This window comes from Triticum urartu, chromosome 4A (genome assembly GCF_056163025.1).
Source record: "Triticum urartu cultivar PI428250 chromosome 4A, HENAU_Tu73, whole genome shotgun sequence".
Lineage (NCBI taxonomy): Eukaryota > Viridiplantae > Streptophyta > Magnoliopsida > Poales > Poaceae > Triticum > Triticum urartu.
In genome coordinates this window covers 355774563-355846651 of record NC_141876.1, presented here as the reverse complement: position 1 = coordinate 355846651, position 72089 = coordinate 355774563, and the positions used below count along the sequence as shown (strand labels likewise).

Sequence of the window (72089 nt, the reverse complement as noted above, 5' to 3'; positions counted from 1 at the left end):
TTATTTTCTTATACTAACGGATCTCACGAGATTTTCTGTTGAGTTTTGTGTTGTAAAGTTTTCAAGTTTTTGGGTAAAGATTTGATGGATTTTGGAACAAGTAGTGACAGGAGCCTAAGATTGGGGATGCCCAAGGCACCCCAAGAAAATTCAAGGACAACCAAAAGCCTAAGCTTGGGGGTGCCCCAGAAGGCATCCCCTCTTTCGTCTTCGTCTATCGGTAACTTTACTTGAGGCTGTATTTTTATTCACCACATGATATGTGTTTTGCTTGGAGCATCTTGTATGATTTGATTCTTTTCTTTTTAGTTTAACACAATCATCCTTGTTGTACACACCTTTTGGGAGAGGCACGCATGAATCGGAATTTATTAGAATACTCGATGTGCTTCACTTATATCTTTTGAGCTATACAATTTTGCTCTAGTGCTTCACTTGTATCTTTTTAGAGCATGGCGGTGATTTTATTTTATAGAAATTATTGATATCTCATGCTTCACTTATATTATTTTGAGAGTCTTTTAGAACAGCATGGTAATCTGCTTTGGTTAAAAAACTAGTCCTAATATGATGGGCATCCAAGTTGGGTATAATAAAAACTTGCATATATATAAAGCGTGTTGAATAGTAGAAGTTTGATACTTGATGATTGTTTTGAGACATGAAGATGGTGATATTAGAGTCATGCTAGTGGGGTAATTGTGAATTTGAGAAATACTTGTGTTGAGGTTTGCAAGTCTCGTACCATGCACGTATGGTAACCGTTGTGTAACAAATTTGAAGCATGAGGTATTTTCTGATTGTCTTCCTTATGAGTGGCGGTCGGGGATGAGCGATGGTCTTTTCCTACCAATCTATCCCCCTAGGAGCATGCGCGTAGTGCTTAGTATTTGATGACTTGTAGATTTTTTTTCCAATAAGTATGTGAGTTCTTTATGACTAATGTTGAGTTCATGGATTATACGCACTCTCACCCTTCCACCATTGCTAGCCTCTCTAGTACCGCGCAACTTTCGCCGGTACCATAAACCCACCGTTTACCTTCCTCAAAATAGCCACCATACCTACCTATTATGGCATTTCCATAGCCATTCCGAGATATATTTCCATGCAACTTTCCATCATTCCATTTATTATGACACGATCCATCATTGTCATATTGCCTTGCATGATCATGTAGTTGACATCATATTTGTGGCAAAGCCACCATCATAATTTTTCATACATGTCACTTTTGATTCATTACACATTCCGGTACACCGCCAGAGGCACACATATAGAGTCATATTTTTGTTCTAAGTATCGAGTTGTAATCTTTGAGTTGTAAATAAATATAAGTGTGATGATCATCATTATTAGAGCATTGTCCCATGCGAGGAAATAAATAAATAAAGAGAGAGAAAGGACAAATAAAAAAGGGAAGTCCCAAAAAAAGAAAAAAAGAGAGAAAGAGAGAAGGGACAATGCTACTATCCTTTTTCCACACTTGTGCTTCAAAGTAGCACCATGATCTTCATGATAGAGAGTCTCTTATTTTGTCACTTTCATATACTAGTGGGAAATTTTCATTATAGAACTTGGCTTGTATATTCCAACGATGGGCTTCCTCAAATGCCCTAGGTCTTCGTGAGCAAGCAAGTTGGATGCACACCCACTTAGTTTCTTTTGTTGAGCTTTCATACATTTATAGCTCTAGTGCATCTGTTGCATGGCAATCCCTACTCACTCACATTGACATCTATTGATGGGCATCTCCATAGCCCATTGATACGCCTAGTTGACACTACTAGGGAAAACCTTATACACATAATATTAGCAGCAGTGCGGCACAAAAAGAAGCGCGCGGTCAAGGAAAACGCGCTACTGATGCAAATTTAGCAGTAGCGCTTGGGGACTAAATCGCGCAGCTACAAAAATCCACCGTCAGTAACCAACACCCTAAGTTTAGCAGCAGCACGGTGTCACGGGGCGCGCTACTGCTACAGAAATAGAAGTAGCGCGCTTTTTGCTTAGGTCGTTGCTGCTAATTTTGAAATTGTCCACACGGTTGGCCCCATTTAGTAGTAGCGCGTGCAAGAAACACACGCTGCTGCTACGCTATTAGCAGTAGCGCGTTTTCGCTCCCACGCTACTGCTAAGTCGCATGACCCCACCACCTTTTTCCACCCACCCATCCTCCCCTCCCCCATCCTCCCTTTCCCCTACCTACCATCCTCCCTCTCTCACTCTTCTTCTTCCTCAATACTTCTCCCCCATTACTCTCCCTCTTCTACCTACCTTTATCTCTCTTCATTACTCCTAGTTAACTACACACCACCTCCATTAATGCATCTCACTTCTCTTTTTCCTTCCCCCTCCACTAGTTGAAGTTGTCTCCTCCCAAATTAGCTAGTTAGGTAGATGTAGCATTTAGTTAAGTGGCCTATTTGCCCCCTATCTAGATCTATCTTTGTCAAGAAGAGCTTTGTGCACTTTTGATCTCCCTACATCATCATTTCCACCGTGTGCTCGATCTCGAGATAGAGGTGATTAAAATTTCATGCTTTTGCAAAATTGAAATATGTGTATGTGTGTGTGATATGATAATTGGGCAATATGATGGAAATTGTGTGTGTGACATGAGTTGACGCCAAATTGTGCTTTTGAGTTGCCTATGTTTTTCCGAAATGTCGGTTTATTTATGTTTCGGCGAATTCCGGGCAAATTCTAGATCTATATGTCCTATTTTTAGGGAAGGTCATGCCGAATTTTTGTATGACTTTGATGCATGCACGCATTTTTATAATCAATTTGTTTATTATTACCTTGCAGACGTTCATGATGGTTAGTGGAACGATGGTGGACAGGTGGTTGCGGTCGGCGGTGTAGGACATGAAAGAAAATAACCAGACAGAGGTTTTATGTCCGTGTCGAAAATGCAAAGGAATAGTTTGGCTCGACCCCTATGACGATGGTCGTGTCGAAGCGCACCTGCTCATGACTAGTTTCATGGATGGCTATACTCGGTGGATAATTGAAGATGAGGATGATGATGTTGAGGACGCCGATGGGGCAGGCAATGACGACACGGGGCAAGATGAAGAGATGATCGATAATGGCGGCGGGGAAGAGGCCGGACATGGCAGCGGAGAAGGGGCCGGACATGGCGGCGGAGAGAACATGGACTCCACGCAGCAGAGTTTGTCGGTACTAAGTTCAATCGTGCGGGACCCTCATGTTCAAGCACTGCTTCGCAAGGAGACGAGTACTGAGAGAGCTGCTTCTAGAGAGGAGGCTAAGCTGGAGCAACTGGTGGTAGACTCGAACACCCCATTGTATGATGGTTGCATTTCTGAGGTGACCTGCTTGAGTTTCACGCTCCAAGTCCTGAAGACGAAGGCTAAAAACAAATGGACCGACACTAGCCTCGATGAGCATCTCAAGTACCTAAAGGATGTTCTTCCCGCGGGGAATCTATGTCCTACTAGTGTTGATGAGGCCAAGAAGATCGTGTGCCCTCTTGATCTGCGGCACGTTAGATACCATGCATGCATCAACGATTGCATAATTTATCGAAAGGAGCACGCGGAAAAAACAAGTTGTCCGGTGTGCAATGCTTCTCGATACAAGAAGGCCGGGAAGAAATGTCCGCAGAAAGTTGTATGGTACTTACCGATCACTCCCCGTCTCCACCGGTATTTCGTAGATCCGAAGGAAGCAAAGCTAATGCGCTGGCACGAGGAGAGGAAGAAGCCCGACGATGGAGATGATCCGAAGCTGAGACAAGTCAAGGATGGAAGCCAGTGGAGAGTGTCGGGGATATACCCCGCGGTATGACCCGGCTGGAGTTGTAAACCGGCTGGGACTTGGTAAACCGGCAGATGGTAAACCGGTGGAGAGTTAAGACAGAGAGTCAAGACAGATGGCTAAGACAGACGGTAAACCGGCTGGTGTTAAACCGGCAGATAATGTTAAACTGGCAGACAATGTTAAACCGGCAGATAATGTTAAACCGGCAGACAATGTTAAACCAGCAGACGTTAACAAGCCCAGAAAGGGAAGTCAAAATAGTTTAAGTTAAAGTCCGAGTTGGACTCCACATGTAACCCGCCCCTTCAACATATATAAGGAGGGGCAGGGCTCCCCAAAAGGGAGAAGGGGGACAAGTTCCACAAGTTGGACAAGTTAGGTTTAGACAATAGCTCTCGAGATAGAGCATATTTGTAACCGTGATCATCATCATCAATATCAATGAAGCAGGATGTAGGCTTTTACCTCCACCGTGAGGGGCCGAACCTGGGTAAAACATCGCGTCTCTTGTCCCGCTCAGCCCCTCTCAAGCTACCACATAGATGCGTTGGCCTCGCGACTAAGTCCTCACACTAGGACATCTGCCGTGACAATTTCACGATAGTTGGCGCCCCACCGTGGGGCCTGCGCACGGTGGTGTTAAGTTCTTGGAGAGATCTCTTTAAGGATCGAGAAGCTCACGATATATCAGATGGAGAAACGCCAGCACGGAAAACGCGCAGGGTAACCCGGCGTGAGATAGCCTTGGACAGAGCCGGCACGATCATCAATTTTATGTTCAGAAGCATGATTAATTTGAGGTTCGCAGATACAAGATTTGAGTTGAAGAAAATTTAGGGTTGCATGACGCGCGTCGATGTGATCAGACGATCCGTCGAAACCGGATCAATTTTCAGTGTATTGCCAAGACGGACAAAAGTTCTCCGCTGCAATACCTCGTACGCGGCCACCGAGTCGCTTCAGGACAGATTATTATTTTTTATTCTCTGAAAGGAAACTATGCACAAAGTAAATCGCATCCAGGGCAGCTGATCATGATGGCAACAAAAGGACTAGAGTAACAGCCCTCGATTTGGATTTACACGGAAAGTTAAAAAAGAAAAGGGGGTGGAGCCACGATGGGAAGTTGATAACGCCACAGAGTCGGTCTCCGCCACGGAATCGCTTCGAGTGCCTGCTGCCTCTGCGGCTGAGACGAGCAGCGGCACTTCCAACCCGCCGGTCCGCGACCTGCCTCGCCTCCGCTACCGCAGTTCTGCTTGAGCCGTCTTTCTCGCTGTTCTTAAGCCGCCGCTTCGCTGAGAGCCGACGCCTCCGAGTTGCCATTTCCGTCGCCGCGACCTCAAGCCGGCCATGGCCCGTGGTTAGTCTGGACCCCACCTCCCGTCCGAGTTGCCGTTGCAGGCCTCACGCCTCCACCGCAGACTCACCTCATGGGGAGCAAAGGAAAAGCTGCAGCCCGATGCAGTGTGCCAGTACGAGGCAAATCAGGAATCTGCTGCTAATAAACAATTCAATCATGGAGCATCAATCAAGTAGAAGGTGCTACATATACGTACATCTAGGATGAGATTAGTAGTATTCCTTGGCAGTTTGGAGTAACAGTACGTACCACCACTTGGATAAATAAAAAAGCTGTTATAACAACAGAGCTCGCACCAATATCGGTGCCATACACCGCCAGGTCTAGACAGCATAAAGCCATAAACAGACCAGAGGCCATGTCATCACCTGTCCGCAGAACGCTGTCTGGCGAACATATGTGTCAGCGTGTAAGGATATACATCAACTTCAGTCACATGATGAAGATACAGGAATAAATTTCCGGTGCTTTGCGTAAGTCAATCGGACTATATTGATTCAAAGGAAAGTGCTAATTGGTCGGAAAACAAATGACCCGGAGGGTCGTGCTGAGCCGCCTGGTTTCAAGCTCCGCTATGGTCGCGCTTCAAGTCGCCGTCTTCACCGTTGCCATTGCGACCTCGTGCTGAGCTACTACAGTCGGCCTCATTCCGAGCTGCCGCGGTCTTGAGAGTGGCTAAATTACCGTTGAAATTACTAGAGGTGATTCATAGACGCTATATATGACTTATCTATCGTCCAAACAAATCAGGTGATATCAATCCAAATTTGATTTATTAGCACATGTTGTTTTTGTTAAAAAAACAAGTTTATCTTTGCCTTGTTCTGCAATATTGTTTATGCAGAGCGACAAAAAGTGATATTATACCGGGGAGATGAAGGCACGCCAACATCTTTCGGCCCAGGTGGTCGTCGTTATTCAACGAACAACCGCATCGGCTTACAGCGTCGTGGCCGTCTCTCACGACCGCACCGGTTTACAACGCCACGGCTGACTCTCCGGTCCACACCGGTTTAAAACGCCGCGGCCGAAAAATCTGTCAACACCCGCGGCCGACTCGGCCGCGATTGTTTTCAGTTTCACCACGGTGATCATCAACTTCGCGGTGATAATTGCTGACCTGACGCATTAGGTGAAATCCATCCAGCATATTTTTATAAATTATATATTGCTTTCTTAAAAGAGCAATTACTCCGGTTTGCCAGTTGTCCCATGCAGGATTCAAACCGGTCTATATCACGGTTAATTATGAAGAATCTCAAGCCAACTCCTCAAGTCGCCTTGAGACTCGGAGGCTACAATGATATGACTGAGCAAAGGTTGTCGGCTTTTCAGTGAAGTCAAGAACTCCAGGATGCTGGAGGGAAAGATAACCCGGTCCCGGAGGCTACTACCATATGGATGAAAATTTAAGGGCCGTCAGAAAATTTCCGGTTCAAAATGAAGAATGCCGGTTTAAAATCCGGTTCAATGGAAATTTGTTCTCCTACGAAGCTCTGAAGCTCTCAAATCCGGTTTAAGAATTTTCGGTTCAAAAGGAATTAACTTCTCGCAAGTTCGAGTTGAAAGGCCGTCAGAAAATTTCCGGTTGAAAATGAAGATTCCGGTTTACAATCCGGTTCAAGAAGAATTTATCTCTTGCAAAAAGTTAAAGGTGGCCAAAGAGGACCTGCTGCCATGATGCGCGGTTCAAACATGGGTATCCTGCCTTATTGGCTTATCATATTATTGATCACTTGGGGGCTTGGTTGTATCTGAACCATAGCTACACCTCTTGATCGGCGCAATGCCACAGCATCACTTGGGGGCTTGGTCGTATCCGAACCATAGTCACACCTCTTGATCAGCTCAAAGCCAAATCAATCCGGGGCCAAAGAGAGTGTTGTAAAACAACAACTCAAACATAGGCACCCACTGAGCACAGCTCAAAACGTTACTTGGGGATTCTTTGCTATCGAAATGAACTTAGAATCTACACTTGTAATGGGCTATCAAGCCATGGCTTGGAAGCCTGGTGTATACACCTAAAACCCTGGGTTATCCTGCCTCTTTAAGTAAGTCACTCCGTCCAGGTAAACCTGGTATGACCCATCGAACGTTTCACAAGTCAATCCCATGGACCCTGAACTTGTTAAAGTTAAATCGGTGATTGGTTAAAGATTGAGGTCCATCTTAAAAAGGCTTTGCAAAATGGTTTAACTTAGCGGCCTGGCAGGCCATGAAAAGCCTCGATTTAGGGCCTGGCAGCCCATGAAAAGCCTTGCATATTTCTGTTGTTTTTGTTGTTTTCATGATAAGGGATTTATAAACATTTTTCTGACAAACCGGTGTTCATTATAAACCGGCATGACTTTCAGCGCTTCGTTGTTAGTACATGATCAGATTCTAAACTAGTAGTGCATTGCTCCGGAATGGTCTTGACTAGATGTCACCAACCTTATACGAACAAATCAATGGCTTTTTAGCCCAATATGATTTCTACATGAACCGACAAGAGGGCCAGGAGTTATCAGCACTCCGGATTGATGTTTTACCTCTACCATACAATCAGTTGGTCAGCCAACGAGGATGCTTTTTAGTTTTCATATGCAGGAACATAAAGGATTATGCATACATGAATTCCATAAGTGGAGCAAGTTGTCAGTACACTATCAAATCATAATCCGGAGACTATCAGCCCGGTCTGGTTTCGACTATAAGTCGCCAGAATTGAATATGGATAAACCGGTGTTTATCACAATCCGGTACGGTTTTATCATAAACCGGCACAATATGGAAGGAGTTATCAGTACTCAAGATTTGGGTTATCACCTTTACTACAAAAAGTTGGTAAAACCAACAATGTGATTCAATGTCACAGGTATGATATATTTCATATTTGATTATTCTTAAGTGCAACCTTGGTTATAAACCCGGGTTATATGTTGGGCATTATGACCCGTCCGGCGGTAAACCGCTAGGACACTTTAAACTTGTTGTATGCAGAAACAGGTTTGTTAAACCGGCCTGGCTTTGGACTATAAGTCGCCAGTATATATATTTGGATTATGCCATTGGAATTATGCGCTTATAAATCATTGGGTTATATTATTCAAATAGCCAAACTTGGCTGAATTTTCATTATGATATTGAATGAATAAGGTTTTCATACCGGATTATATTATTTTGAATAGCCAACATGGCTGGATTTTTATGGTTATTAATAACCGGTATTATTGAGTTTTCAAAGTCGCTTTAGCGGAATGGCTATTATTTTATCAAAGGAACATCGTGCTCGGCGCGTGTACCGATGGCATGAATCCGTTTGGCAACCAGAACACCAACCATAGCACATGGCCCGTGTTTGTATGGATGTACAACCTCCCCCTGGTTGTGCATGAAATCGAAGTACATTCACATGAGCATGCTTATTCAAGGGCCGAAACAACAAGGAAATAATATTAATTTGTATCGGGGGCTACTTCAAGAGGAGTTAGACACATTATGGAAAACACCGGCCAAGACATGGGACGCCAGCAAAGGCGAGCATTTCTACATGAGAGCCGCGCTGATCACGACGGTGCACGACTATCTCGGTTACGGATATATCGTAGGCCAGGTGTGCCATGGATATTGCGGATGCACGAGGTGCATGGATGATATGACGTCTCAGCAGCTAACATCAAGGAAAGATGGCGGGTCTGAGAAAATTGTGTACATGGGGCATCGAAGATGGCTCAAACAGGACACCCCGTGGAGAAACCATGGAGATTTATTCAATGGTCACGCTGAGCATCGAGGACCTCCACGTAAGCAGAGCGGCGCCGAAATCGATGAGCTGTTGAAAAGCTGGAAGGAGTGCCCCGCGCCGAGAAAGACGACGAAAAAGGCGTCGGAGCCGCTGCTGAAGGTATGGAAGATGAGGTATGTGTTCTGGGACTTGGAGTACTGGCACAAACTCGATACACCTCATTGCCTTGATCAAATGCATATCTGTAAGAATGTCCTTGAGAGCTTGCTCGCGACACTGATGAACATGTCGGATAAGACCAAGGATGGGGCGAAGGTAAGAAAAGACTTGCAAGATTTGAATATCAGGGAAGATCTGCACATGCCGCCCCGTAAAAAGTCAGACGAGACAGAGATGGAGATAGAGGCGCGGGAGAAGAAGGGCAATAAAATAAAGAAAGAGGATTATTGCCCCCCTTCTTGCTTCACCTTAAGTCAGGCTGAGATCGATCAATTCTTTAAGTGCCTTACCGGAGTCAAAGTTAGTTCCGGTTACTGTGGCAAGATAAGCAGATATCTAGACACGGACAAGAAAAGGTTCAGCGGGATGAACTCCCATGACTGTCATGTGATGATGACGCGGATACTACCTGTTGCCCTTAGAGGGATAATGGACAAGCATGTCCGTGGCACGCTTATTGGTCTCTGCAACTTTTTTGACGTCATCTCTCGAAAGTCGATCAGTGTGAAGCAGCTCCGAAGGCTACAGGAAGAGATCGTTGTGATACTGAATGAGCTTGAGATGTACTTCCCGCCCGCGTTCTTTGACGTGATGGTGCATCTGTGTGTCCATATTCTGGACGACATAATAGACACGGGGTCGTCATTTCTGCACAACATGATGCCATTTGAGAGGATGAATGGGATCATCAAAGGATTCATTCGTAACATGTCCCATCCGGATGGAAGCATCGTACAGGGCTATCTGACACAAGAGTGCATCTCTTTCTGCGAGAATTTTCTATATGGCGCAGACCAGCCGCCTGGTGTTAGTGTTGGTTTGCCCATTAACAAGCACGATGGGAGGCTCGAAGGAGAAGGTCACTCCAACGGTCGCAGGGAACTGCACGTGGCATACTCAGATCAACGCAGCGACTTTGACAGAGCAAACTTGGTAGTGCTACAACACCTAGACGAGGTAGATCATTTCATGGCACTTCACAAAGAAGTTCTCGCAAAGAAGTATCATGACCGGGGGGTATGCAGGACGGATGCCGAAGTTACTAGAGAGCACAACTCCACTTTCTTGCATTGGTTCAAAGAGCATATTATTGCTAATCCCCCGGAGGAGGGCACTAAGGACGGATTGCTCATATACACCTTAGCACATGGCCCCTGCCCAACCTCGGAACCTATCAGGCATATGATATCAACTGATACACGTTCTACACGGAGGCCAAAGATATGGACAGTGATGATCAGAACTCAGAGGTGACGATGGAATGCATGACCAGCAGCGACAACGGCGCAACTGAAAGATTTTACGGAAGGGTCGAGGAGATCTGGGCGCTTGACTACTCTGGACTGCACAACACGACGATGTTTGATGACCCACAAGTGTAGGGGATCTATCATAGCCTTTTCGATAAGTAAGAGTGTCGAACCCAACGAGGAGCAGAAGGAAATGATAAGCAGTTTTTAGTAAGGTATTCTCTGCAAGCACTGAAATTGTCGGTAACAGAATGTTTTGTGATAAGGTAATTTGTAATGAGTAGCAAGTAATAAAAGTAAATAAGGTGTAGCAAGATGTCCCAATCCTTTTTGTAGCGAAGGACAAGCCTGTACAAACTCTTATATGAAGGAAAGCGCTCCCGAGGACACATGGGAATTATCGTCAAGCTAGTTTTCATCACGTTCATATGATTCGCGTTCGGTACTTTGATAATTTGATATGTGGGTGGACCAGTGCTTGGGTACTGCCCTTACTTGGACAAGCATCCCACTTATGATTAACCCCTATTGCAAGCACCCACAACTACAATAGAAGTATTAAGGTAAACCTAACCATAGCATGAAACATATGGATCCAAATCAGCCCCTTACGAAGCAACGCATAAACTATGGTTTAAGCTTCTGTCACTCTAGCAACCCATCATCTACTTATTACTTCCCAATGCCTCCCTCTAGGCCCAAACAATGGTGAAGTGTCATGTAGTCGACGTTCACATGACACCACTAGAGGGATGACAACATACATCTCATCAAAATATCGAACGAATACCAAATTCACATGACTACTTATAGCAAGACTTCTCCCATGTCCTCAGGAACAAACGTAACTACTCACAAAGCATATTCATGTTCATAATTAGAGGGGTATTGATGTGCATAATGGATCTGAACATATGATCTTCCACCAAGTAAACCAACTAGCATCAACTACAAGGAGTAATCAACACTACTAGCAACCCACAGGTACCAATCTGAGGTTTGGATACAAAGATTGGATACAAGAGATGAACTAGGGTTTGAGATGAGATGGTGCTGGTGAAGATGTTGATGGCTATTGACTCCCTCCCAACGAGAGGATCGTTGGTGATGACGATGGCGATGATTTCCCCCTCCCGGAGGGAAGTTTCCCCGGCAAAACAGCTCTGCCGGAGCCCTAGATTGGTTCCGCCAGGGTTCCGCCTCGTGGCGGTGGAGTTTCTTCCCGAAATCTTGCTTATGATTTTTTTCCTCGGTGAAAGACTCCATATAGCCAAAGATGGGCATCAGAGGGCCACCAGGGGGCCCACGAGGCAGGGGGCGCGCCCAGGGGGGTAGGGCGCGCCCCCACCCTCGTGGCTAGAGTATGGGCCCCCTCTGGTACTTTTTTCGCTCAGTATTTTTTATTAATTCCAAAAATGACTTCCGTGAAGTTTCGGGACTTTTGGAGTTGTGCAGAATAGGTCTCTAATATCTGCTCCTTTTTCAGCCCAGAATTCCAGCTGCCGGCATTCTCCGTCTTCATGTAAACCTTGTAAAATAAGAGAGAATAAGCATAAGTATTGTGATATAATGTGTAATGACAGCCCATAATGCAATAAATATCGATATAAAAGCATGATGCAAAATGGACGTATCAACTCCCCCAAGCTTATACCTCGCTTGTCCTCAAGCGAAAGCCGAAATCAAAAAATATGTCCCCATGTTTGGAGATAGAGGTGTCGATAAAAATAAAATACGGACATGAGGACATCATGATCATTCTTAGAACAGCAACATATATATATATATATATTGTCATATGATCTCGTATGCTAAAGTAACAATTCTATCACAATTTCAAGTATGAATCATAAACTTCATTGAGAACCAACAAACTCTAATCTCAGTCATTGAGGCAATTGCAATTTATCATAACATAGGAAAGAGTCAATATAAGATCTTTTTAGCAAGTCCACATACTCAACTATCATTTAGTCTTTCACAATTGCTAACACTCGCGCAATATTTATGGGTATGAAGTTTTAATCAGACACAGAGAAAGATAGGGGCTTATAGTTTTGCCTCCTAACTTTTTACCTCAAGGGTAATGTCAACAATAATAGTTCATGAAAACTCACAACCAATTAGCTATATATATCAGGATCTTTCCAACACATTGTGCTTGCCAAAGGATAAAATGTAAAAAGGAAAGGTGAATATCACCATGACACTTTGCATGAAGTATAAGACAAGAATAAAAGATAGGCCCTTCGCAGAGGGAAGCAAAGGTTGTCATGTGCTTTTATGGTTGGATGCACAAAATCTTAATGCAAAAGAACGCCACTTTATATTGCCACTTGTGATATGGACCTTTATTATGCAGTCTATCGCTTTTATTTCTTCCACATCACAAGATCGTATAAAGCTTATTTTCTCCACATTAATAGATCATACATATTTAGAGAGCAATTTTTATTGCGTGCACCGATGACAACATACTTGAAGGATCTTACTCAATCCATAGGTAGGTATGGTGGACTCTCATGGAAAAACTAGGTTTAGGGATACTTGGAAGCACAAGTAGTATCTCTACTTGGTGCAAAGAAATTGGCTAGCAAGAGAGGGAAGGGCAAGCTCAACATGTTGGATGATCCATGACAATATAATTTATCTCAGATGTAAGAAAACATAACCCATTACGTTGTCTTCCTGGTCCAACGTCAACTCTTTAGCATATCATACTTTAATGAGTGCTCACAATTATAAAAGATGTCCAAGATAGTATATTTATATGTGAAAATCTCTCTTTCTTTATTATTTCCTATTAATTGCAATGATGACTAAAACTATGTTTGTCAACTCTCAACAACTTTTATTCATCATACTATTATATGTGAAGTCATTACTCTCCATAAGATCCTTATGATCTCTTTATTTCTTTCTATTTCTTTTTATTTTATTTTATTCCCTCAAGATCATAGCAAAATAATCAAGCCCTTGAGTCAACACTAATCTTTATTATATATAGCTTACGGACTCGATTACATAGGAAGATCATAAAGCAAAACTCACAATTAAATCATACTAAAACTTTATTCTACTAGATCAAGATATTATCAAAAGGATCGAACTAAGAAAAACGGTAAAGATAAAAGTGATGGTGATATGATACCGGGGCACTCCCCCAAGCTTGGCAGTTGCCAAGGGGAGTGCCCATACCCATGTGTTTATGTTTCCTTCCTCGGAGGTGGTGATGAACGAGTTGTTGATGATGTGCGCATCTTCCTTATTTTGCGCTTGAGGACAGAATTCTGCTCCTTTAGGTCCTCGATCTCCCGCTCAAGGCTTGGTACCTTTTTGCATAGTTCTTGTTTGTTATCCTGCAAGAGACGAAAAGGGATAAACTTGATCTTAGGTTTCTTTGCTCTATTGGGGAGGCTTGACATTTTGAACTCCACATGCATGTCCTCAGGTTGAGGTAATGGGACTTCATATTCATCCGAGCTTGTCTCCTCCTTTCCTTTAGGCTCATAGTCTTCTTCTTCCTCCGTGGTCCAACCACAATGCTCCAAGTCCCTGTAGACCTTATGATCTGCAAGGTAATCAGCCACATAGCTTTCTCCCTCCGAATTTTGGGATGACATATTGCTCTAATCTGCAGCAGAAACAACTCGAAACAAAAACAGAGGATATTTGCGTGATACGGTGGTCAAAACCTTTGGGAGATTATATAATGAATTTTTACCGACTAAAAGAAGTATCGTGCAAGAAAACGGAGTCCGGAGAGCACACGAGGTGACCACGAGGCAGTGGGGCGCGCCCTCCGCCCTCGTGGAAGCCTCGTGTCCTTTCCGGACTTCTCCTTATTTTTCCTATTTTCTTAAATATTCCAAAACGGAGAAAAATTGCCATTAGCACTGTTTTGGAGTCAGTTTACTTACCGTACCACGTACCTATTCCTTTTCGGAGTCTAAAACATTCCGGAAAGTGTCTCTCATGTATTCCTCTGGGGTTACGGTGTCACATCCCTAGTTCTGGTATGACCTAGACCAGCTAGTCATTTGTGCATCATGTTTAAATTCCATTTAAAATTGAAATGGGGATTTGTGAAACCCTCAGAATCATTCTCGAAATGACCCAAATAAAAAATTGCTCTAAAATGGTCCAAGAAAATGCTCATGTTGCTCCCTGAAAATCTTGGACAGAGATAAAATTCAAACCAACATTTTCAGGAGCTCATAAGTATTTATTTTGGACTTTTGGAATTAATTCAATAATTATTTGCATTGGAATTTATATTTGATATATTTCAAATATGATCCAATAACTCTGAAAGTTTGCAAGTGGCCTTGAATACTTTTAAACATGCCACATAATAATTTTCAGAAGTTTATGAAATGATTTGGTATAAAAATCAAATCAAAACAAATTACAGAAATAGAAAAGAATAACAAAAAGGGAAAAACCTCACCTGGCTTACCTGGCCCAGGAGAAGCCGGCCCAGCTGGTTGGCCAGCCCGGCCCATCCCCACCTCCCCTGTCGTCTTCCTCCTCTTGCCAGGAGGACGAAGGGCGCGTGGTCGCCGCGCGCGAGAACACGCCGGCCACCTACTGCTTCCCTGCTTGCCACTGGAGGCACCCGACGACGCCACGCCCCCCGGACCCTCTCACTCTCCCCAGTCCTCTCCTCTCCTCTCCCTCGCTTTCTCGCTCGCGACCGAGCGTGTTCGTCGCTGACGTTCGCCGTTGCCGTAGCCACCGCCTCCCCCTCGCCCTCTCCCCGTGCTCAGAACCTCCGCCACGTCGCCGGCTACCTCCTCGTCGAGCCACGCACCTCCGAACGGCCTGCATCGCCGCCATCACCATCGTCTTCCTCCTCGGGCTCCGCCATCCGCCGTCGTCAATTCGTCGCCGTTGGACCTCCCTCGAGCTCTCTGACGCCTCCACCGGATCCGCGATGAGCCCCGCCACCGTTTCCCCCTCTCCGTTTAGTCCCTCGCGCGTCGTAGCATCATTCCCCGCCATGGCCGTAGCGCTTCGCCGCCGTCCATGTCGCCGTCCTCGTCTCGGCCAGCCTCCGCCCAAACCGAGCACCCCATCGTGCTCCTGGTGCCACGGGGGTGCCGCAGAGCCCCTCGGGTGGCCTCCCCGTGCCCCGCAGCCCGCTCCCGCCCGTAGCCGTGCTCCGGCCGCTGCAGATGACCTCGCCGCGGTCCTCTCTGGCCACCCCACGGCCTCCCGCATGTCCCACTGGATGCGCGCGGGCCTGGGCATCGCGTAGGTGGCCTCCGCCACCCAAATGGTCACCGGAGGACCAAATCCGAGGCCCTCCGCCGTGTTCTGCCTCGCCGGCGGCTAAACGCCGGCGGGTTGACCGTGTCTGACCCCCAGTTGACCAGTTTAACCCGTATGGGTCTTTGACATGTGGGCTCGGGCCCTGTTAATTTTTAGTTAGGATTAGTTTAACAACTAATTAAACCCTGATTAACTAATTGGGTCACTGACGCGTGGGCCCAAACCCATTAACTAAATCAGTTTAGGTTTAATTTAATTTAGGATTAGCCACGGACACTGACGTGTGGACCCCACACGTCAGGTTTGACCTGGTCAGCCGCCTTTGACCTGCTGACGCAATGCTGCTGTCATGCTGACGCAATATATCTTTTCTGGTTTTAAATTAAATCAGGAAATTCCAGAAAATGCTATAAAGTTCAAAATTTCATATAAATTCAACCGTAGCTCAGATTGACATAATTTATATATGAAAAATTATTAGAAAAATTCAATCAATCCATCTGTGCCATTTTCATGCATGTCAAACCAACTTATACCTACTGTATAAGTGAAACACTAAAATGGCTTATATAAAGAGCTTATTTTGGAGATGCATTTGAATCTTTGGTTCAAATGGATTTCATCCAAATAAAAGCTAGTTGCATTAGCTCAATCAACATCACATATTCATGCCATGATCATGCATCATATTGTTGCATATGGTTGTGTATTGATTATCGACACCGTTCCTTCTCGATAGGTCCTGCTCCGAAGACCGATCCAGAGTACCTGTCAAAGGAGCAGTGCCCCCCTGTTGATCTACCAGGAAAGCAAACCCCCTTGTTCATTCTGATACAATCCTACTCTCTCGCTCCTGCTCTCATTATTGCATTAGGACAACAATGATTCAACTGCTACTTTATGTTGTGGTAGTTGAACCCATTCCTCTGCATGACATGTCATTGCCACAATAAATAGTTAAAACCCACTAGCATGTGTAGGAGTTGATTGAGCCATGTTGTGTTCTTGCCATGCCATGCCTGCTATTGCTTAGAGTTGTGTCAGGTCTGATTCATCGGGAATGAATTGGAGTGGTACGATATGTTCTGGTGCTGAGAGTTAAGCGTGTGAACACAATTTGGTAAAGGTAGCGGTGAGAGGCCATGTAGGAGTACATGGTGGGTTGTCTCACTGGAACCGTCCTTAAGCACTGAGTTTCGTGTATGTTGTCCAATGACTAGCTACTACCACACATTGGAATGCTTAAGTGCCCCTCTCGACTTATTAGCCAACTTGATCTCTGTCTAGGAGTTGCAACTAGTTTTTGGTGTTTGTAGGTAGTGTTAGTAGTCTACCAAGTGGCACCCGGCCAGGTGGGCTTGGGACAGACTAGGCACAGTGGCACGGTGTACCAAGTGGCACCCAGATGGTGGGCTTGGGAACCTTGCTCACATCATTTGGCGTCGTGAGCAACACCCCGGCCGGATCTCCTTGCGGATGGAACCCGAATAGGCGATAAACCTGGATGAGAGACTTGTGTGGTTAGTCAGGTCATGGCTGACACCCTTGCCAGGCTTCCGCTTGAAGGTTGCCAAGGTACATGACGTGTACATGGTGATGAGTGGTGAGAGCGTGTGTGAAGAAGTACACCCCTGCAGGGTTATCATGATCTATTCGAATAGCCGTGTCCTCGGTTATGGACTTCTTGGATGCTTACGTGGTACATAGACAACTTAAAGTGGATACTCTAAAATGTTCAAGACAAGTGTGAGTGCTATGGATAGCCTTCTCATCAGGAGACGAGGATGAATCCATAGTAGTGTATTGATGTGGTGATTAGTGGACTCGTGTGCGCTGCCTCACCTCAAAGAAGTTTCTCGTTGTCGTAGAACAGGATAGCCACTGAGTCAAAGCTCGCTTGCTGCAACTAAACCCCACATTACCTTCTTGATAAAAATGCATGTATGATAGGATCTTATGTAAGTCTTGTTGAGTACCTTTGTACTCACGTTGCTTTATTTATGTTTTTGCAGCGGAGACTTCGGTCTTACTAGTTTACTTGGACTTCGACGAGTAGCTTGCACCTCAGCTACGATCTTGTGCCCTTGGGAGGGACTTGTAGATAGTCAGGACTCTTAGCCTTTTTCTTTTGTAGTTGTCTGTACTCAGACATGTAATGCTTCCGTTGCTTGTATGCTCCGAATGATGGGTCATGTGACCCCTGTTTGTATTTAATGCTATGTGGCTCTTCTGGGCCTTTATCTATATGAGTTTGCGTTATGTTGTGATGCCATGTTGTACAACACATACTTGCATGTTATGCATACGTGTGACGTGTATTGCTATGTGTGGGATCCGACAATCTAGTTGTTTATCCTTGGCAGCCTCTCTTTTGGGGAAATATAGTCTAGTGCTTCTTTGAGCCATAGTAGTCCGCTACAGCCCGGTTCACCGGAGTCCTGCTAGCCCAGCACTACTGCTCAGGACACTTGACTGGCCGGCATGTGTTTCACTTCGTTCCTGTGTCTGTCCCTTCGGGGAAATGTCACGCGGTGACATCCGGAGTCCTGCCTAGCCTGCTACAGCCCGGGTTCCCCGGAGTCCTGTTAGCCCAGTGCTACAGCCCAGATTCACACGGTGCTAACCGACATGCTCGATGTGAATCATGTATGCCTGTCCCCATAGGTTAGTGCCGCTTTGGGTTCATGACTAGCCATGTCGGCCCGGGTTCTCTATCATATGGATGCTAGCGACACTATCATATACGTGAGCCAAAAGGCGCAAACGGTCCTGGGCCATGGTAAGGCGACACCCGTGGGAATACCGTGCGTGAGGCCGCAAAGTGATATGAGGTGTTACAGGCTAGATCGGTGTGACTTAGAATCGGGGTCCCGACAACGGTTTCAATAATATTAGTTTCAACATTTATAGGATTACCTGAGATATAATGTTTGATTCTTTAACCGTTCACCACCTTTGGATTTGTGCCTTCAAAGTTGTTGATTTTTATGGCACCGGAACGATAGACCTCCTTGATAACGTAAGGACCTTCCCATTTAGAGGTAAGTTTGCCTGCAAAAAATCTTAAACGAGAGTTGAATAGCAACACATAATCACCTACATTAAACTCACGCTTTTGTATCCTTTTGTCATGCCATCTTTTAACTTTTTCTTTAAATAGTTTGGAATTCTCATAGGCCTGGGTTCTCCATTCATCAAGTGAGCTAATGTCAAATAACCTCTTCTCACCGGCAAGTTTGAAATCATAATTGAGCTCTTTGATGGCCCAATATGCCTTATGTTCTAATTCAAGAGGTAAGTGACATGCTTTTCCATAAACCATTTTATACGGAGACATACCCATAGGATTTTTATATGCAGTTCTATAAGCCCATAATGCATCATCAAGTTTCTTGGACCAATTCTTTCTAGATCTATTAACAGTCTTTTGCAAAATTAATTTGAGCTCTCTGTTACTCAATTCTACTTGACCACTAGACTGCGGGTGATATGGAGATGCAATTCTATGATTAACATCATACTTAGCAAGCATTTTACGAAAGGCACCATGAATAAAATGTGAACCACCATCAGTCATTAAATATCTAGGGACTCCAAACCTCGGAAAAACAACTTCTTTAAGCATCTTAATAGAGGTGTTATGATCAGCACTACTAGTTGGAATAGCTTCTACCCACTTAGTAACGTAATCAACTGCAACTAAAATATGTGTATACCCATTAGAGGAAGGAAAAGGTCCCATATAATCGAAGCCCCAAACATCAAATGGTTCAATAGCGAGTGAATAATTCATAGGCATTTCTTGACGTCTACTAATATTACCAATTCTTTGACATTCATCATAAGATAAGACAAACTTACGGGCATCCTTGAAGAGAGTAGGCCAATAAAAACCGGATTGCAATACCTTATGTGTAGTTCTATCTCCAGCATGGTGTCCTCCATAAGCCTCAGAGTGACACTTGCGTAGGATCTGTTCCTGTTCATGCTCAGGTATACAACGTCTAATAACACCATCTACTCCTTTATAAAGGTGTGGGTCATCCCAGAAGTAATGTCTTAAATCATAGAAAAACTTTTTCTTTTGCTGGTATGTGAAACTAGGTGGTATAAATTTAGCAACAATGTAATTGGCATAATCAACATACCATGGAGCAGTACGAGAAGCATTTGTGACAGCTAATTGTTCATCAGGAAAGCTATCATCAATAGGTAATGGGTCATCAAGAACATTCTCTAACCTAGATAAGTTGCGTGCAACGGGATTCTCAGCTCCGTTTCTATCAATAATATGAAAATCAAATTCTTGTAGCAGGAGAACCCATCTAATAAGTCTAGGTTTAGCATCTTTCTTTTCCATAAGATATTTAATAGCAGCATGATCAGTGTGAATAGTTATTTAGAATCAACAATATAAGGTCTGAACTTATCACAAGCAAATACAACTGCTAAGAATTCCTTTTCAGTAGTAGCATAATTTCTCTGGGCATTGTCTGGAGTTTTACTAGCATATTGAATAACATTTAATTTTTTATCAACTCTTTGTCCTAGAACAGCACCTACAACATAGTCACTAGCATCACACATGATTTCAAAGGGTAAATTCCAATCAGGTGGCTGAACAATAGGTGCTGAAATCAAGGCTTTCTTAAGTATTTCAAACGCTTCTACACAATCATCATCAAAGACAAAAGGAATATCTTTTTGTAATAGGTTAGTTAGAGGCGGGGAAATTTTTGAGAAGTCCTTAATGAACCTCCTATAAAAACCGGCATGACCAAGGAAACTGCTTATACCTTTGATGTCCTTGGGACTCGGCATCTTTTCAATAGCATCAACTTTAGCTTTGTCAACTTTAATACCTCTTTCAGAAATTTTATGCCCCAAGACAATACCTTCATTATAAAGTGGCACTTCTCCCAATTCAAGACGAGGTTAGTTTCTTCACATCACTGCAAAACTCGATCAAGGTTGCTCAAGCAATCATCAAAAGAGGATCCATAAACAGAGAAATCATCCATGAAAACTTCACAAATCTTTTCACAAAAGTCAGAGAATATAGCCATCATGCATCTTCGAAAGGTAGCAGGTGCATTACATAAACCAAAAGGCATATGTCTATAAGGAAAGGTATCGAAAGGGCAAGTAAAAGTAGTCTTTTCTTGATCATCAGCTGACACAGGTATTTGAGAGAAACCAGAGTAACCATCTAGAAAGCAAAAATGTGTATGTTTGGATAATCTTTCTCGCATTTGATCAATGAAAGGCAAAGGGTAATGATCTTTTTTAGTAGCTTTATTTAATTTGCGGAAATCAATCACCATCCTATAACCTATAATAACTCTTTGTGGAATCAATTCATCTTTATCATTAGGAACGACAGTAATACCTCCCTTCTTAGAGACACAATGGACAGGGCTTACCCACTGTCTATCAGCAACGGGATAAATTATACCTACTTCAAGGAGCTTTAATATTTCCTTTCTTACCACTTCTTTCATCTTAGGATTTAGCTGTCGTTGGTGATCAATAACTGGTTTGGCGTATTTCTCCAAACTTATTTTGTGTTGACATAGAGTGGGACTAATGCCCTTAAGATCATCAAGAGTATATCCAATAGCAGCACGACGCTTCTTCAGAGTTTTCAATAATTTCTCTTCTTCATGCTCTGAAAGGTTAGCACTAATAATAACATGATATATCTTCTTTTCATCAAGATAAGCATATTTAAGAGTATCAGGCATTGGTTTAAGCTCAAACACGGGATCACCCTTAGGTGGAGGAGGATCCCCTAGGATTTCAACAGGCAAGTTGTGTTTCAAAATAGGTCCCTGTTTAAAGAATACTTCATTTATTTCCCTTCTTTCATTCATATACATATCATTTTCATGGTCTAGCAAATATTGTTCTAAAGGATCATTAGGTGGCACGGCAATAGAAGCAATACCAATAATTTCATCTTTACTAGGCAATTTCTCATCACAGGGTTGTCTACTAAATTTAGCAAAATTAAACTCATGCAACATATCCCCTAAACCAACAGAAACAATATCCTTATTGCAGTCTATCTTAGCATTAACAGTATTCAAGAAGGGTCTACCAAATATAATGGGACAAAAGTCATCTTGTGGGGAACCAAGAACAAGAAAATCAGCAGGATATTTAACTTTCCCACACAAGACTTCAACATCTCTAACAATCCCAACTGGTGAAATAGTATCTCTATTGGCAAGCTTAATTGTAACATTTATCACTTCTATCTCAGCAGGCGCAATATCATGCATAATTTCTTTGTATAAGGAATGAGGTATTGCGCTTGCACTAGCACCCATATCACATAAGACATGATAACAATGATCTCCTATTTTAACAGAAATAACAGGCATGCCTACAACAGGTCTATGTTTATTTTTAGCATCAGGTCTAGCAATTCTAGTAGCTTCATTGCAGAAGTAAATAACATGTCCATCAATATTATCGGCCAAGAGATCTTTAACCATAGCAATTTTAGGTTTAACTTTAACTTGCTCAAGGGGTTTGTCTATCCTAATATTACTTTTGTTCACTACAGTTGAAGCTTTAGCATGATCCTTTATTCTAACAGGGAAAGGTGGTTTCTCAATATAAGCAGTAGGAACAACATGATCATTTTAAGTGATAGTCTTTTATTCAACTTTAATAGGTGCAACTACTTTTACTTTAGTGGGAGGATTATATTTAAACCACTTCTCCTTTGGGAGATCAACATGAGTAGCAAAGGATTCACAGAAAGAAGCTACTATCTCAGAGTCAAGTCCATATTTAGTGCTAAATTCACGGAAAGCATCGGTATCCATAAAAGATTTAACACAATCAAACTTAGATGTTATACCTGACTCCTTACCTTCGTCGAGGTCCCAATCTTCAGAGATGCGTTTAATTCTTTCCAATAAATCCCATTTTAATTCAATAGTCTTCATCATAAAAGATCCAGTACAAGAAGTATCGAGCATGGAGCGATTACTAAGAGAAAGCCGAGCATAAAATTTTTGAATAATCATTTCTCTTGAGAGCTCATGATTGGGGCATGAATATAATATTGACTTAAGCCTCCCCCAAGCTTGAGCGATGCTTTCTCCTTCGCGAGGCGAAAAATTATATATATATATATATATATATGTATATAATTACGATCACGATGAACAAGATGCATAGGATAAAACTTCTGATGAAATTCCAATTCCAATCGTTGGTAGTTCCATGATCCAATATCATCACATAGCCTCAAGCATGTCAATGCATCTCCCTTCAAAGATAAAGGGAAGACCTTCTTCTTGATAACATCATTGGGCATACCTGCAAGCTTAAATAATCCACAAACTTCATCCACATAGATTAAGTGTAAATCGGGATGCAATGTTCCATCACCTGTGAAAGGATTAGTTAGCAGTTTCTCTATCATACCCGAAGGAATTTCAAAGTAAACATTTTCAGTAGGTTGAGGAGCAACTCTTTGCTCTACTAATTGGGGTGAAGATACCCTGAACAAGCCCCTCAAAGGATTATGTTCCATAGTAACAAGTGACAGTAAATTTCAGCACACTATATAAATTTTTCCTTACCAAATTCCACCTACCAAAGGCGCTTCACTCCCCGGCAACGGCGCCAGAAAAGAGTCTTGATGACCCACAAGTGTAGGGGATCTATCGTAGCCTTTTCGATAAGTAAGAGTGTCGAAATCAACGAGGAGCATAAGGAAATGATAAGCAGTTTTCAGTAAGGTATTCTCTGCAAGCATTGAAATTATCGGTAACAGATAGTTTTGTGATAAGGTAATTTGTAACGAGTAGCAAGTAATAAAAGTAAATAAGGTGCAGCAAGATGGCCCAATCCTTTTTGTAGCAAAGGACAAGCCTGGACAAACTCTTATATGAAGGAAAGCGCTCCCGAGGACACATGGAAATTATCGTCAAGCTAGTTTTCATCACGTTCATATGATTCGCGTTCGGTACTTTGATAATTTGATATGTGGGTGGACCGGCGCTTGGGTACTACCCTTACTTGGACAACCATCCCACTTATGATTAACCCCTATTGCAAGCATCCACAACTACAATAGAAGTATTAAGGTAAACCTAACCATAGCATGAAACATATGGATCCAAATCAGCCCCTTACGAAGCAACGCATAAACTAGGGTTTAAGCTTTTGTCACTCTAGCAACCCATCATCTACTTATTACTTCCCAATGCCCCCCTCTAGGCCCAAACAATGGTGAAGTGTCATGTAGTCGACATTCACATAACACCACTAGAGGGATGACAACATACATCTCATCAAAATATCGAACAAATACCAAATTCACATGACTACTTATAGCAAGACTTCTCCCATGTCCTCAGGAACAAACATAACTACTCACAAAGCATATTCATGTTCATAACCAGAGGGGTATTGATGTGCATAATGGATCTGAACATATGATCTTCCACCAAGTAAACCAACTAGCATCAACTACAAGGAGTAATCAACACTACTAGCAACCCACAGGTACCAATCTGAGGTTTGGATATGAAGATTGGATACAAGAGATGAACTAGGGTTTGAGATGAGATGGTGCTGGTGAAGATGTTGATGGAGATTGACCCCCTCCCGATGAGAGGATCATTGGTGATGACGATGGCGATGATTTTCCCCTCCCGGAGGGAAGTTTCCCCGGCAGAACAGCTCCACCGGAGCCCTAGATTGGTTCCACCAAGGTTCCACCTTGTGGCGGCGGAGTTTCTTCCTGAAAGCTTGCTTATGATTTTTCTCCTCGATGAAAGACTCGATATAGCCAAAGATGGGCATCAGAGGGCCACCAGGGGGCCCACGAGGCAGGGGGCGCGCCCCCACCCTCGTGGCCAGGGTGTGGGCCCCTCCGGTACTTTCTTCGCTCAGTATTTTTTATTAATTCCAAAAATGACTTCCGTGAAGTTTCAGGACTTTTGGAGCTGTGCAGAACAGGTCTCTAGTATTTGCTCCTTTTTTCAACCCAGAATTCTAGCTGCCGGTATTCTCCCTCTTCATGTAAACCTTGTAAAATAAGAGAGAATAAGCATAAGTATTGTGATATAATGTATAATAACGGCCCATAATAAATATCGATATAAAAGCATGATGCAAAATGGACATATCAATGTTCCGTGTCAGATGGGCTAAGAATGTCGAAAGAGAAAACCGGAATTTCACTACCATGACTATAGCCGACGCCAAGAGCGCTACCGTGAACGCTATCGCAAAAAACGAGCCATGGGCACACGCTAAGCACGTGACACAATGCTTCTTCATAACCAACCCGCGCAATCCCAGCCGTGTTGTCGTCAGGAGAGGCAAAAAGGAACATCATTGGAATGGATGGAGTCGCCAACGAGGAAGACTACGATCAGTACGGCAATCCAATGAGGGAAGATGATGATGATGATGATGTAGTATACGTCAAAAGAAGAATCGGTACTACATTACCTAAGAAAAATCATACTCCATGGAAAAGGCAAAGTCATAATGAGGGGCTCAATTATTCTTCAACAAACAAGAAGGGAAAGAAGCTGACTCAAAAACGAAAACATCAAAGCTGAGGAACCGTATGTTATCGGTCAAATGATGTAATATATATGTTCCTATTTTGTATACACACTTAGCCATTATTATGCATCGAATGATGTAATATATATGTACCTATTTAGTATACATATTTAACCGTCAAATGATGCAATATATATCGCCTTCCCTTCGTTCACTGCTCTCAGAAAAAAAAAGTGAGAGAAGATAAAGGAAAAGAAAATAGAAGAAAACAAACAGGAAAACTGTTATATATAGGTACTGGTTATAGCAGTAGCGCTTTTGTGAGAAAAGAGCTACAACTAGTCAAGATAGCAGTAGCGATTTCTACACGAAAGCGCTATAGCTACCTGAAGTAGCTATAGCGCGTTTTGCCTAAACGCGATATTGCTATGCCCACTTAACCCCCAAAATCCCCGCTCCTCCCTTCATCCCGGCTCTTTTCCCCCAAATCCCCACGCTCTCCTCCCCGTCGCGCCGCCGGAGCCCTGCCCTCGGTGCGCCTCTGCGCTCGCCCCCGACCGACCCCGGCGCCGGCTCCGGCCCCGGCCCCCGACCCCGACCGACGCCGACCCCGACCCCGACCCCGGCCCCGACCCTGACCGACCCCGACCCCGGCCCCGGCGCTAGACCCTGACCCCTCCCAACCTCGGCCGTCGTCGGGCCTGCACCCTCTGTAAGCCCCCCATCGCTCCTCCTCTCTCTGGTAGCTAGGTTTTTTTTGTTAATTTACTTAGGTTTTAGTTAGGGCAGATGGTTAATTAGGTTATATATTTAGTTAGGGCAGATGCGATATGTGGACATGTGATGTTTTGGACATGTCATATTTGGAATTTAGACATGTCATTTGGACATGATGATTATGTGTAGGGTAAATGATCCGAGTGGCCTATGTTACGCCGGAATATTGATTCATTTCCGTTCCGGTGAATTTCTTCAGGCGCTTGATATGTCCATTTTTAAGAAAATGTCATGCCGAAATTTTCTGTGCATTTTGGCATGATTTGTGCTAGATAGATTTATTTTTTTATGTCATTTCTCATTTTTTTTCATAGTTTCACAATTAAACGAGGAGACTTAATCATAGGAAACATGTCGAACACCGAAGAAACTGGGTCGTCTGACCAAGATGCAGACGAGATGGATTATGAGGGTGAACAAGAGTACCTCGACTATTTGACTACTAAGACGAGATTGTTGCAAAGTCAAGGTTTGCAGGTCGGCCTCGATGATGGTACTGACGCCGACATTGACACCGATGGCGCCGGCGCTGATGGCGGCGTCGAGACCGACGGGGAAGGTACCGGCGCTGATGCCGCTACCGAAAAGAAGAAGCAGAGGATACGAAAACCTAACAAACTAGGGATTGGACGACTGGTGATCACAAAGATGGCACCTGGCAAGTTTGAGCCATTAGAGCCGGAAGAACCTCGCAAGTGCTGTGGGAACCAAGTAGGATGCATCCTACGGGAATGCGCCAGCATCAACGATGATGACTTAAGGAGTAAAGAACATTTGACGCAATTGCTCCTGACGAAGTTGCACAAGAGATTCAAGTTCCCCAACCGGGATGATAACATAGAACAACCGTGGGATGATCCGAAGATGAAAAAGATTAACAATCACGCCATGGGCATGTTCAGCAATGATTTGGCCTCCTGGAGAGGGAGGGTGAACGAGCTATTGAGGCTGTGGAACCCTGTCCAAGATTCTGGAGGAAAATCCGACACTTACGGAAGAGGAGTTCGAAAAGTTCAAGGACACTTGCGCTACCGAGGCAGCCAAGGCTAAGGCTATGAAATTCAAGAGCCTTCAGCAAAGGAACACGGGGAAGCATCACCTCGGAAGCCGTGGCTACCTCGGTAAAAGGCCCATATGGGATAAGGAGGACGCGGAACATGAAGCCGCGGGTATCCCAGACCCCTTCGCGAAGTTCACCAATCCCTTGGAGCATGACTTCATCAGGGCCCGCTACAAGTGGGACAAGGAAAAGAAGGTTTTTTACATGGACTAGATCATGAGGAAATTGATTAGACTACTGGTAATTATTCTTTTACCACCTTACATTTAGCTACAGATCTAGTCGACTACACATTCCTAAATGGTTCATGCTCCTTCTGCAGGAGAAGCAACACCAGCTTGCAGCCGAAAGCCCTACTTCTCCGATGAGGCCCAAGTGGGACACCCCTCTCAACCGAGCCTTGAACGAACTTAAGGGACTCCCTTTGAGCCAGCGGCCGCAATATGGTCGTGTGCACGGCACTGGAGGCGGCGCCACATGGAAGGTGTTTTACAATGAGGGCTCGGAGGCCAAGAAGCAGAAAAAGAAGTTTAGTCAAGAGGACATGACGAGAGGTGAAGCTTGCCGTCGAGAAAAAAGCAGCTAAGGACGCAAAAAAAACAGCCGAGGAGAAAAATGAGTTGCTACAACATGCAGTCAATGCAGCTTTAACTGCATGCAGAAATGATTTCACTGCTAACTTGGTTCCAGCTATCATCAACTGGACGAAGGAAAATCCAGACAAGACGGTACATGATTTCCCGTTGCCCAGTTTCGTCGGGAGCAACTCCGTGAACAACAACACCACCGCACCATCACTTGCTCACGCAACCGGGCCTCCTCTCGCAGTCGCTCCCGCTCATAGCAGCACGTCCTCAGTCTCAGGCGTGCTAGGTGGGCCTTCGTCTTTGGCTAAGCTCGACGCCCTCACAGTAATTACATGTCGCACCAACATATATATATATATATAGAATATTCCATTTTTGTTGCCTTTTGGATGTTTTACGCCACATACATGTGTTTGCAGGCCGAAGAAACCTCGTGCACCATACTCTACTTGATCAAAGGCCAGAAGGTGGACGTGGGGAAGGGGATGATAATGAACCCCTTGCAACCCATGTTCCACAACCAGCCGATCCCCGCTGGGCACTTCAATGTTAACTTGTCTAGTGTGAAATAGGGGCACGAGGATTTGCCTCCTCCAGTACAGCATGTAGGAGAGGACGACGAGACCCCGCCGCGGATTGGAAGCTGCAAGGGTTGGGTGCTGCTATGGCCGAAGAATCTTATTCGTCTGGAGCCAGCCGAGAGCACACCAATAACCACACATCAACAAGCATGTGTGGAGACCATCACCCCGCCTACGCAATTACTAGCTCCTGTACTGCCGGGTGAGAGCGGCATACGACGTGATGAAGGGGGTGCAATAGTACTGGCTGATGTAATCGGCCATGTAGAACAGAGAATGGATGATGAGACGGAGGTCGACCCAATGGGTTTCCTCAATACAAACGCGTATGAGTGTGACTTAGATATGATGAGTCAACCATATGACGAATCGGGCTATCAGCATGCTAATGAGGACATGGATGATCTGCCCGGGCAAGAAGGTCATAGCAGGGATTGCAAAAAGTCTCTCTTCATGAAATCCTCACAGAACATGCCTGAATATGCCGCCTCAACACAGGCTCAACTAGCCGGGGGTCGTACAGTGCTTAGCCCGGGAACACTGGGGCAGGGGTTAAGGAAGGGTCTGGAAGGTGTGCCCAAGAAAAAGGACAGGAAGAGATCGGGGAAGATAGCTGCCTCCAAACAAGCCAAAGCACATAGCAGCTAGACGATGGATTCTGAAGAGCGTGTACCCGTGAAAGGTGCGGCCATGTTCCATCTCACGGGCGAGCCGATGCTACCACCGAAACCGCTAGAGGCACTATCAGGGGATCTCAGAAGGCTGCACGATCATGTGCTGTCAACTGAGAAAAGCCTACTAGCCTCAAAGGATCTAGGATATCCGACATACACGGCTCGTGTGCCTGAGGGGAAGTGCTACACTGACACACGGCCCGCGGAGGTGTTCTTCCTGTGGTTTGACCATATCTTTGACATGTTTCTGACAAGGCGGCTTGATTTTACAATCGTCCGCCTTTTTGCGCTACATATGAGCTCCGTCATGAAGAGACAAGAAGTCTCGCATATCTGTGTGGCCGATCCGTACTACATGCACGAGTCTTTCTTGAGTCTCGGCGACTTTGAGCGTGAAACTGCTAGGGACTACCTCCAAAACTTCATGGTACAGAATAAGGACCAGGAAATTGTCCTCCTGCCTTATCATCCAAAGTAAGTCAGTTCCGGACAACCCTTTCGTACATTTCAATCATTCCTTCTCGCTCATATGGAGAATAATTTGAGGTGTCTTTTCCCTGCAGCAACGGGCGTGCCGTCCTTATCGTTCTTTACCCGCGAGTCTCCCACGCTGTGTATTTCGACCCTTCCAGAGACTACGAGAAGAAGGACTACACCCACATAATTAATATTCTAGATGATGATCTCCAAGGCTTCAGCATTAGAGGTGGCCATGTGCAGATCAGGAAACAAAGGAACAAGAAGATGGGTTTCGCGCATAAAACTAACTTCTGCTGCATCCATGTCCCAAAACCAAGCAAGAAAGATGAATTCTACATCCTCCATCTCATGATTGAGTTCAACACAGATCACCAAAAGCTTCGTATGACAACCAAAAACGATGATCATATCCGCAAGTGGGTAGAATCTCATGGAGAAGCGGATTATAAACTTAGAGATGACTTCTTTCGCATCCAAAGGGACATTGCAACGATCATCATGAAAGAAGTTGTCGATGAGAAGGGGATGTTCCACCACGTCCCTATATCGCGAGTTGACGTCTGAACTCGCATAGGCATGCAACGTTAGGACCTCACGCCGTTCAAGAAGTTAGGGTCCATCCTCGATGATATGGAAGGATGGAACTTCTAGTGATTTACGATGCCGATGATGATGATATGTGTCGGTTGAACTTGTATACTTTCTGTAGCGATGAAACTTTGTGATGTCCACGGTCCCTGCCGAACTTGCGTAATGCTACTTTGTTAGTTTGGGTCCGATGACCTGCATACCTCTAGTTATTAATTAGTTTGCATACCGTATGTTGCATCTAGTTGCTAACCCTTTCTTTTTCGTGTTGATCTAGTATATTTTGTTGCATATGATTGTACATCCTCTTGATGAAGTTGCATCTCTAACAGGTACCTAGTTTCTTGATGGCGAGATGGCAGTGCTATGTCGTGTACAAAGGGAAGGTTCCGGGGATGTACAACGAGTGGCATGAGTGTCAGGCACAAGTGAATGGGGTCTCGGGCGCCAGCCATAAAGGCTTCAAAACCAGACAAGAAGCCGAAGCTAGTTACTTGAGGTTCACGCTAGCGCAAGACAGGACTCGTAACCACCGCCTCATGTACTGCATAGTTCCGCTCTCACTCATAGTGATAGCTTTTCTCGTGTATACCATTGTTTAGATGGATGATGTTGTAGTTGCAAATATGCAGAAAAAAAACAAAAAACTAATAAAATTAGCAGTAGCGACTGAAAAAAGTTAGCAGCAGCGTGCCACTAGCAGTAGCGCGGCCTAATAAAGTGCGCTAGAGCTATTAGCAGTAGCGCGCTTGCTTGCTACCTGCTGTAGCTACGCTTGTATAGCAGTAGCGCGGGTGCACACGCGCTGCTGCTACAGGTTAGTTGTAGCGCCGTATCAGTAGCGCGGTACCCCGCGCTATTGCTATACCTAAAACCCGCGTTGCTGCTAGGGTTTTCCCTAGTAGTGTGATGTGATACATCTTCCTCTTTTTTGTCCTCTCCACAACCACCACTCTATTCTACCTATAGTGCTATGTCCATGGCTCGCGCTCTTGTATTACGTGAAAGTTGAAAAGGTTTGAGATTAGTAAAATATGAAACAATTGCTTGGCTTGTCATCGGGGTTGTGCATGATTTGAGTATTTTGTGTGACAACGATGGAGCATGACCAAACTATATGATTTTGTAGGGATGAGCTTTCGTTGGCCATGTTATTTTAAGAGGACATAATTACTTTATTAGTATGCTTGAAGTATTATTATTATTATGCCAATAAACTTTTTTCTTGAATCTTTCGGATCTGAACATTCATGCCACAATAAAGCTAATTTCATTGATAAATATATTAGGTAGCATTTCACATCAAAAATTCTGTTTTTATCATTTACCTACTCGAGGACGAGCAGGAATTAAGCTTGGGAATGCTTGATACGTCTTCAACGTATCTATAATTTTTGATTGTTCCATGCTATTATATTATCTATTTTGGATGTTTAATGAGCTTTAGTATGCTCTTTTATATTATTTTTGGGACTAACCTATTAACCGGAGACCCAGTGCCAGTTTCTGTTTTTTTGCCTATTTTAGTGTTTCGCAGAAAAGGAATACCAAACGGAATGAAACCTTTGCGATGATTTTTCGTGGACCGAAAGCAAACTAGGAGACTTGGAGTGGAAGTCTGAAACTCCGTGAGGCGTCCACGAGATAGGAGAGCGTGCCCAGGGGGTAGGCGCGCCCCCACCCTTGTGGGCCCCATGGAGCTCCACCGACGTACTTCTTTCGCCTATATATACTCTTATACCCTAAAAACATCAGGGGAGCCACGTAACCACTTTTCCACCGCCGCAACCTTCTGTACCCGTGAGATCCCATCTTGGAGCCTTTTCCGGCGATCTGCCGAAGGGGGGATCGATCACGGAGGGCTTCTACATCAACACCATAGCCTCTCCGATGAAGCGTGAGTAGTTTACCACAGACCTTCGGGTCCATACTTATTATCTAGATGCCTTCTTCTCTCTCTTTGATCTTCAATACAAAGTTCTCCTCGATGTTCTTGGAGATCTATTCGATGTAATACTCTTTTGCGGTGTGTTTGCCGAGATCCGATGAATTGTGGGTTTATGAACTTGATTATCTATGAATATTATTTGGTGTTCTCTAAATTCTTATATGCATGATTTGATATCTTTACAAGTCTCTTCGAATTATCGGTTTAGTTTGGCCTATTAGATTGATCTTTCTTGCAATGGGAGAAGTGCTTAGTTTTGGGTTCAATCTTGCGGTGTCCTTTCCCAGTGACAGTAAGGGCAGCAAGGCACATATTGTATTATTGCCATCGAGGATAAAAATATGGGGTTTATATCATATTGCTTGATTTTATCCCTCTACATCATGTCATCTTGATTAAAACGTTACTCTGTTCTTATGAACTTAATACTCTAGATGCATGCTGGATAGCGGTCGATGTGTGGAGTAATAGTAGTAGATGTAGAATCATTTCGATCTACTTGACACGGACGTAATGCCTATGTTCATGATCATTGCCTTAGATATCTTCATAACTATGCACTTTTCTATCAATTGCTTGGCAGTAATTTGTTCACCCACCGTAATACATGCTATCATTTGAGAAGCCATAGTGAAACGTATGGCCACCGGATCTCTTTCTTATTATATTGCATCTCTTTTATTATCGCGTCTCGTTTACTATTTTGCAATCTTTACTTTTCAATCCATACAACAAAATACCAAAAATATTTATCTTATTATCTTTGTCAGATCTCATTTTCGCAAGTGACCGTGAAGGGATTCACAACCCCTTTATCGCATTGGTTGCGAGGTTCTTAATTGTTTGTGCAGGTACTAGGTGACTTGTGCGTTGTCTCCTACTAGATTGATACCTTGATTCTACAAAACTGAGGGAAATAGTTACGCTACTTTGCGGCATCACACTTTTCTCTTCAAGGGAAAACCAACGCATGCTCAAGAGGTAACAGCAGCGTATAGTTGCGCCAGTGACCGGAAGGACAAAGGCCCGGTACGGAAGTGGCGATCCCGCTCCTCCTCATGCTTATAATATCGTTTTTAGTTGTTGATGTTTAAGAACTTATCTAGCGACGAACTCAGATGATCTTTTGAATGATAGCAAGCTCTCTTAATATCCGTTTGTAGTCGTTTTTCCGTTGTTTGGTCACGTAGAGTATCTCATGTTGTATGTATAGTATGGATATAGGATGCCCGGTCAGTATCCGAGAACATTTGAGGGACCTAATTAGCCCATCATAGCTGTAGATGCTCTTATCCCCGTGATCAGAGAGCTCGTTGCCATTACGACAACATTAAAAAGTTTGGTGTTGATAGCCATCATCCATCCAACCTATAGAGTTTTTCGCATTTATCTATCTATTATCTACTGCTCCCTTTGTTCCGAATTATTTGTCGCAGGTATGAATGTATCTAGATGTATTTTAGTTCTATATACATCCATTTCTGCGACGAGTAATTTGAAACGGAGGGAGTACCATTATAGAAAAAAGAGAGATGACAGATCCAAACAATCAGAACCATTCATTAGCAACATCTAATGGTTCTTAATCCTTCGATGTTTAACGCTGCAAACCACGCATTAAGAGCAACTCCAACGGACCGACCCAAAAGGACGACGTTTTTGTCCGTTTTTGTCCGTTTGGGTCGGCCGCTCGCCCCCCGTCCGCCCTCTTTAGTTTTGGGTCGGCAATGCGTCCAATGGGCCGACCCTTTTTCATGACCGCGCGCGTTTAACATCGTGTCGTCGCCCTGATTTTGACGCTCCAGCACGCGGGAAAGGTTCGCGCGCGCTGGTTTTGGCGCTCCAGCGCACGGGAAAGGTTCGCGCGTGCGCCGCGGCCGGCGCTCGCTATAAAAGAAGGCGCTCTCTCCACACTCTGTCGGCCGCCCACTCTCGCCACCTTTGCGCCACCATGTCGATCCGCCGCCTACGCGCTTCGGATTTTTGCGGAGTCCGCGAGCGCCGCTCCGGCGCCTTCTCCGACGAGATCTGGTTTCGCGAGAAACGTCTCGCCCTCGGCACCTTCGACACCGCAGAGGAGGCGGCCCGCGCGCACGACGCGGCGGCGTGGCGCCTCCTGAGGCCTCGTCGGGATATGAATTTTTCCAACGTGTCGAGCCAGCGGGCGCAAGATCTGGCGGCTCTCCCGCGGCTTTTCACCGACGAGGATCGTCGTGTCCACCGGAGGCGGCAGCGTCGCCTCGCCATCGCAGAGAAGGACGTGGAAGCCTTGGTGCTGTGGCGTGGAGGCTACCCGCAGGACATCGTTGACGAGCGCTAGTTCTACAAGCAATTGAGATCAGAGAGGGACGCGAGGAGGAGGGAGCGAGCCGCCTATCGGGAGGACAAGCGTTCGCGGAAGCAGGCAGCTCAATTGAAATTGAAGCTACGAGAAACGGCGGGTTGGGACTTTGAAGACGAGGCGTATGCTGACACCTACATTCAGACATCGTAGGAGGACATTACCGAGTCGGAGTCAGAAATCGACGAGTAGTGGTCTTTTCTTTTTATCTGTGTACGCTAGAATTATCTATGTATCCATTTTTATCTGAAAAAATGGCCGGCGGCGTCGGCGGCGTGGCAGGCGGGCGGGGATGTGAATCCAATGTGCCACCGACCAGCGGGTCCGGTGAGGAAAGAGGGCGAGCGCGCGCGCGTCCGTCTCGTGTCCGCACCGACGCAAATCCGGTTCAAAAATAAGCCTAGAATAGATCGCCCGCGGACGAAAAACGGACGCGCGTCCGTTTGAATCGGCGCGTTGGGTCTCTACTTTTGTCCGCGCCGACTCAAACCTCTAAGGCTACGAACCATCTATCGCTAACCCAGCCCCCGCCGCCGTTAAAAAAAAACCGCCCGCACGACCTCTCGCTCTTGACCTGTCGCCCCTCGTCCTTCTCCTGCGCCGTTCGCCGCCTCGCCCCGCGCCCTTCGCCGCAGGTCGCTGCCGGAGCCGCCCTGCCCCGCCCCGCCCCGCGCCTTCGCCGAGACGCCGGAGCCGCCCCGCCCTGCGCCCTTCGCCGAGCCGCCGCAGGTCGCGCCGGAGCCGCCCGCTGTTGGAGCCGCCGCAGGTCGCGTCGGAGCCGCCGCGGGTCGCCAGCGCCCTTCGCCGTAGTTCGCCGTTAGCGTCAGATCAATCTCTGTTTTGGTAGGAATGTGCTTGGTATTTATGCAACATTTTTTAACTGTGGGGGTTTCTCCAACATTATGAACAATACTATCAGTTTGTATAATTTTTTTGTCAGTGCTTGCCAGGTGCTTGTGGAAATGCCTTAACGTTCTCACTATTGAATTTTTGATGTAGGGGATGATGAAGCACATTAAGGAATAAGAGGCATATGAGGTTCTGATGTAGCCGGGTTCGCCGTTACCGCCGAATTGGTACGTCGGATAAGTTCTCCTTCACATATGACCTATCGTCTCAACAATTGTGTTGCAATTTAAATCAGCCTCTTGCAACAGAAAATAGAAGGCCTTATTCTGGTTGTTTAATCAAGTCAACTAATTGAATGGTTTGAATCCGCATTACTGTAAAAAAAATCGCTTCATAATTCTGCCGGAGAGATTCACACTGTCATTCATATTATGAATATAGTTCATAACCAGTATTCTCTTTTATCTAATTATATCAACAGAAAGGAGTAATCTGAATTGAATTGATGCTATGTTAACAGTCTAACAGACATCTTGGATGTGTGAATGCTTTCTTCGGTCTGATAAGTAACCAATAATTCATGGTATACTGGGATTTTTTCCATACTTTTAGCACTTCAGCACTGAGAATAAAGCAAATACTTTCACAACAAAGGTTGTTACCTCCAGGGTTTCTTTTCACCTATAAACCTTCTTGCTTTAGGGACTGCTCAATTGGTTCTGGACAATACAACAAAAGAAATGTGCATATTGTCCACATCTGCAGGTATGTATGGGCAAGAGAGCTTTATGCCCACAAATAATATCTCAGGCTGCTCCTTTTAAATGACAGAGATTTACACTGCCATTCATAGAATGAATATAGTTCCTAAGCAGTATTCTCTTTTATCAAATTATATGTACATCAATTGATAAGCAGTGTCGGAATAGATGGATGCTAGCCACAACCTTGCAAGGACACCACCGTGGCTCGGCAACACACTTTCAGGCTTGCCTCTCACTCCCTACGCAGCCACTCTCCAGTGGATGTTATTATTGTGGTTACTCCATGGAGTGGACTGCTAGAACCTTATTGTTGTTGTTACTCCATGAACTAATACTAGATCATTGATGGCGCGCGTTGCTGCGCCCATCCATTTTGGCATTGTAATGTTAGTCGTGGATACAAATATATTAAGGGTTTTACATTATTTTTAAATTGGCATGAACTAATATCCATGTGTCGTTGCTGCGACAGTCTATTAGTTCAATAAAATAATAGTATTTTTTTCTAAATATATGAAACATGGGTAAGATACTGTAGCCCATGATAGGCTGCTATTTCGACAAATGCTGATACTGGAAAGAAATGGATTTTTTTTGATACATTGACATTGCTGTAACTTCATATGTCATCTAAACTAAAAGTACATAATATTTGCCACAAGCTGGTACAAACATGGAGTGACAGTACACAGGGTGAACTAATAAAACTCAATGTCATAGAACGTTCATAGCGCCTGACAAGTCATTGCTGACATGAAGCAGCAAGGCGCATTCAAAGTTATACACATGTGCCATGTAGCTTCCTGCAAGATGATATGTTAGATATAGTCCAAAAAAGGTTATTTAATCATAGCTAAAAGAGGTTATTTAATCAAGGAAGACGTATGACGGAAATGATTAGTTTATCGACAACTAAGCTTTTGGTCAAGAAACTTGCAAGTGACTTAAGAAGACCAGACTCGTCGCTCTCTATCTTCCTTACAAGTCATAAAAGCACAAACATGGTTTGGTACCAAATGTATGGTCGAATCTGGAATTGACTGCTCCCAGGGACCAAACCTCCCCTATGAAGGTCCTCTGTTTCCATGATCCATATCCCCTGCATCAAGATCAGTACATTTTAATAAAGCAATGGGGTGGAAGATCATATGCCAATAAAAAATGCTTCAGGAGACATATATGAGTGTAAACACATAATTTTGTGTTTTGCAAGATAGAAAATTCATTATAATCTTGCTGACTACTGAGTAGATTCAATGGCTTTTCCACCTAAGTAGTTGTGTAATCTTTGGCATTGCTTCAGCTCAATTAAATTAGATAAGTGTTCAGTTTTATGCCTTCCAAAAAGAATGTGGAAATCAATTGTTGAAAACATTAGCTATTTCAAATCTAGACAGTAACTCCATTGGAAAGCATAGAAGGAAACTTCAGAGAGCAATTGTCTGGCTAGTGACTGAAATAACTGATTTGCTCAACCTCACATTGGAAAGCATAGAAGAATTGTTATTATGTAAAGTTATCTCTACCCCTCTATCCCAAGGGAGGCTTACATTGGTAAAAATTAAAAGCAACAAATAATCTTCTATCAAATGTATGTTTATAATCTCAAAATTTCGTGAACATTATTTGCATGAATTTTTGCGTCGACTTCGTATGTTTCACTGTTCCTAAGCGTGCAATGGGGCCGAAGTAGGATAAAATTATCGTGGAGCAATACACCTTCGATGAAAGCATTGTAGTACCAGCAGAAAACCCAAGAAATGCGCCTAGGAATTGAATTTGTTGACAGAAATCATCCCTACTATTGTGCACTTTTGCGCTCAAGTGGCATATAACATTATATATAAAGCCTAATCCAAAAGGAAGGTATATATTAAAAGCTTAACTTAAAGGCCTCTCATATCATTCTTCCTATGTACCAGAAGTAGCCTGGATGACATGATTACTGAAGGTAATTATTAACTGGACAAGGTGTTGCACTGCTGCATTAAAATTGGACATTTTCCATTTGTCCACATGTGATGGAACGGTCTAGCCCTACCTAAATTCAGTTTGTCGAACCTCATGTAAAATATATCTGTCTACACTCATGCGCGAAGAAAGTTATTACCATCATATTGAATTCAAATCTGCTAATTATCCCAGTTGCTCCAGAAGGCCCTCAACCAAAGCATACTCTAGAAGCTGGAGACATTCAGCAACAATGTTTTCATTGTAGGATCTGTACAAGTAATAGGTATGTCATTTGATTAGATAGAAAACGGATTAAGAGTGTGTTGGAACAACCACATAATTTCCTTATGTTTGCCCATATGGATCTACCGTCCAAAATTAACCTGATGCATATACATTTAGGACAACATACATGTATCATTACGACCACTTCAACATATGAATAAATACTTGGATATTGGATTGGATATGTCACTTCATGTGAACTAACCTGGCCAGCAGCCATTTGGATCCTCGGCTGAAGAACTCTGGAGCCAAAAATCCCATCAATCAAGGGCTTGGACAACAGTACCTACAAATTAGGAGTGGAAAGCAGCTTCAGCAGGAGCCCAAACTGAGTGCAAACACTCAGTCATGAAGGGATTGCAGTGAGAAGGAAAATTTACAGCAAATTTTCAAGATGAAGGAGCAACCTAATGGAGACGCATAACTCCAGGGATGTTTATTGCCGGAGGAAGAATGGGGAAATAACTTGGGTGACTGGACAGAGCATATGTAGGCGGAGCAGCCAAGTTGTACCTGACCTCCACTCTTTAATGGCCTGTAGGATTAGGAACGGCTGGTCTACTCCTTGCGTTAACAACGGCGGGTGAATTCCAATCGCGCACAACATAGAAACTGACAATTCAACTCCATTAACTGCTCTTAATGGCCAATTAATTTATTAATCAATCTTTGGCGATAGAACTTCGATCCCTCCGCGCCTTGCAACAGATCGGTCCGGTCGCCCGCGTCGGCTCTATCGAGCGATTCCTGCGTCGCCTGTATCACCTGCGTCGCCTGGATCTGATCACCGCATCACCATTTAGATGCACTAACAATTATACTCTTGATAGAACAATAATGATATCTCTTGATAGATATATAATTATAGAATACATATAGCAGGTAGATAATTCTAATTCTTCATGCATCTGCTCTAGAGTGTGAACCATTGGCAGCAATCCCGTACAAGACACCTTGTACCATCAATTATGACATTGGAGCAATCACAGACTCACATGCAATCAGGAACAGCAGGATGATGCCAGTTCGATATGGATGGATCTGCACAAGATGGAGGTCAAAATTGATCGGACCTGCTACGAGATGGCGACATGGGTAGTGGGGAAGCCCCTCGCGCGGGAGCATCCGCCGCCGCCGCCGCCATCGGCTGAGCCCCACTGTCGTCGTCGCCTCTCGTCAACTCCACCGGGCAAGTCACCACCACCACTATCGCTGCGGCCTCACTTCCACCATGGTCGCTGCTTCTCCACAGATCCATCAAGAAGATGAGCTTGAATCCATCACAACTCAGACCATCTGCATCCAGAGAGTAGAAAGAACAGGATCAGTAAAGATGGGTTTCAGATTTGAGGCAGAAAAGAACTGGGAGAGGAAGGAGCGGAGAAGATGAAGTAGTGGCATGCCGAAGTGACGGGCAGGGAAGGGAACTGGGCGGAGGGAAACGGGGAAACTATATGGACACGCATGGATTTAGAAAGAGCACAATCACAGGGTAAATGCATGTAAATGACCTGCAATCACCCACCATTAAAATCTGTCAACATTGATTTTCTTCCTCAATGGATTTCAATTGACAGTGATGGTTCTCTGCTATCCTCGCTGCATGCTGGCATGCGCACGGTCGCACACAACCCTTTGCCCTGCCACGAGGTGTCTGTGGATGATTGCGTTTTTTTATTCTTGTGAGAAGCTGCCGAGATTGGAACTGGCCCACCTGGCCCAAATAACAACGGATTGCTGATTTTGTTACCGGAGCATCCGCCCCTCCGTGTAGCGCTCCCAGAAGCCATGAAGGTGCATCCAACGGCCAAGAACATATTTAGAAACTAATCCAAGGGTTGAGAATGCTAATGTTCTGAGAGGGCTGGATTAGTGCTCGGTTGTAATGTTTCTAAATGACCTTTGCATCGAACCTTTTCTCCTAAAAACACCACACCGTCCTTTTGTTGTGTACTCTCATTTGGTTTCTTTGTGCAACATTGCCTGTTCAAGCATTAGCAAGTGCAGTCAATGAGGAAAATTTAGCGGATCTGAAGGACCAATTCGATATAATTGATGATAAAAGTGGACCAATTACTGTATTGAAGAAATGTAGCATGTAAGATTTAGAGTACTTTCACATGATAATGTTTTGCGCCAGTACTAGATGGCGCTGATGATCTTTGTATGTTTCGGTGGGCCCTTGTGAAGGATCTTCACACTGAAGGCTCCTCATGTTCTCAAGATTATTCAGGCAGTAAGCTGTGAGATGGATTTCTTTTTGGTTTCCCTTTTGTTTCAGAGAAAGCAACTGACTCTATGCTATATGGTTTCCCTTTTGTTGTTGAGCAAGCAACTAACTGTATCTCTCAAGCAATTTATTCATACATTTTGATTGGAAAGAGACAACAACCATTTGTTCTGCGACACTACTATCTGACAAGTACTCAATATTATACTAATCGTCAATGCTATAGAAGTGTTCATCCATGAATAATGAGACTGAAGCCCATTTTAGGTTATGAGACTTTGTCCTGATTCCAGAGATGTACTAAATTCTGAAGTTTGTTGTATGACACTACTATCTGAGAAGCAGATTTTTTTGACACTTACTTGAGTGTATTGGATTGGGTAAACTAATTAGCCCTATGTATCAGTTTGTGGTGTGCGGTTCTAATGTGTGCTTTTTCTGTTGTTGTCATTATCCTCAATAGATCATTCAAATGTTGGATTCATGGCTTGCTAGAATAGATGATTTGTGAATCCAATGCGTTCTTTTGCTGTTGTTGTTAGGTTGTTAATTCATCAAAGGCGGCTACTGAGTATACATACCGTGTTCATCTCGCCTGCCTTCTTAGGAAAAATCCTATACTCAAGGTAAGTTATTCTTTATTTACATTTAATTTGTTTCTTCCTGCTACTTGTACAATTTGCTACATAAATATTTTGACTCCTTTCCTGAATTTTAGATCCTATTTGCACCGTTACCTGCATTTTGTATTCAGAACCATCTGCTAATTAAGTGTAGAAAAAATGCTTGCGAGTTCTGTTTGTTGACTGTGTCGTGGTAGCTTCACGCATTTAGCTGTACATAACTGCCAAAGTAGGCAAACAAATGTAGGTCTGATTAAGTGATCAGCATGCATGCATGAGCTACTTACTGTTATTTAGAGATGCAGTCTGACAATAGTAACTTCATTTGCTCAGATGCTCACCGAATTGCGGAGAATGGCTCATTTTTCAGCCCAATTCTGACACATACCGTACCAGGCCAAAGTATTTTCCTTTTAGATTATTATTCCACAGCTCCATAATGCCCATCATCAGTAAGTTAATCAAGATAAGTTTGACATGCATGTACTGAACAAACAAATCTTCGAGAGCAACCAATTCTGTGAAACTTGCTGCTCTTTTCTGTGTCGTCTAAATGTATCTTGTATATGTGATTATCGAGTTTTTTCCCCTATACCAGGTATCATCTGAAGGGGCGACATACCCAATTCTCGGATTCCTCAAGCAACAGATGTAGTGTTGTCAATCTCTGAAGATGCGAATCCGTCTGCTCGTAGACAACGACAGAGGGATGATTGGGATACTAAAAGCCACAATGTATCGAGGCTTAGTGGAGTCAGTCACCAGCCTCTCCGTTGTTTGAACAACTGAACAACAACATCAAGCGGCGCCAAAACATGTGAGTTACTTTCATTTTGGGCATAGCCAACCTTATTGGTGGACTGACTCTCATTTTTCAGAATGTAACAAACTTCTCTCCTGTCTGAATTTTCAAAATATGTTACTGAACATTACAAAAAACACACACCCAAAACTCCAAAAACTAACATATCATTTTCTTGTGGATACCAGATTGCTGATCTAAGAGACATCCGAGACATGAATGAGGAAAAAATGAGAAGGCCGGCCATTGTTGGCTCAAGCTCAGGAGGTGGTCGAAAGCCTGGCTCCACATGGTCCTAGCACTACTGTCCCACATGGTGTTCGGGCCACTTCCACCAGTGCTCTGCGGGTTGTCGTTCCGCGAGAGCAATGACGGGGAGAACAAGATGATGCGGTGCTTTGCTCGCCTGCATTGCGCTGCTTGCGCTCGGGACGTGCATGTCTACAGAAGAGCCATGACATACTTCAAGACTCTAATTTACTATCTGACCATCGCCGCGAGCTTGTCCGGGATATCGTACGTTGCCGATGTGCTGATCACGAGGCTTCTCAAACACTTTGGCACCATCGATCTAGGTGGTGCATTGGCTCCTCATGCTTCTCTAGGCCTGTTGTTCTCTCATTTAGGTCATGCACATACGTCTGCCTAGGCCTCACTCTGAATGCTTAAGAGGCTGTTTGGTTTATGACTAACTTTGCCAAAGATTGCCACACCTAAGGTTAGGCAAGTTTGACCAACTTAGGTGAGTGTTTGGTTCAAGCCACACCTTAGGCAAGCCACACTTGTGCCCCACATGGCATACACACAAAAAGTGTGACAAGATTCCTTTAGGCTTTCCAACTTGTGGCTCTCATTTTGATGAATTAACCTTAGGCAAGTTTGGCAAAAATGTGTGGCAAAGTATGGCAATGCTAGTCCTATAACCAAACAGCCCCTAAGTTCCTCGGAGCACTGATTGTATAAAAAGAGAAGACATGTGTGAATTCAAGAGAAAGTGCACGAAGAAACATCTGAATCTTTTTGAGTTGCTACATGTTGTTTTGTTGAAATTCTGGTGTACATACTATCATCAAAATGTGTGATCTTGGTCAGTCGAGTTCATCTGTATCGTGGAATATTACTATCAGTGGCGGAGCCAGGATTCGAGTATAGGAGAGGCCGAGTACGTATATTAATCTAATCTCGTTGGTAATTACTCTTGTCGATCGATTACTCTTGTCGATCGTTGGGGGGTGGGGGGGGGGGGGGGGGGTGGGTGGGGGGCAGGCCCCTGCTCGTCCCCCTGGCTCCGCCCCTGATTACTATCAGTTATTTTAGAGCAGGAAAAATAACAAGGTCAGTCTTTCCTTCCTATTTATGAGGAAAAAGATGCCATTCTTTGGCAGATTATGAAGAAAGCAGCCTGTTTGCCTCCTATCAAATTATGATCAATACCTAATGTTATGTTTTGTTTAAAAAACACATTAATTTGTAGACACCCGAAGTTTCTGTATCCTGAGATATAACATTTTGCACCAAATACTTATATTAACTATTGTTCATTTGTACTTCCTCCATTCCACGGTTTTCCTTTTTCCTCAACCGAAGAAAAGTAAGTCCTGAAAGCTCCTGGCGAAGTTTCCCAGCCTAACGCTAAAAAATATGGGAGGAAACTAGTGCTTTTGAGCATCTTTCAATAAAAAAAATTCACCTCAGATTAGACAAAATCCTTTTGCATCCTAAACAACTGTACGCTTCACCGTCGACTCAGCTCACGAAGCGATAAAAAAGAGACCAACATAGCTTGCCTGGCCTAGCTTCGCGGGGCTTTGATCAAGAGAACCAGGATAGTTTTTTTAATATCTCTCAAACAGAGTCAGTCTACTCATGATTGATACAAAGTGATAACAAAATATGTTCATTGCATTTTATTAGATTTTTGTTTATTTTACTGATATGTTTTTATTCTAGAGTGACCTACAATTTTTTTCACATAATTACTATATTTTTAAATAGCGGGCTACGTCAAATAGCGATGGTCTTTAAAATTAGCCACGCCAAGGCCATAATCGACTATTTCATAACTTTAGTTGATATATGTGCATGAATGTCATCCTTTTCAAACCGCTATAGCGGGACTATATCGGTGGTATAGCCGGGTATCTAGAACTTTAATTATCTAAAAAAAATCAAAAACTTTGATAATAATGTGTGCGTTGCACGTGCAAGCTTAAGGATCTAGGGTATCCATGAGTTATTGAACATGATAGAGTCTTACTATGAGAAGCTTCTTGGTCCATGATTCTTGTTACTGTGAGATTGATTGTTTGCCCCATTTATTAATTCCTTGTGATTTATGATCTCACTAAAGTTGCACTAAGTCGCTAAATGTCGTGTTTCCTAATGAACTATAAAAAGATATATTGATTCTTTTCCTTTGTGTCTATCATTAAGTAGCTTGTAATGTGTTTTGTATTTATATTAGTTAAGACACCCATTGCATGCATAATTTTATTATCTTGATAATTAATTGATGATAATGTGTACGTGCATTTGCACATGTAAGCTTACTTTTTTAAGGAAAGGCTATCATGACTAGATTTATTGAATTAAACAAGGATTACATTGTCCAACAGTTTTGAGACTAACAAGCCAGGAGGCTCGTTCGTCCAACTACTAGTAATCTTATTACAATAAGAATAGTTAGCTAGTACATGCACCGCTTCGTTACATTTACGATAACAATGTTTAAAGACGATCTTTTCAATAAAAGAGGAAATATCCACACATTCCACGAAGATTGCCGAATTTGCATCCCGTCATGTTGTGTGTCCCGCACACACATCAACGACAATCGTAGAGTCCGATTCCGCTTCCACCCGCGGCAGCGCCAGTCCATCTCACATTGCCATTGCCTCCACATTAACCACATCTGCTGCATATGAAATAAATTTGCATTGTGCAGCTAGAAAATTTTCTTTAGCATTCCGAATCACCGCAAGCTTACTAGTTGCAATGTAAGGGTATCTTTTCTTTTCAGGGCAACAATGCATCAGTTTTCCCCCACCTTTTTAGCCGTCCCATAAATGCAATTGAGGGCCCACGTGACAAAAGAGCAATTCACATTTGCTTGCCGGACCGGTTGGGAACTTCGACGGAGACAGCCGGCCAGCCTGTCCCGGCACACCGCCGCTATTAATAAGTTGGCGCATCAAAGACACGGAAATCCTCTCTCTATTCTCTCCCCTAAAGAAACACGATAAAATTCGACAGAGGATTCGGGAGGACTTCCGCCGTCCGGGAGGCGAAGAGAGGGCGAGATGGGGGCGTCCGAATCTGTGCCGGAGACCTCCGTACACGAATTCACCGTTAAGGTGATTCATCTCCTCGCGGAATCACGCGACCCTGCATCATTTTTCTTCTTCTCCAATTTATTTGGGGGAAATTTTGGGAGCAGGATTGCAACGGCAAGGAGGTGTGCCTGGACACGTACAAGGGGAAGGTCCTCCTCATCGTCAACGTCGCCTCCAAATGGTTGGTATTTGTCTCGTCTCCGTGGCAGTTTCCTAGGATCTTTTTGCTTCATTCATGTTGGCGTGTGGAGGACTGAATATTCTTCTTTGTCATCCCATCAGCGGGTTCACGGAGACTAATTACACGCAGCTGACGGAGCTTTATCAGAAGTACAGGGAGAAAGGTCAGCTTCCCTTCTTGGTTTATTTTGTGTATCGTCTAGATTATATGCTCAAACGGCCAGGGGAAGATTGCGTACTTATGTTTGTCGAAATCATTGGATGTCATTTTTCTGGATTAAGTGGTGCTGGAATTGGTTGATTCTGTAGAGGAACAACCGGCTTCTTTAGTTTCTCATCGGTGTGAAGTGTGACTTTAGCTTTACCTTCGTGTCACACAAACATCACACCACGGTGTAAGTAGTGTTGATGTGTACATGTTCATTCCCATAAAAAAATGTGTACATGTTCATCTTTGTAACTGATCTTGTGTCTTTAGTTTTCTGGAGTACCAATAGTCTCAGAATATTCTGTGTCCAGCAATATGTGGAAGAACTGAACATCTGTTTGTTCCTATTTGCTTAAAAGGAGAATATTATTTGGCAGTTTCAGTGATTCAATGTAAACAAATTTAAGGACTTCTTTTTGAATAAATTAGGAAATAAGAGTTTGAAAAACTCAAGGGGAAATTCATTTTCACAGTATGTTGGACTACTGGCTTAATTCCACCCTAAATACCCTATAGATTTGCTTCCTTGATGTTTTTTCCTCCAAAAAACCACATAAAAGCATTGCGTCTCGATGCATTGATGTTAGAATAAATCTGAGGCGCACAGTTGATCTATCGAGGACCACTCAATCACACAAGCATGCCACCGAGATTTGTTGACGAGGTTCACCGATATGGCTACATCCCCGGGGCCTGACTATGGGTGCTCCTCCCCATGACACCGCTACAATTCCGCACCTTGGCCGCTCGGGCGCCGGCACACGCCACCGGTTCCCCGCGTGCCTGTGCTATTATGTTGTATGTTGGCATAGGTTACATCGTGTGTCTACCCCCTCATTATATAAGAGGCCTAGGATACAAGTGTCCTACTAGGACACGACTTGGTGATCCTATCAACACACCATATGACTCAGAGTCCAACTATAACCTACCTAAAACAAAATATTCGACACAATTCTAACAAACTCCACCTTGGTGAATATTCCTCACCACCTTGGATTCTCCATGCGTCGAAACTCCATGTACATTGGACTTGAGATACACCATGAGCACCGCTGCTACTCCCAGACTCCATGTGGCTCCACCTGCAACTGTAGTCCCTTCTCGTCTTCTTCAAACTCAACACTCGGGCAAAATTAACTTCCTTATCACTCTACTTTGTGCTCCCAACTTCCGGAGTACCATTCAACGTCATCACACACTGATAACTGATCTACATGAAAGTGAACAACTCACATATTGGACGCCGCATATAAGAGTTACCTGAACTCAACATCACCGCTCTTTCTTGACCGTCTCTCTGAAACTTGAAGGAATTTCCCCGTCGCCCTGTGTCACCCTGAGTCAAATTCACAGTTGTCTCACTCTTTCTCCGGATAGTCTCTGACATGTCCCATAGCTATAGCACTCCGCCTCCTTTTGTACTTGTTATCCGCACTTTGCCATGTGCATTGAACACCACAAAATATACGGCCATGTGCTCTCTCAGCTTTTGACATTAAGACTTTCCGCCACATGAGACCGAGGAGGCACATGACATGTGGGCCCTATGACACCACACGCAGCAGCAAGACCTCCCTGAGCGTTGTGGGGTGCACACCCTGATCGTCCTTCGTAAAAAATATCATGAATGCTAAATCAGGTATCCAAGCTGGGCAACCCTAGACATTGTAATACTATGATTGATGCAACAAAATTTCAGTAAGTTTCTCTGCTCTGGCCAAAGCCGCATGCTTCCTACTTCCTACGCCAGCTAAAGAAACAGCGTCCAATCAATTCTACCTTGTTATTCCCAACATAAGTGTGAAACCCAATATTCGATTGTCTTATGTGCTAGCTTTTCAAGAGAATCTTTATTGTCACTTGTGTAGGAAGTAGAAACATTACATGTTATTCAAAATACCGTGCAGCAATATAGCCTGATTCTAGTACTGCTATGCTACTACAGTACTACATACTACCTCATAGTCAGAAAAAGAAAACATAATAGGAACTGATGACTTGAACATTGGTTTCATTATTTAATATACCACTTCACGAGTAGGGAATCGAATGGCATATTGCTTGATTAAGCTGAATACACCAGGATAATGCTGTAAAATTCACTACCACGTGATGTCAACATATTCAAGACAACTCCATGTCATATGCAATAGAGACAACCTTAAATAACATACAACTATGCAATTTTGGCATTGTTATACAAGAAGACAGTTTGGCACCACCCAAACATATAAGAATTATCTGTAAAAACCTAAGTAGTGGAACAGTGATATGATTTTTGGATATATTTCAGAGACGATACGTTCAGTCAGATCACCGAAAAAATTGCACAATGCTCATAAACGTTCTGCTAGTTCTAGATCAGTCTTCACTTAAGATTGCTCCATGACTAATTTCTCTACAAATAGACAGAGAGAAATCAGTGTGACTTCCCTAAAACAAACTATAGCCACCTAGCTCGTCGGGACCCCCATCTATCTTGAAATCTTCAAGAAATATCAAAATCAAAATCAGAGATAAGGACGGGATTATCTGGCAAAATATGGACCTAATTGAACATGAAGTAAGCTTGGAAAGATCCAGCACACATATACTGCTCGTCTTCTATTGGCAGTTTGGCATCGGTGTTGTCGTGAACGAGTAGCTAGCCACCGGCAGAAAACTTCCGGTCTTGAAACGCCGGGCCTAACTCACGGCGATCCTGCCGCTGGTAGCCTCCTTGGGTAGCACGGAAGAAAGGGCAGCATGTGGAGGTTGAGAACCAGAGCCAGCGCAAAACTGTATCAACCTCAACAACGAAGGGAAGAAGAAGTAACTTAGAACGAACTTGGACATGTAGCAACCGCTGCTATCATCTCCATCTCCGATGGCCCGCACAGCCAGATCTAAAAGGAGAGATACCGGCAAAATCTCGAAGGCAAATCTGATTGATTAGGACCCTTACTACACTACATCTATAGGGGGCACCCTTGCCCAACTTAACTACGGGGTCGCCGTGGAAGAGAAGAGAGGTGCCGTCAGCGATGGGAGGGATTCTCGAAGACTCGATCTCTTTCGTGAGAGAACGGGAAACAAGAACCTCGTGTGGGGTGGTGTGTTTGTATGTCTACCTCAAAATTTTGTCTGATGCGTGGGGTGTTTTTGCAGAGTTGCAAGTAGATCGGGGACAACCTGTATCAGCCTTTCGTTCTAGATTGAACGGTTCAGATGGCACGGAGGCAGGCACACCATCATCACCAACTGCCATTTTTATAAGAGTGTATATAATGTACAAATGAAATAAAAGCCAAATTCCACCACAGCCTTCCCGTGTGCACTTTCAGTGTGAAGACCAATGAAAAATATCCAGAACTCCACCACGTGCTCCTGTAGGTTTAGGTCAATTAGCTTTCCTTATCTTTGGCTCCCGATGGATAGCACTAGTCTTTTGTATAACTTTTTTTCTCAAACGAATCTCGTACACACGCGTCCTGGTCTCGTGTCTCAGCCTCCGATCGCATGCGGCAACCTGCTCCTGCTTTGCCTGGACGAAGTGATGCACCAGGCCCGTGTCCACCAGCGGGCCTCGTCAATCGAGGCAAGCAGCCCACAGGGCCTCACCTCAGCCACTTGGACTGGCCGTTGCTCGAGTCACACGCGCGTCCGCGCAACTGCAGCGCCTGACCTAGCACTCCAGCACTGCCCGATCGACTGGATCGATCTCTGCCGCCGACGCCTTCTGCTGCACACGCTTTCGGACTCGCCGAAACGACGGATTGATCTGGTACCGATTTGACCCGCCAACACGAAGATCTCCCACGAACAACACCCGATGCTCCACATTGCTTTTGATTCTCGCCATCGTTGCTATACTGGCTGAGACTTTTCGATCGAGCCCAACAGATATCCAGTCCGATCCATCCGCGACATCGAACTGCCAGCAACCTCCACCGCCGCCTAATCACGCTGTTGTCGTTGATCTTCTCCACAACCATGACCTCCTCCAGATCGATGATCAGCAACCTCCAGACCTTGCAACCTTGCTCTGATACCACTTGTTAGAATAAATCCAAGGCCACCATTGATCATCCGAGGACCAAGCAATCCCACGAGACAGGATGACGACACCAAGATTTGTTAACGAGGTTCGGCGAACTCGCCTACTCCCCGGGGCAATGACTACGGGCGCTCCTCCCCATGACACCGCTACAATATTGCACCCTGGCCGCCCGGGCCGACACACGCTGCTGGTTCCCCGTGTGGTATGCTATTATGTTCACATAGGTTACATCGTGTGTCTACCCGCCATTATATAAGAGGCCTAGGATACAAGTGTCCTACTAGGACACGACTCCGTGATCCTATCAACACACCGTATGACTTAAGAGTCCAACTGTAACCTACCCTGTACAAAATATTCGACACAATTCTAACAATTGACATAAAGGAGTAATAGCTACGAGCCTAGAAGAAGGCTAACAACCCCTTAAGGATAGGAAAAGAATACGAAATTAAGTCGGTAAAACAAAATTGAGACCTTCGCCCCCCACTAGACCAATAGGCACGGGACTTGCCAGTTGGGTGCCTTCTTCCATATTCACCATGTTGTGAGCTGCATCAAAGGAAAGACAACTTTCATCGACGGCCTAGTGGCTTCCCCCAAATTTCTTGAACAAGGCCCAAAATTTAAGGAAGGCATCCTAGTTAGCTACAGACCACGTGATATATGATTTTGGTTGACCGCGGGATCCTTTCGGGGTAGGCCCATGAAAAGGATGTGCTGAGTCTTCATCAGGAGGATCACTTAGTTGGGCCGGCATCGATAAAGCCTATCCGACGTCACGTCGCGAAGCCCATCCGGCTAAGAGACCGCAACGTCCATCCGACTGGACCAAGACATGGTCAATCAAGACGAATGTTACCGCGGCGCCATCAAGACGGTTCTTGTGCGACATGGTAATTCCATCAGTAAGTACCACCATTAGGTCGTTATTACATTATGGCTCTTAACAGCCCTTGTAACTCCACCTTCTCGTCGTAGTATATAAAGGTGAGAAGGGTGCAAGACATAGCTAGGTTCACTCAAGTCTACATGCTAAACAAATCCTCTGTAATCACTTGGATCATAAAAGAGAGGAAACATCCAAGCAGGAGGAGGGTGTTACCCCTGGAATAGGAGTCGAACCCAGGTAAAACCTCCATTGTGTGAAATACCATACCTAGATCCTCCATGTGTGCCTTGCCTCTACAAAATCCCCAAATCATGAATAATGCCACAAAATCCCCGCGAGAGTAGGCGCCCACCATGGGACACTCGTGTTGTGGAGCTATGGTCCAGGCAGGATCATCTCCGGACATTGGTTGAGGGCTTGGGCCCCGGCAGGTTGTGCATTCTGGCACACTGCATTTTGATGCCAACGATGCAGCCTGGTATTCTGTCTTCGCCGCACTCCCCATGATCATTGTACCATGCATCGGTAGCATGCACTTCTTTGTAGATCGCTCCGGAGTCATATGCTTGCCGTTTTCCACTCGATGTGGGCGAGTGAAGATTGTCTAGGGCATCCCGTGGGATCCGTATCTTCAAAAGTGAGCAATGCTACTCCACAACTTGTGGGGATAATCAACTCTGATTCTATTCTGCCCACATTGGATTCTGAGTCCGTCGGGTATGAAAGTTTGTACAACTCTGCTTCTGTGACATGTGTACATGGCTAACAATGGTGCAGCCGCTACTGATGCGCCCACACGAATGGAGGATGACACACTTCTGCACAAGTCTGTGGAGGGGAACGCCCCTGAGGCCGTCGCCTTCGAGGCCTCTCTGGTGGCCATCCTGAAGGAGCAGAAGTGCTTGATCCAGGTGAGGCGGGATCTTGAGGTGCGAGAGCTTGAGCTTCAGGCGGCTAGAACACGGAACACATGTTGCTCTCCTCAACAATCTGCCTTGACTACTCATACGGCTCGTGTTGCATGTAGCACACAGGTGAGCCAAGGTTTGAAGGGCGTTCGAGTACATCGTACTCCGGCCATGAACCTGCTGACTGCCGCAGCATTGGCCAACAAGCTGGCTTCACCCACCAGTTGACCATCAGCAGAGGACCACGTCCAACTCGTCACGCTGCTCAAGACTGCGGTGGAATAACAAGATATAGCCACTTCATCGCAAGGCTGACTGGCTTCAAAGTCAGTTCGGTGCTAACCTTTGGGGGCTCGTAACTGCCCCATCATCATGTAGTCGCCTTGTCCTAGTTGATCCACCAATCGGTGCCCCATCGCGCCGGATGACATCAATCGAATCCGCACTGAGAGATGCCGACTCAGCCCCTCTCCGGGGCGGATATCAGGAGCTTGCGACGCATGGGATGACGTTGAGGCTATCCGTGCATCCAAGGAGCGATCCGAGCATCGTGGCAAAGCCGATCGTCCCACTGGGTCACTCGGTCCTTTGTGTTGCAGTAACCTTTCCTAGAACGACGGATCGCTAACGGAATCAAGTACGATGGTACTACCAAGCTCGACTTTTGGTTGACCGACTATGTTGTGGCCTGCAATATCGGCGGAGGCAACGAGCGCATCGCCATCTGCAACCTTCCCTTGATTTTGGAGCAATCAGGATAGGTGTGGCTAAATAGCTTGCTCGAAGACAACATTCATGACTGGGAGTCTAGGATGATCTACGTGATGCGTTTCTCAAAATTTTTCAGGGACATTCGTTAGACCCGGCTTGCATGGGACCTATGGAACTACGTAAAGAAGGAAGGTGCGTCGGTCCGCGAATACATCAATCGCTGGAATCGGCTCCAAAATTCCATTGAGAACGTCGTTGAGCCTTAAGCTATCCAGGCCTCAAATTGGGAGTTAGATACGAGCTTTTGAGGCAAAAACTTGGTCGCACGGAGGTGTTGACCATGAGTTGACTCATAGAGATAGCCAATAGATATTCCACTGGGAAAAAACCACTGCCCCATTAGATCTGACTGCTTAGGGCAAAGGCAAACCTAAAGTCGAGTACTCTAGGTAGAAGAATCGTCCCGACTTCAATCGAAGGAAGAACAACCAAAAGTGGAAGGGGGATGGTGGTGACATCGTCAACGGAGCAGAGCTGGTTCCCGCGGCGGAACACGATGGGCCGTGCAGCAGCAATTGGCCGCCAAGTCATCAGTGGCAGCAACGCAAATATCAGAAGCTGCCATTTGATGAGATCCTTGATCAACCCTGCAAGTCTCAGGACACGAAGGAGAGGTTATCCATGCACTCCACCAGGGATTGCAAGGTAGTGAAGTGCCTCCGGTCGGAGAAATCGGTTGCCAACAGCAACAACAGCGACGACGAGAACCATGGTCAGGACGCAGGCGGCGGCTAACCACCGTCACCCCAACAGAAAGGAGATTTAATCATCTTCCAGGGGCTGGACACCAAGGGAAATCGCAAGCTTCGCTCGAGGTCAACATGACCATGCCAACCATCACACAATGGCTGAACTCATCGGAAGTGCCGACCGGATTTGATCGTAGTGATCACCCAACTCACATTCCTTACCTGGCCGTGGATTCGCAAGTTGGCCGGTTCCGGCTGCAAAAGATGCTCATGGATGGGGGGAGCAACATCGACATCCTCTATGCCGCAACCCTTAGGTGCATGGGCATCCCTGAGTCTTAGTTGTCGCCTAGCAACATATAATTCCACAGAATTGTGCCAGGCAAGGCGGCCAATGGGTCGAATCTCACTGGAAGTTGTCTTCAGCGAAGAGAATAATTTCCGGGGTCGAGACCCTCTGCTTTGAAGTCCTCAATTTCCGGAGTGCCCGTCACGTCATCTTGGGGCGCCCTGCCGATGCCAAGTTCGTGTCTAGGCCCTGGTATGTCTACTTCAAGCTCAAGATGTCGAGCACCAACGGAGTGATCACGATCTCTGGCGACCCCAAGCACTCCAACGAGTGCGATGATGCCGACGCGGCTATCGTTGAGACCCTGATTGCTGCTGCAGAGTTGGCCAAGATCCAGAAGGAGGTTGACGCGGAACAGATGCCAGCCTGCAAAAGTCCAACAGTCGTCTCCTTCCAATCGGCCAAGGACACCAAGAAAGTGCAAGTCGGGGCCTGGAAGATTCATCCAAGACCGTGCAGATCACCACTGATGTTCTTGCTAAATACCCCCTCTGTCCGGGAATTAACTATCGCTGAAATGAGTGAATCTATAGAGTAAAACGCGTCTAGATGCACTCATTTCAGCGACAGTTAATTATGAATGGAGGTAGTAGGAAAGAGCGCACTTCACGAGAATTGGGACATCTTTGCTTGGAAGCCGGCTGACATGCCAGAAGTCGCAAGGGACTTCCCCGAGCACAAACTCAATGTTATCAAGGGCGCGAAGCATTCAAGCAGGCCCTTCACTGATGCGCAAGGCCATCGGTGAAGAAATTGCCCGGCTACTCAAAGTCGGCTTCATCCGAGAGATCCAACACACGGAGTGGCTGGCAAAGCCAGACATGGTGGTGAAGAAATCCAACCATATGTGCATTGACTATCGACCGATCAACAAAGCATGCCCCAAGAATCTTGCTCTGCCTCGTATCGGTCAGGTGATCGACTCCATGGCCGCTTGTGAGCGTGTGTGCTTTCTGGATGCGTACTCAGGCTACCACCAGATAAAGATGAATGAGTCGGATGAAGAGAAGACCTCCTTCATGATGCCCTTCAGCCCATACTGCTATGTTTCCATGTCCTTTTTGTCTGAAAAATGCTAGGTCCACTTACCAGTGTTGCATGCAGAAATGCTTGCATGACCAGATCAACAGGAATGTCTACGTCTACATCGACGACATCGTGGTCAAGTCCAAACATGGAGACGATCTCCTGGCCGACTTGGCTGGGACGTTCGCCAATCTAAGGTGGATCAACATGAAGCTCTACCCGGAGAAATCTGTCTTTGGTAAAACTCCTTTATTTCGTTGTATCCGGGAGCGGAGTCGAGGCAAACCCGAAGAAAAGTGTCTATTTTGAAGATGCCCAACAACAAACAACAACAACAAAGCCTTCAGTCCCAAACAAGTTGGGGTAGGCTAGAGGTGAAACCCATAAGATCTCGCGACCAACTCATGGCTCTGGCACATGGATAGCAAGCCTCCACGCACCCCTGTCCATAGCTAGTTCTTTGGTGATGCTCCAATCCTTCAGGTCTCTTGTAACAGACTCCTTCCATGTCAAATTCGGTCTACCCCGACCTCTCTTGACATTCTTCGCACGCTTAAGCCGTCCGCTATGCATTGGAGCTTCTGGAGGCATGCGTTGAATATGCCTAAACCATTTCAGACGATATTGGACAAGCTTCTCCTCAATTGGTGACCCCAACTCTATCTCGTATATCATCATTCCGGACTCGATCCTTCCTCGTGCGGCCACACATCCATCTCATCATACGCATCTCCGCCACACCTAACTGTTGAACATGTCGCCTTTTAGTCGGCCAACACTCAGCGCCATACAACATTGTGGGTCAAACCGCCGTCCTGTAGAACTTGCCTTTTAGCTTTTGTGGCACTCTCTTATCACAGAGAATGCCAAAAGCTTGGCGCCACTTCATCCATGCGGCTTTGATTCGATGGTTTACATCTTCATCAATACCCCCATCCCCCTGCAGCATTGACCCCAAATATCGAAAGGTGTCCTTTTGAGGCACCACCTGCCCATCAAGGCTAACCTCCTCCTCATGCCTAGTAGTACTGAAACCGCACATCATGTACTCTGTTTTAGTTCTACTAAGCCTAAACCCTTTTGATTCCAAGGTTTGTCTCCATAACTCTGACTTCCTATTTACCCCCGTCCCACTATCGTCAACTAGCACCACATCATCCGCAAAGAGCATACATCCCGTGAGCTATTTTGAAGATGTCCAAGCCAAAAAATCTAAAGGATGTGCAGCAACTGACTGGGTGCATTGCCACTCTTGTCCGGTTCATCTTTAGACTGAGGAAAAGGGCCTGCCACTCTATCCACTTCTGAAGAAGTCCGATTCCTGGGTGGACTAACGAGGCCCAGCCGGCCTTTGGAGACCTCAAGCACTCACTGTGCACACCACTATAGCCGCTTCGGCTGTGAGGGAGCCCTTGCTGCTCTACATTGTTGCCGCTAGCGAGTGGTCTGCTAAGCTTCATGCACTAGTCGATGCAACCAAAAGTCTGAAGTGATGGAAAGGGTAGGCAGTCTACATATACACTTCAACACCCCTCTCAGTGTGATGCGAGAAGTCAACACATGATTAGACTTAGAGGAATGGCTCAAGAGGCGAATACGTGGACATAGCGGGGGCGGCAGCAATTTTTTGATAAATTGCGAAGCCAGGACTTGAACTCAAGACCTTAGTCCTGATACCATTTTAAGCTTCATGCAGTAGCCAACGCAACAAAAAGTCCGAACTGATGGAAAGGGCTAGGCAATCCAAATATACACTTCAACATGGTCATCGTTGTCTTGGTGGTGGAGCACGCAGAATAAGGCAAGGTGCAGAAGGTCCAGCGATTCGTTTACTATGTAAGTGAGGTCCTCTTCGGCTCCAAGCAACAACATCCCCATTACCAAAAGCTTGTTTATGGCGGCTTTATGGTGTCCAGGAAACTGCTCCACTACTTTCAAGCCCACACGGTCACGGTGGTCAATAGTGCGTCCTTGTTAGAAACCATCGGCAATAAGATGCCACTGTCAATTGGCCAAATGGGCCATTGAGATCGCGGCCGACATCAACTATGAGGCATGCAAGGCCATCAAATCTCAGGCCTTGGCTGATTTCTTTTTTTTTTTTAGAAAAGGAGGATGTACCCCCAGCCTCTGCATCTAGACGATGCATGCAGCCATATTATTAATTATTCACAAAGACCATACAAGGTGATGCATCAATAAGCCTAAAGCCATCATCTTGGCAACACCGTTGCTACTCCTATCCCCTTGATGAAGGCGTGCCGAATGTCCGGGCCTAATACCAAACAGACATTGCACCAAAGCTTATCATCTAAAGCTAGGTGTCCCATCCAAGCCACTACCTGGATTGGGTCCCACACCGGTCTGGCACACTCCCAGTGAACATCGCACGCTACAAGGGCCGTCACCTCCATCTTCCCTCGGTCCATCCTCAGAGCAGAACTGATGCACCGACCTTGCCATGCCTCTCTGCCATCAACGCCACCATGACGCCAGACAACTTCATCCTCCTGCGCGAGTCCATCTCCAACGCGCCCATCGTCGAACCTCCGCGGCGCCATGTCGCCGGGATCCGCCGTCGGCCTTGCGATAGATGTAACAGCGCTCCTCTTCTTGTCCCCTCCAGCCAGCACGTGCTCCAAAACGATGCCCCTAGGAGGGACAATGACATCGAAGTTGCCATCATCGTTCGATCCGGTAGATCCAGATCTAGGGTTTCCCCCGGAGCATCACGGGTGGGGCGCCATGACCTACAACAACGATGCCTCTAGAAGGGAATGATGTCATAGACGTCGCCATTGTTTGCCATGACCGTAATCGGCGCGATTTTCACCAGAAATCACGGCCCCCCGATCTCGCAGCTGACTGAAACCGAACGGAGCTTTCGTGGTGAAGACCAAAGCTGCCGTTGGCACGCCGGCAGGGAGCCTCCAGCCGCCCCTCACCGATCCTCCATGCGCCACTGGTTGCCACGCCGTGGCGGATCTGGACGGGACGCCAGATTCGCGGCTTCCGATGCCCATCTCCAGGCATAGACTCCACCGAGGTGAAGAGCACCATGCCGGCCATGGATCTGGCCGCCGCCGCACAAGCAAAGGGACGCCGCCCTACCTGCTGCTCGCGGATCCAACACTGGAGTCGCCCATGTTGCCTCCGGGTGATCCCACAGCCCCTGCCGTGTCCGGCCCTCCACGTGCAGGACGAGGCACCGCATCACCGCCGCCAGACCTGCCCGCGCACCGCCGCGCCTCGGATGAACACGCCGCCGCCGCCCGCGCCGAGCCCTCGCGCGAGGAGATGGGGCCCTGCCGCTGCCAGCACCTACCGGGCTTTGCCCGGTGGTGGCGAGGGGAGAAGAGGGGCGGGGGGGGGGGGGCTGAGGTGCCGGCGGCTAGGGTTGCCCCCTTGGTCGCTCGGGAGGGGGACGAGGGGGAAGAAACGGTCTTTGACTTACTGGAACAATTCATCAAAGGGATTGAACTTTCACCCCTTGGTTGATTTCTTGGTTGAATGGATGGAAACCCAGTCCCTTTTTAGGTGCGGTCTGAACAACGGATCATGTACTTCGGCGGATCCAAGATGCTTACAGACTCGGGGGCTGGGGTCATCCTTATTTTTCTTGAAGGCGACAAGCTCAGATATGTACTGCATATTCACTTTGCTGCATCTAACAACGTTGTGGAGTATGAAGCTGTCGGATTTCGGGTTCCGGCAAACCCTTGAGGTTCGAACACTGGGGTGCGCGCGGAGATTTTGCCTCCTACCTACCTGCACTCCTCCGCCTTGCTAGGATCTAAACTAAGGAAAGAACAGCACAAGAGACGCAAGGTTTATACTGGTTCGGGCCACCGTTGTGGTGTAATACCCTACTCCAGTGTGTGATGTGGTGGATTGCCTCTTGGGCTGATGATGATGAACAATACAAGGAAGAACAGTCTCGCGAGGGTCTGTTCTTGGCTGGGGCGATGAACTGCTGGGAGGAGCTCAGTCACCCTTCTCTCTCTCTCTACCTGATCTTCTCTATCCTTCCAACCCCCCGGCCCCCTTTGCTTTGTGGGTGGCTGGTCCTATTTATAGAGGCCCTGGTCCTCTTCCCAAATATCGAGCGGGAAGGGAGCCAACAATGGCGGGCTAATTTGAAGGGGGACAGCTAGTATCAGCTATCCTGACAAAAGTAGTCTTCGCCTGTGCAAAGCTTTGGTGATGACGCCGTCTTGGGCTCCACGGTGACCTCCGTCTCGTAGTCCTCCTGGTCTTGGTCTCGTTGCACCGAAACGGCAACCTTTGCCTGATGCCTCGGTACTCCGCGGCTGCGCTTGCCCCCTTTGCACCAAAGAGGAAGGGAGGACACTGCGCGGGCTGGCACCCGCCTGGCGCCCCCGGTCGTCATGGCTTGCGTCACGGGCACCTCGTGAGGTACCCCGCCTTGATCTCTCCGCCTCCTCGTGAGCCAGCCTGACGAGGCCGCGCCTGAGGAAGCTCCGCGTCGTCCGCCCCGCGAGGCTTGGCCCCTCGCGAGGGTCTTGGGTTTGTGTTGGTGAAGATGGGCCGCGCTGGGCCCCCCTTTGAGCCATGCCGCAGGCCGCAGGCAGGCAAGTCTGGGGACCCCCGTTCCCAGAACGCCGACAGAAGCCTTGGATCGTTGTATCACTTGGCTTCCGTCGGCTGCTTTGCAGTGGAGATTCAGATCTGGTACAACAAGTCATGAAGGATGGTGATGCCAAGAATCCTTCCATGATCGTATATCGGGAGGAAGTCGCAAGCTCGAAAAAAGTTCGAGGGCTTGGAGCTTCATCATGTTCGTCAGTTGTAGAACGAAGCAGCTGATACACTCACGAAGATTTGCTCCACCATAGAACCCATTCCTTCTGGTGTTATTTTGGAGCAACTATGTAAACCATCCATCAAAACAAAGACGAAGGCCGAGCTCGAACAAGAACCCATTCAGTCAGACGCTAAGGCTGACTTCCCCGTCATTCCAACCTGGATACAGCCCTACTTGGATTACTTAATCCAAAGGGAGCTATCGGCTGATGAGACATAGCTCGGCAAATCATCCCCCACGTCGAGGCATACACCATCATCAATGGCGAGCGTTACAACCGCAACATCACTGGAGTCTTCCAACGTTGCAGGTTTCCAGAAGAAGGGCGATGGATTCTTGAGGAAATTCACTCTCGAACCTGCAGTCATCATGCGCCATTGCGCGCCCTTGTCGCCAAAGGATTTAAGCATGGATTCTTCGGGCTTACCACTCTGGCCGACGCAGAAGATCTCGTCTACAAGTGCCAAAACTGCTAGAGGTATGCATGTGAGCCACACATGCTGGGTACATCCCTCAAAACCATTCCTATCACATGGCCATGCCGTGTGGGGATTTGATATGGTGGGCCCGCTCAATACTGTCAAAGGTGGACTCACTCATCTGCTTGCCGCGGTGGACAAGTTCACGAAGTGGATCAAAGTCAAACCTATCATCAAGCAAGATGGCCAGACAGTCAGCATTATCAAAGGCCTCATTTATCTGTTCGGCATCTCGCACATCATCATCATCGACAATGGGAAGAACTTCACTTTCAGACCTTTTTCGCTGCTTTTGCGACGTCACGGCCTTCGACTGGATTATGTCTCAGTAGCGCACCCCCAGTGCAATGGACAAGTGGAGCTCTCCAACGGTCTCATCCTTCAAGGTATCAAGCCCCGGCTGCTAAGACTCTTGAAAGAGACTCTTAGCTGCTGGCTTGACGAGCTACCGCCTTTCCTATGGAGCTTATGGACAACTCCAAGCAGATCAACCAGCTGCACGCTCTTTATGGTCTATGGAGCAGAAGCCGCCATGTCGAGTGACATCATTCATGACTCCCCTCGAGTCGTGGCGTATGTGGAGGTGGATTCCGAGTCTGCGCGCCAAGATGCCGTCGACCTTCTGGAGGATGCCTGAGAACTCGCTCACTCTCACTAGGCCATATACCAACAAAACTCACGCCACTATCAGAGCCGCCGAGTACGAGGTCGAGCGTTCAACGAGGGTGATCTAGTTCTCCGGCTGATCCAGAACAAGGAGGGAATGCACAAGCTCCCTCCATGGGAGGGACCCTTCTTTGTCAGCCAAGTGCTACACAATGGCGTGTACAGGCTGATCGAGAATGGCGAAGAAATCAAGAGGACATGGAACATTGCCCAACTGCTTCCGTTCTTGGCTTAAGCTTTGTATCTTTCAATACTCTTTTGGCGACGTGGTAATTCCACCAGTAACAGCCACCATTATGGCTGTTATTACATCATGGCTCTTAACAACCCTTGTATCTCCACCTTCTCATCGTAGTATATAAGGTGAGAAGGGTGCGAGAGATAGATAGGTTCACTCAAGTATACAGGCTAGACAAATCTTCTTTGATCACTCGGCTCATACAAGAGAGAAAACATCCAAGCTGGATTAGGGTGTTACCCCTAGAATAGGGGGCCTGAACCTAGGTTAAACCTCCAATGTGTGAAATCCCGTACCTAAATCCGCAAATAATGGATATTTCCACGAGATCCTCGCAACACTGGTCAACAACCATATTTTTTTCTATGGCATTGGCGCATTGCACATTGCCTAATGGGACTTGTCATCTTTTTATCTATGAAATATTATGAATTTCTGCCATTGTACTAGCTTCAGTCCTTGAAGGATTTGCGTGCCAACCATTTGTTGTGAGATATAAGTAAGTGTGGACATTTTATGGAAAAATAAATCTTCTAGAACTTAATGGACATTGGATTAGAATAAAATTATAATGACAGATTGTTAATCATGCGTTCAACAGTAGTAAGCTCATTTATGCACTGTCATAAAATCTTATTATGCATGATATCAGTATGCAAGTAAGATTGCCTCTTTGATGCTAAATTATATAATGATTTAGATGTTAGCTAGGGTGAAAACTAACTCCTCTTGCTTCTAAAATGGCCAGACTTTGAGATATTAGCATTCCCCTGCAACCAGTTCTTGCGACAAGAGCCAGGCAGTGACCAGCAGATCCAAGACTTTGCATGCACAAGATTCAAAGCTGAATATCCAGTTTTTCAGAAGGTAAGACCATACCCGAACTGTTTGTTTGTCAAGAAGCGTCTAATATTCTCCCACTAATGAAGCTTAGTTGAAGTCACTTTCTCTTCATAGCTAGAGCATTGGCTATTTCTTGTTCATCATGGTTTCTAGACGATAAAATCAAAAAAGCATTGGAGGGAAAATATCATGCCTTATGTTTTAAAACATATCGCAAGTTTGACAAGTTTACATGGTAGAAACAAATGTCAACATAGATATGCTGTTATGGCGCTGCTAGAAGGAGGGCGCGAGAGGGCCGGCCGGGGGCCTTTTTGCCCACGGCCGGGCAAGAGGGAGAGGATTTCCTTCTTAATTCTTGCTTGATTAGATTGATACATCTCCTCCCCTTATATAGAGAGGTTTACTTGACTCCTAAGCAAGCGACCCTTATCTCTAATTACCCCTAAGACTAACGGGCTATACCGCCAGCCCAGGCCCATTAGGCCCATTACGTACTCTAACACTACACCCCACCTGGACATGCAGCTTGTCCTCGAGCTGCAACTTATAACCATGACTTGATGCAACACAAACCTAACACCTAAAAAACAAGCCTTTTATATCTCGGCTTGTTTTATTACTCTCAACCCGAAATGGACTGGGACACTTTATTTTAGACTCCTGAACATAAAGTGGACACCATCCGCACGTCGGACGTGTACGAGTATAGCCACCTGGATCCCATGGACACCATCAGGACAAAAGGAGTGCATGTGTATGGCCACCTGGAAGTGGTCGCAAGAGCGACCAACAGAGGCGCCCTCGCGGCGGTCGGTGGCGGAATGCAGTGGTGCTACGCGGTGCGCTCCTGTCGGTGACATCATGCCTTCTCCCTGCCGGACGGCTGTTGGTTTGCACCGTACAGAGAAGAGTGGAGGGCTTGTGATGGAGAATGGCGAGGAGGGGTGTGCCCCCCAACCGTCGATGTCGCAGACTTTGAGGTCGCTGTTCGTGGGGAAAACAGCATGCCCGCCGCCCATGGGGAAAACCGCATGCCCAAGATCCCCGACGCAGCGGACGAGATCGAGATCCTTTGCATAGCGAAGCGCAACTGGGGGAGGAGCGGCAACTGCAGACCACACATCTCCCGCACAGGCCAACGCGCTAGGAGGCCGCGCGCAGCAGCCTGCAGCCTCACCGCCATCACGTGGCGGGTAGCGATCCAAGCCGGAAGCGGTGACGGTGACGGCGGGAACTTGATCTGCTGGATGGGGACGCCCTGGGACGGCGGCGACGCTGATGGGAACGAGGTCGTCACAGTCCCGTCGTAGGGCATTCCATACTGGTACGAGATGACCGGCGCCGTGGTCGCGTCCGAGGGCGGCGGCAGCGGGGGTAGCTGCTGTTGGTGTGGCGGCGGAGGAGGTGGCTGGGGCGCATAGGGCCCGACGAGGAAGGCCCTGATGCCCGTCACGGCCTGCCGTAATTCCAGGATTGCGGCTGTCATCTGCTCCGGGGTGAGAACGAGGGCGGATGGCGCCGGGGCAGAGGGTGCAATCGCCCCTGAGGACGCCAGCACGCCCAATGCAGGCGTGCCTGCTGTGTGGGGCAGCAGCGCTGATGAAGACGCTGGTGGCGGCGGGTAGGTGTGCGGCGGCGGCGGGTGGGAAGAACTCGGTGGAGGGCTGGACATGATCGAATCCGGAAAAGCTGATACCAAATTGTTATGGCACTGCTAGAAGGAGGGCGCGAGAGGGCCCATGGCCGGGCAAGGGGGAGAGGATTTCCTTCTTAATTCTTGCTTGATTAGATTGATACATCTCCTCTCCTTATATAGAGAGCTTTACTTGACTCCTAAGCAAGCGACCCTTATCTTTAATTAACCCTAAGACTAACGGGCTATACCGCCAGCCCAGGCCCATTAGACCCATTATGTACTCTAACATATGCACTGTGGGTGTGTTTGGTTCTCATCTGCGAATTTGCCTGCATTGCATGCTTGGCCTAGTTAAGCCTGGCTGAGCAAAAACAGGCAAAAAAACATTATCTGCACATCGTTTGGTTGCCCGCATCTAGGCTTCTATGCTTCCTGTATTAGGGGATCAATTTTGGCATGGTGTTTGGTGTCCTGGACTGGCTCGCCACATGTAACTACACGGTGTTTGGTTCTATACATGGGATATGATTAAGAGTTAACAACTACACATAACACACAGAGTTACAGAGTGCCATGGCGACTGTGGTGGATGGTGGTGGTGACGACGGAAGCAACTAGTTTGCTGCGCCTGGCTGGTTGGAAACTGCCAATTCGGCAGTTCCTAGCGGCCTCGCTGGGAGCCCACCATGTGCACCGTTGGGCCCATCATGTGCTCGATGTGGCTCAACTCAGCCTGGCTGGTTAGAAACTGCCGATTCGGCAGTTCCTAGCGGCCTGGCTTGGAGCTGCTTTGAGTTTCATGCAATGTAGGCCCAATAGTGAACGCAGGCAACAACCTATGTTCTTCGTGTGCGGACCTGGTTGGCCTCTACGCGGGTTACCAAACACGCCCTGTTTTGTTGCTTCCATACAAGTATACACTTTCTTTTCTTTGCAACAATTTCAGTTTGGATACATTAGGTGGGGTTCCTAGCGGCCTGGCTTGGAGCTGCTTTGAGTTTCATGCAATGTAGGCCTAATAGTGAACGCAGGCAACAACCTACGTTCTTCCTGCCCGGACCTGGTTGGCCTCTATGCGGGTTACCAAACACGCCCTGTTTTGTTGCTTCCATACAAATATACACTTTCTTTTCTTTGCAACAATTTCAGTTTGGATACATTAGGCGGGGTCAGAGTTTCTTGGTATGGCCTACTGTTGATGGCCATCACATAAACATGAGTACAAATTACAAATTACAGGACTGTTGTTTATCTGTAAAGCTGGGTCAATCTTGTACTTGAAAATTGCAGGTGCGTGTAAATGGCCCAGATGCTGCGCCGCTTTACAAGTTTCTGAAAGCTAACAAACCTGGTTTGTTTGGTTCAAGAATCAAGTGGAACTTTACCAAGTTTCTTGTTGACAAGAATGGAAAAGTAATCAACAGATACGCAACTGCTACCACACCATTTTCATTCGAGGTCTCTCTCCTCTCTCTCTCTCTCTCTCTCTCATCATGCAGTATTTTCTTACGCATTGGTCTTAAATTTGCAGAAAGACATCCAGAAGGCACTTGAGGAGGAACCCTCTGACTCGCAGACAAAAAAAGAGGAGGAATCCTCCGACTCGCAGAAGTAGGCACTTGCAAAGTATCCCCGTTGTAATATCTAGACCAATCTCTGCCAGTAAATTAATGTGATATTTCCCCTGGTTTGATCTTTGTTCTTGTATTTGTGACTTCCGCTTATGCAACTAGAGGTTGTGTAGGTACCAATTATTTATCTGCACCTCTCGTGGTTCTCTTTTGGGTGCTTTTGTGATGAACTGGAATTGTATGCAGTTTATGGTAGTTCTGTATTTGGACTCATCATGTTCCACGTAATGCTTTGTGACCCGGATATTCAAAATGGAGCAAGATAAAAATCTCTAACATACTCCCTCTGTTTCTTTTAGTCTGCATATAAGGTTTGATCAAAGTCAAACTTTGTTAACTTTGACTAAGTTTATAAAAATATATATCAAGATTTATAATATGAAATCAATATTGTTAGATGCATCATGAAATTAATTTTCATACCATATAGCTCTAGTCTAGTATTGTAGATGTTGATATTTTTTTCTATAAAGTTGATCAAACTTTATAAAGTTTGACTTTGACCAAATTTTGTATGCAGACTAAAAAGGAATGAAGGAAGTAGTAAAATAGAGACGTTTCTCAAAAATAAAAAAAGCTAAGTAGAAACCTCCTCCACCTCTCGCTCGTGTCATTCTCTTCCGAGGCGACCAGGGGCCCCAAAACCTAGTGTCGCCAGGCCAGCCACCCCTGCTCCCCTCCCATCGCTGCTGGCGGGATGGGGGACCTCTGGCTGTAGCTTAGGGTCCCGGGGAGGTGGCCTCGTTCTTCGTGGTGAGTGGTGACGGCAGCTGCTACGGCCGCTAGAGCGGCATGCTGGTCACGCTTAGGCTACGGCATTGGTGTCGTCGCTTTCATACCTTGAAGAGCACTGGACCCGTTTGTGCGCTTCATGGCTGGACGCTTGGGGCATTGTGGCTGACAGGTGTTTGTCCGACAATGTGGATGTTGTGTGACTTGTGTGGCAAAGGAGGTGCCCTGCGGTGCGGAATTGGCCTACAACCAAGCTTTGGTAGTCGGTTTCGTCAGATGCCAGGGGTCGTCGTGCCTCACTCGTCTTCCTGAAATCGGAGCTACAAAGGAGGTGCCCCACAGTGATGATAACATGAGACGGGTGGTCGGTACCTGTGCCGGCTCGGCGTAGGCTCAACGCTTTTCCTTTGCAATGCTCGTCGACGGAGTTGGAGTTGTCTGGTCGCTGACGCGTGTGATTGACTGTTCGGCATCGGCCGCTCAAGCGTTTGTGCTTGTTTGAGGTGGGGGCTACATCGGTGGTCATTGATGAAGGAGTTGGAGGCGCCCTCGCGAAGGAGTGATAACGATGACACCGGAATGCAACCTCATTGACGTTTTTCTCCTCGACGACGCGTGTGCATTCTTGTATGGGTTGCCAGGTTGCCCCGTATGCCTTTTCTTGCAGGCACGATGTGACAGATTTGCCCTGTTTGTTGTTAATTAGTCGGACAACTCTCTTCTTGCTTGATGAATTCTAGACCCTTGGGGCCGGCTTAAAAAAATGTAGCTTGATTTCATATGCACCCAGATGAATCGATGGATCACTGATTTTGTCTTTTTGGTACAACACCATGAATATCATTTCTTCATTAAAATGTGTATATAGTTTTCTTTAGAGTACGCATAGGCGTTTCATATTTTAATAGAAGGCAGAAGTATCGTATTTTAATAGAAGGCATAAGACAAGTATTAAAAAAAAATACAATTTGTAGTTGAAAATCTACAACCAAGCTAATCAAATGATTTCCATATTGTGCATGTAGATCACACAGCTGCCCCGCAACACCTCGTCATCGTGGCCATAGCACGACGAAGCACCAACACCCTGCACGGCGGAGGAAATGCATTCCAACTCCATCTTCGGCACGACCAAGAACTAGCAACTCCAGCCCAGATTCCCAACACCAGCACGCTAAGGCCGCCGACACCGCAAGCAATTTCTTTAGAGTATGCCTAGGCGTATCGTATTTTAATAGAAGGCAAAAGACAAGTATAAAAAATATAACTTGTTGCGAATAACACGTGTAGTTGAAAATCTACACCCAAGCTAATCAAATGATTTCCATATTGTGCATGTAGAGTCACACAGCCGCCCCCGCAAGACCTCGTCATAGTGGCCATAGCATGGCGAAGCACCAACACCTTGCATGGCGGAGGAAATGCATTCCGACTCCACCTTCGGCACGACCAAGAATTAGCAACTCCAGCCCAAATTCCCAACACGAGCACGCTAAGGCCGCCGACACCGCAAGCATCAGCTGGTCACACCTTTCCAGGCAGACAACCTCGCAGTGACCACAACCCCGTGACTCAGATTTGCCCCGGATGGATGCAGATCCAGTCAGCGCCGCCACCAACAACTCACATGTAGTAGCCATTCCCTGCCGCACTGTCGAAGCGCATTACACCACATGACCGCACAACAGCCAGCCTCGATGGTCATTCACCTGGCCGAATGCCCCTGGCCCTTTGCACAACCCAACCGGCATTGTCGGCGACGGCATGAGGAGCATGGGAGGAGGGTCCTGAGTGGCTAGAGTTTATCCCTCCAATGCCGGCCCCGCAAGCGGCTCGGGAGGAGAGGGGAAAGAGGAAAGAGCTTGTATGAGATCTGGTAAATGTGTACATAGTTAGGACACACAAGCATGCTTGTTCTAAAAAAGTCTCATTTTCAAAAAAATTAGCAAGCTTGTTCTAAAAAGGTCTCATTTTAATACTATTTTCATATTTACTGTTCAACTAGGTTTATATGAGCTGGGGAGCCAAAGGCCTGCTCTGTTTTGGATGCTATCCTTTGTTCAGTAATCTGGTTGCTCATGCATTTGGCTTGGGAGTGAGGAGTTTGTAGATCATGGTTCGCCCGCACAGGTTAACATGTGGATATTGCCTTGGAAAATCTTAGAGATTACTAGAAGCAAATGCGGGCCTTGCCGTGCCGCTCTTCTTTGTGCGACCTATCTTTTAGTTTGCTGAGTCTCGGTCGTTGTTGGCCGATCACCAGGCGATGAATGAGGAGTAGATGAGCCTAATACTATTCTTGAGCGCTCCTTTTACAAAGATAGGGAATAACCTCTTCGAGCAGTTTGTGGGGAGAGTTTTACTATAATAATCCTACACCTACGAAGTGGCTACAAAGGCGTACATTTTTTTTCAAACTATAAACCTATCAGCCCCCTGATTTTAACGGGGATGGGCCCCTTCCACCCTACCGATTCCATAATATTTCTCCACGATGTTGTTTACGTAAAACACATAACAAACCTTACGTAGGTATAGCATTGCCCATTCTACTGCACCTACGGGCATATTGCAAATAACGTACGGTTGAGTTGATTTGGGATGATTTGGTTGGAATAAGAAAAGGCCCGGCCCCATCTTATGAAATTCTAGTATTTTTATTGTGGGAATAGCTTTCCCTAAACTGAACTAGGTATCTAAGATTTTCATATAAAGAAATATAAGATCGTTTGGATCACTAAACTAGTGATCTAAACGATCTTATATTTCTTTATGGAGGGAGTACAAATTTGTTGGGTCATGTTGGGCCTTGTCGAGCATCGAATGGAGACGACCGCGGCTAGGAACACTAGCCGGCCTTGGTCAGGATGTTGGTCATAACCGCTGGGTTGCCTTTCACCAATTGAATGTATTGCCTAGGCTTTTAGAGCCCGCTTGATCCTTTTCGATGGGAACTTGCCAAAGGACATCATGATTGCGACATTGGGAACCCACACAAGATTTAACTGCTACTAGCATTTCATTCTTATCTTCTGGTGCACCGCTATAACCAGGCGGTGGACGTTCTATCACCAGCGCACATAGGCTTTTGGACCTCACTTCATACTTTTTAATGGGCGCTTTCTGAAGGACATCAGAGCATGTACAATGGGGGCAACACCATGTAGCTGCCCCATTTGCCAGGTAGGTTGAGACCACCGTATAAATTTTCTCTCCCCAAAGCAAATAGAGCTTGATCAAACCACACCTTCGTCATTTTCCTTGTTCTCTCTCTTACTTTTTCATCTACACATGCGTCATCTCTCTCACTATCCGTTCCTCTCTATTGTTTTCTTTCACATTTTTGGATGAGTCACCCGACTCCTCTGCAAGAGGTCGTTTGGCCCTGCAAGCACTACCTTTTCCCCTACCTCCTCCACATCAGCAACTTTTTTGATGGGGAAGCACTCCAAGTTGGAGCATTGGCCATGCCCTCATGACCGCTACATTGGGAATCCGCCCAAGGTTAATTGTTGTCGCTTCATTCTTGTCTTCTGGTGCACCGCTATAACTAGACAGTGGACGTTCTATCACCAGCGCCACACATAAAATTGGCCATCGTGTCTGTCAGCGTCTCCTGCCTGGTCCAACCACTTACGTCACCGTGCGTGCCTATGATGGACCTTTGATGACACCAGTCACTTTGGTAGCACGTAAACCCGGTCTTAAAAAATCTGGATGATCAATTAAACGCAGAGGCACTCACGCAACTTGGTTTAGATGATGCTGACAATGCTCGTCCATTTTCATACGAATCTGTCTCCGGTGGGCTCGCCATATAAATAAGTGGACAATGAATTTTCCTTATAGCTTCAATTCTCTCTTTCCATTCTTCGCTTGTCATGTGGCCGTCCTTATCGCAACGCTCTCGCCATGACACCTTGGCACATTATCGCTGATAAGGAAACGATGGCGGCGTGCATAGCTTCGTATGGATATATGAATGGATTTGAGTAAAGGGTGTCTTATACGTGAGAGCAGACTATGTTGAGTTCAAATATGATGCATGCATGCAGGTTGTTCCTTGGAGTAGTGGTTGCCTCAAAATGATTTGAGTCACCTTAATTCTTCGACGGCTAGGATCCGAAAAGAGTACACATGAATCACATGCGATCCTGTTGAACAAACCATCACAGAAACATGTTATTTGTACTGACTGCCCACCACATGCCTCGGGGAGAAAGGATAGACACACCATGTTTCCGTAGGACGTTCTCTTTATCTGCACATGCGCAAACATCACATACGTGCACATATTCTCTATAGAATATCCAAATCTATGTCCATTATGTATTCACCCATATTACATCTTATCATGTGCTCCCAATGATCTAAAATGGTCCAACCATTTTATATTATATGTAAACATACATTAGGGGAAGAACATCACATTCGGCTACAAAGAAGTAGAATCTACGCGAATTATGAAAGGAGGCATGCAAGCATATGAAGTGGGCAAAGGCAACCCCAATGAAGGACCCAAAAATACACCTAAGGTGCTGCTCTGTTCCCCTCCGTCAGATACAGTGTCAACGGCCCCGACGTGGGTGGATTTGGTGGTGGCGGTGATACACAGTAATGCAAGCCAACATAATCTCGGTGATGCATTCCCACCTGCCGTGCTGAATCAGAATGGAGGAGTTCGATTCTATCCATGCCAATCGGAGGATCTCCCGCGATCAAGAAGGATGCTGCGGTGCTTGCATGAGGGCCTGCTCGTCCACAATGGCTTCTCAAATGATCCACGTCTCCACATCCAACAGCTCTTAGTCTCTTCTCCTCTCTACCATGTCGATCTCCCGCTCCAACCAATCTCTTAGATCTAGCTCGTCATGGGCAACTGTGTGTGTCCTACAATTCTGGCACTACCTCCATCCAAGCGAACATGTTGTCATGGATCTATATCGCTCGCTATCCATAACTTCAGCCACAAACCCTCCAATCCCTCCATTGTGACTGGACGAATGGGTGGTCTACCCAGCACATCTGTCTGAAGGGAAACAATGAAGGGAGTGGAGGTAAGGATTGGGGGGGGGGCTCTGCAACGACAAATTGGTTCCATGGTGGTGAGGCTTAGCGATGGGGGATTTGGGCTGGAGTGTCACAGAGGCATGGAGGAGGTGAGGGCATTCCTGGAGACGTCATTGTGAGGAGCTGTTCTTATGGGGTGTGTACGTAGTGGTGGACATGGAGCTCCCACCTATGAACGTTGGTTATTGCGGCAAGTGCTACATGTGAGCTGTATTGGGATTTTTCCTGAAGAGGAAGGGTGAGGAAATATAGTACGGCTAGTATTTCCCTCAGTGAGAACCAAGGTTATTTAACCAATAGGAGAACCACGAAAATTCCTAGTAAGTAGTACCTACACACATGAGAGCAAATACTTGCACCCAACACGGGCAAGAGGGTTGTCAATCCCCTTGAACTCGTTACTTGCAAGGATTAAATCTGATAATGGTAGATGAATAAATTGCAAACAAAATAAAAGAAAGAAAATTGCAGCAAGGTAATTTTGGTTTTGGTAATATGATTTAAGTAGACCAGGTTCCATAGTTTTCAATAGAGGCTTCTCTCTCATAATAATAGCATACGGTGGGAAGACAAATTACTGTTGGGCAATTGATAGAAAAGCACATAGTTATGACGATATTCATGACAATGATAATGTATATAGGCATTACGTCCATGACAAGTAGACCGACTCATGCCTGCATCTACTACTATTACTCCATCCATCGACCGACTCCTGCCTCCATCTAGGATATTAAATTCATGATAGTTCATGACAAACAGAGCAACACTTTAAGCAAGATGACATAATGTAGATAGAATAAAAGCAATCAAAATGATTAATCCCCGTCATTTTATCCTTAGTAGCAACAATACAATACGCTCCTCGCTACCCCTGCTGTCACTGGGTGAGGAAACCGCAAGATTGAACCCACTACAAAGCACCTCTCCCGCTCAAGATACATTAATCTAGTTGGCCAAACCAAACAGACAGATCGGAGAGAAATACTAAGCTATAACAATCATGCATAATAAAGTTCAGAAAAGGCTCAATTACTTTCAATGAATAGTCTGACCATGAACCCACAATTCATCGAATCCTAACAAACACACTGCAAAATAAGATTATATTGAATCGATCTCCGAAGAGAACAGTGTATTGAAGATCAAAGAGAGAAAAGAAGCCATCTAGCTACTAGTTATGGACCCGTAGGTCTATGGTGAACTACTCACACATCATTGGAGGAGTAGCAAGGTCAATGTAGAGGCCCTCCGTGATCGGTTACCCCTTCGGCAGAGTACTGGAAAAGGGCTCCAGATGGGATCACGAAAGAACAGAGACTTGCAGCGGCAGATTTTTTTGGTGGCTTCTTTGGGGATTTCCAAATATTTGAGAATTTATAGAATTGGAATTAGGCCAGACAGATCCCCATGGGGCCCACAAGGTAACAGGGCGTGCCCTGTTGCCTTGCCATCTCCTCGTATTGCGTCTGGTCTCCTCCCGAAGCTTCTAGGGTCTCTTATGTCCAGAAAAAAAATCATCAATTTTTGTAGCACTTGGACTTCATTTGGTACCTATTTTCTAGAAAACCAAAAACAAGCAGGAAATAATAACTGGCACTAGGCACTGGGTTAATAGGTTAGTCCCCAAAAATGATATAAAATGCATAAAAAGTATCTAAGATTGATAATATAATAGCATGAACCAATCAAAAATTATAGATGCATTGGAGACGTATCAACATCCCTAAGCTTAATTCCTGCTCGTCCTCGAGTAGGTAAATGATAAAAATAGAAATTTTGATGTTGAATGCTACCTAACATGTTTATCATGTAATCTTTTCATGGTGTAAATATTGAGAAATGATGAAGTCAATTAT

The 72089-nt window shown here is 45.7% G+C and overlaps 1 protein-coding gene, 1 long non-coding RNA gene and 1 pseudogene across 9 annotated transcripts; 2 read left to right on the top strand and 1 right to left on the bottom strand.

Moving 5' to 3' along the window:
* The first annotated feature begins 34716 nt into the window (after positions 1–34716).
* Positions 34717–42753, top strand: LOC125551439 (uncharacterized). 8 transcript variants are annotated; one of them, XR_007302633.2, is made up of 7 exons: positions 34717–35047; positions 35204–35280; positions 35756–35818; positions 40828–40911; positions 41242–41360; positions 41507–41789; positions 41899–42753. It is a non-coding gene; the product is annotated as an uncharacterized LOC125551439 (long non-coding RNA). The 8 variants fall into 8 exon arrangements; XR_007302634.2 differs by having other exon boundaries at positions 35983–40911; XR_007302635.2 differs by having other exon boundaries at positions 35972–40911.
* A 2041-nt stretch (positions 42754–44794) lies between these two features.
* Positions 44795–64641, top strand: LOC125551214 (putative glutathione peroxidase 4). Its single transcript, XM_048714369.1, has 6 exons — positions 44795–45063; positions 45147–45223; positions 45325–45386; positions 61064–61182; positions 64088–64255; positions 64329–64641. The coding sequence occupies exons 1-6, from the start codon at positions 45010–45012 to the stop codon at positions 64410–64412; spliced, it is 564 nt and encodes a 187-aa protein (XP_048570326.1). The 5' UTR covers positions 44795–45009; the 3' UTR covers positions 64413–64641.
* Positions 62021–64081, bottom strand: LOC147975848 (uncharacterized; annotated as a pseudogene).
* Positions 64642–72089: the final 7448 nt, after the last annotated feature.

Bases quoted from the DNA above. Each gene is read 5' to 3' on its own strand.
- LOC125551214 (XM_048714369.1), top strand. From the start codon at position 45,010: ATGGGGGCGTCCGAATCTGTGCCGGAGACCTCCGTACACGAATTCACC. The intron at 45,064-45,146 runs GTGATTCATCTC...TTTTGGGAGCAG, and splicing joins TACACGAATTCACCGTTAAG to GATTGCAACGGCAAGGAGGT. The intron at 64,256-64,328 runs GTCTCTCTCCTC...TTAAATTTGCAG, and splicing joins CCACACCATTTTCATTCGAG to AAAGACATCCAGAAGGCACT.